The 60,948-nt window shown below is 41.9% G+C and overlaps 1 protein-coding gene across 1 annotated transcript; it reads right to left on the reverse strand.

Moving 5' to 3' along the window:
• Nucleotides 1-13,714: 13,714 nt before the first annotated feature.
• Nucleotides 13,715-54,933, reverse strand: chrnb5a (cholinergic receptor, nicotinic, beta 5a). Its single transcript, XM_056256949.1, has 7 exons — nt 54,280-54,933; nt 48,722-48,867; nt 44,209-44,253; nt 43,834-43,943; nt 35,429-36,389; nt 14,100-14,242; nt 13,715-13,872 (listed from the first exon to the last, which is right to left on the reverse strand). The coding sequence occupies exons 1-7, from the start codon at nt 54,329-54,331 to the stop codon at nt 13,857-13,859; spliced, it is 1,473 nt and encodes a 490-aa protein (XP_056112924.1). The 5' UTR covers nt 54,332-54,933; the 3' UTR covers nt 13,715-13,856.
• Nucleotides 54,934-60,948: the final 6,015 nt, after the last annotated feature.

Below are 60,948 nucleotides of genomic sequence, written 5' to 3' on the forward strand. Positions count from 1 at the left end.
AAAGACAAAAATCTTTTATATCACTCAGAACCAGTTACCAGTACTGACTGACACTGTGCTATTTTCTTTTCCAAGGCTATACATTCACACTATCAGTGTTTGGAATAGACTGCCATATGTGACCCTGGACCCCAAAACCAGTCAAGTCGCACGGGTTTGTGGCAATAGCCAACAATACATTATATGGGTCAAAATGATCGATTTTTCTTTTATGCCAAAAATCATTAGGATATTAAGGATCAGGATTAAAGATTAAGGATTAGGATCATGTTCCATGAAGATATTTAGTAAATTTCCTACTGTAAATATATAAAATAAATTTTTTTTGTGAGTGGATGCAGCAACATCGCGAACATAAATGGACAACTTTAAAAGCGATTTTCTCTATGTTTAGATTTTTTTGCACCCTCAGATTTCAGATTTTCAAATAGTTGTATATCGGCCAAATATTGCCCTATCCTAACAAACCATACATCAATGGAAAGCTTATTTATTCAGCTTTTAGATTATGTATACATCTCAATGTAAAAAATTTGGCCCTTGTACCTGGTTTGTGTTCCAGGGGTTTGTGGTTATATGCAATATAACAGGTGACTCGTAAACAGTATTGAAAGCGCACGACGAAGGAGTAGAGTAACAAAATAGGCTTTATTATAATCCACCAACTAAAACACAGGAAATTGCTAGAGAATAACGTAACACAACCAACATCACAGAGACCGGACAATGAAACACAGGAAACTGGGGGCTTAAATACATTGGGGATTATTGACAGAAATAGTCAGGTGACTAAACAGGTGAGTAAGACTAATTAACATACAAGGAAACTAACTTGCAAATCATGCAGGCAAAATGGGAGCAGAACACAGAGAAAACAAAACCAAAACCGATTACACATGACATTACACCCCGTGCCGCGCCGTGACAAAGTCCAATTGAGCAGGGAGGGAGGGGGCTCTGGAGGAGGGCAAGCACATACACGTGACATCACCATTGCAGATACCCACATTTGCCAATGCAGCAGGCTAGCTTGGAATATGGAAAAGCTTACATTCAGTGGATGGAAATATTGCCTTTACTTTGACTTTGTCGGGAGAAAGATGAAAAGAACACTGTTGTCAAATGTAAGTTTTGGCATTCTTTACATTTTTGGCATGTGGCTTACCCATCCACATCCCTTTGATTCCGATATACACTCACCTAAAGGATTATTAGGAACACCTGTTCAATTTCTCATTAATGCAATTATCTAATCAACCAATCACATGGCAGTTGCTTCAATGCATTTAGGGGTGTGGTCCTGGTCAAGACAATCTCCTGAACTCCAAACTGAATGTCAGAATGGGAAAGAAAGGTGATTTAAGCAATTTTTAGCGTAGCATGGTTGTTGGTGCCAGACGGGCCGGTCTGAGTATTTCACAATCTGCTCAGTTACTGGGATTTTCACGCACAACCATTTCTAGGGTTTACAAAGAATGGTGTGAAAAGGGAAAAACATCCAGTATGCGGCAGTCCTGTGGGCGAAAATGCCTTGTTGATGCTAGAGGTCAGTGGAGAATGGGCCGACTGATTCAAGCTGATAGAAGAGCAACTTTGACTGAAATAACCACTCGTTACAACCGAGGTATGCAGTGGATGGGCTACAACAGCAGAAGACCCCACCGGGTACCACTCATCTCCACTACAAATAGGAAAAAGAGGCTACAATTTGCAAGAGCTCACCAAAATTGGACAGTTGAAGACTGTAAAAATGTTGCCTGGTCTGATGAGTCTCGATTTCTGTTGAGACATTCAGATGGTAGAGTCAGAATTTGGCATAAACAGAATGAGAACATGGATCCATCATGCCTTGTTACCACTGTCCAGGCTGGTGGTGGTGGTGTAATGGTGTGGGGGATGTTTTCTTGGCACACTTTAGGCCCCTTAGTGCCAATTGGGCATCGTTTAAATGCCACGGCCTACCTGAGCATTGTTTCTGACCATGTCCATCCCTTTATGGCCACCATGTACCCATCCTCTGATGGCTACTTCCAGCAGGATAATGCACCATGTCACAAAGCTCGAATCATTTCAAATTGGTTTCTTGAACATGACAATGAGTTCACTGTACTAAAATGGCCCCCACAGTCACCAGATCTCAACCCAATAGAGCATCTTTGGGATGTGGTGGAACGGGAGCTTCGTGCCCTGGATGTGCATCCCACAAATCTCCATCAACTGCAAGATGCTATCCTATCAATATGGGCCAACATTTCTAAAGAATGCTTTCAGCACCTTGTTGAATCAATGCCACGTAGAATTAAAGCAGTTCTGAAGGCGAAAGGGGGTCAAACACAGTATTAGTATGGTGTTCCTAATAATCCTTTAGGTGAGTGTACATTGTACCTACCTAAAAGTCTTTATAGAAAACAAAGCAAAACATTTTCTTACAATCTTACGTGAATTCTTTTGACAACATACATCACGAAATATAATAGTACCCGGGTAGCAGGTGAATTAGCTACAATTAGCATCAAGCTACACATGAAAATCTATGAGATTAATACTACGCTTTTACTCAAAACTCACTGTAAACCACCATCGAGTTTATGTTATTTGATGAACTTCGTCATCGGAAGAGACAGAGTGGTCTTATCAACACGTAGAGTACTTCTTAAATGAAAGGCTGCATCCTAGTAAGGCTACATATATCAGCTGCCACGTCATCAAGTGCCGCTGAAGGCCACCTCGATTCGAAGAATCCTTGGAAGGCAGCCTTCATTTTGTGCCCTTCATTCAGCTAGTTTTGAAGGATGCATAAAGTGTATCCTTTGTGTCCTTAAATCACCCACAATCCTTTCCACACATTCCAATTCCTGAAAAAGAGCTGATGGAAAACGAGTAGGCACTGAGCTTGTCTGAGTTCATTATAAAATTGTGGTGAGCAGAATGAGGCCGAGGGCTGTGAGAGAACGGCGCGAGGCCGGTGGCGTGATTGATAATGAGCGACACCTGCGTGACGCACCGGTCACGTATCTCTCATGGAGGAGCGGAAGCATAAAAGAGGAGCGACGACAGTGAAGAGCGGGAGGCCAGGACTGGATTTATGTTGTGTTTTGTTATATGTGACAGCAGTCGTCCGTGAGGGGCTGCTGTGTTAACTTTCATTTTGTATTTGTTTATTTTACGTTTATTAAAGTCTTTGAATGTTCGCCGGTTCCCGCCTCCTTCTTCCCACAACATCTAACCTTGCTACAGAAATGTAAGACAAAAATAATGCATTCGGAGATGAAGGCATACATGTTATCTTTTGTTTTGGTGTAAATTAATCAGTTAACTCTAAACTGCCAATAATGTAGGCCACTGGGAGACCACAGACGGTTGTCATTCACTGTATTGCATTGATAGAAAGCCAGCTAATATAAAGAATAATATATATGAGGGGGCGGGAACATGTTTGATGCAGCCATGCAAACTTACTAAACAGTCTCATTCTATAATTTAATGCTGAAGAGGACTCAAGCCTCCGAAGGACTGGGCCAAGAAGGAAACAACCTCAATAATAATAATAATAATAATACATTTAATTTTTATAGCGCTTTTCTAGGCACTCAAAGACGCTTTACAGTTGTTGGTTTACATCGATAAAACAAACAAACAAGGTATATAGACATGGTTACATAACTAGCACAAGAAATGAAAAAAAAAAACACATAGGTACATGGACAAGCAGATGCAAAGCAAGAGAGGTGGCGTGAAGGAATGAAGAACTGGGAAAGTCTGTTAACGGGAAAAAGCAAGTTCAAAGAGGTGAGTTTTGAGGGCCTGTTTGAAGGATGTTAAGGTGCTTGACTGTTTGATGTGGTCGGGGAGGGCGTTCCAGAGGGTTGGTGCAGCAGCTGAGAAGGCTCTGTCACCCCAGGTCCAGCGCTTAGTCCTGAAGGTCTTGAGTGTGTCAGCACCAACGGACCTGAGGAGGCGGGCGTGAGTGTGGTGGGTTAGTAGGACAGAGAGGTATGAGGGGCAAGATTATTAAGGGCTTTGTATGTGAGTAGAAGTATTTTGAAGTTGATCCTGTGTTTGACTGGGAGCCAGTGAAGGTTGTAGAGGACTGGGGTGATATGATCGCGGCAGCGGGTGGAGGTGAGAAGGCGGGCACCCATGTTCTTGACATTTTGAAGTTTATTGATGATTTTGTTTGGTAGTCCATAAAGAATGCTGTTGCAATAGTCCAGTCTGGAGGTGATAAGGGCATGGATGAGTGTTTCAGCTGCAGACAGAGAGGAACGGAGCCGTGCAATGTTACGAAGGTGAAAGAAGGCAATTTTGGTGACATGGCTGACATGCGGTACAAAGGAGAGGGTAGGATCGAAGATGGTTCCAAGGTTGCGGATGCAGGTGGAGGTGGTGACATTGGAGCCATCAATGTTGAGGGAAAAGGTCTGGGCATGTCAGGTGAGGGAGTTAGGACCAATTATGAAAATCTCTGATTTATTGCAGTTGAGTTGGAGAAAGTTTTCTTGCATCCATGATTTAATGTCAGTGAGGCAGGTTGTAAGGGTTGAGTGGGTGGAGGCTGTAATGGTCTTTGAGGAGAGATAGAGTTGGGTGTCATCAGCATAGCAGCGGAAGTGGAAGTGGAAGTGGAAGTGGAGACCATGTTGATGGAGGATCTGTCCAAGGGTGAGCATGTACATGATGAAGAGGAGGAGGCCAAGAACTGAACCCTGGGGGACACCATGAGTGACTGGAGTGGTAGAAGACGTGCAGTTGTTTATAGAGATATAATGGTGTCTGTCAATAGGATGCAGCCTTCTGTTTGAGAAGCACCCCTAGTGAGGCTGTGTCCAGTCCAGTAGAGTCCTATTTTTATCATTGATAACACACAGCTGATTTAAACATATTTGAAGCTTCTTATATTAAGTATAAAGCTAATTTATATTACATATTATCTGTATATATTTATATTCCTTGTTCATTCAATAATTGTAATAATTTCTGATGTGTAATGGTGTCACAGAGCGTTCAGCGACGCCTCCTCCTGGTTGCATCAGATCTCTCTCTCCTGCTTACTAGGACTGCATTTCCCATTATCCTTCCCTGCTCATCATCTCCTGATTATCCCCTCATCATTTCATTAGCATCACCTGTGCCCCATCAGCTCCCCTTTATCTGGACTGCTCTGTTCATTGTAATTTTGTGAAGTCTTGTTTTACCAAACCTCTGTCACAGTTTGTATCTCTTGTTGCTCTGTACTTTGATTTGTTCTCGTGTTCTTGAACTTGGATTTTGGACTCGTTTGTGAACCTCTGCTGCCTGCCTCTTACCACTGCCTGTTTGACTACGATTCTGGATTGCCCCTTTATAAGATTTAAGTTTGTCTTCTCCTGTAATAAATCTCTGCAAATGGATCCGACTGTCTCTGCCTCAGTGTCACAAATGGACTGAATATATAATTATACAATTAATATATAAATAATATAAACGTTGCACCATTTGAATATCCATTCTGATTGGTTTAATACTGAGAGGAACCATGCTGTTATTCTCCGCTAAAGGCTAATTTACACTGCACCGACAGACAGCAACAGACACTACATAAAGGTTTTGTCGGTTCAGTGTGTTTCGCCTGTCTGAGTCTGTTGGCGTCTGTCTGAGCTTGTTTTCGCCGACTGAACATGTTGAATACTTGTTAGAACATCATTACACTACAAACACATACTGAGGCACACAAAGACAAATACAATATTGCAGCTACATAACACAGTGACTCAGAGTCTATTGCCCCAAGTATTGCCAGTCTTTAACCAGCTTACAGGAAGCACAGAGGCCACCATGACTTTTACTGGCTGTGACAGTAAAGGGATGAAGTAGATTTCCTCTTTCGGTCCCCTTTTTCTACCTCTCACTCACTTTTTTTTCTTGCCATGGGCTACCAGAGTGAACCTAATCACCATAAAGGGTTTATGGATAGTGAAGAATATGTAAAGAGATGTACTGGCAGTTAATTGATTGGTTGTAACCTGAGATTGTCTTTTCTGAAATAATTTATCAATGACAGGTCATTCCAGGATTTTTAGGAATAGTTGGGATACTTTATTCCAAAAAGAAAATTCTGTCATCATTTGCACCCTCATGTCCTTCCTACCTATGGGTTTTCTTTATTTTTCTGTGAAATGTAAAATAATTTTTGATATTTTGAAAAATGTTTTTTCATCCATAGCATAGAGGTCAATGGAATCCAAAACTGTTTGGTTACCAACATGCTTCAAAGTACTTTCTTGCGCAGAACACAAGAGAAGATCATACAGATGATGAAAATACAAATGATGAAATCATTTTGGGGTGAATTATAGATTTAGAAGAAGTGAGAGATTATGTGCAAAACACTACATGGGCATTTGTTAAACTTCAAGCATTTATATTTTACATAACCTTTTTTTGTTAATAATTCATGGCAAATATATAAAATGTATTTATGCACCATAGGAAGTTGTTATGCATGATGTCCAGTCAACGTGTAGTTGTCAAAAAATGCAACAAGTGTGACAATTGTCATTTATGAAACAAGTATTATAAATACATATGTGTATTTATGATACATAAAATTCTAGATATGAAGTTAGAGTCAGCCATTTTATTGCAATTTTTTTAAATGTCATTCCCATCACAAGATGACATTAAATACAATACATAATTCGAGATGTACTGGAAATTACATGAAAAATGTATGCAAAAAAATGAAATGTCCACTGTTGAACAATGTTAGAGCACAAATTAAATAAACTCTAGTGAGTATTTTCTAAAAGTCACAAGAAACACGTGTCATGACATTTAAATGGAGACAGGAGTAATTTTGAATTCAAGTATGTAATTCTTCCTGAAATAAAATAACATTTCTTTTAATCAAGCAAAAATACAGCAAAAAGGGAGCAATTATCTAATCAAAGCATGCCCGCAAATTTGACCTTGTGTAAGCCTATAGACTAGAGTACTAACAGAGTGTTAAGGAGTCATTATGTGCTTGTTTTGAAATGACAGCTATGTATGGTTAGTGTTAGCAGTAAACGTCACTGAACTCTCTTATTTTTAATCTTCAATGACAGCAAGAGTGATCAAACGCAAGCACAGCTAGTCTCTCCATAAGCCTCTGGGGATGTGCGACCTTAAGACAATATTTAATGAGAGATATCTGGGAGAGGCTCACAAGCTAATGAAATTATGTGTATATTTCTGTATGTGTGTGTGTGTGTGTGTGTGTGTGTGTGTGTCTGTGTGGCAGTCGCTCCTCGGATTACCCCATTATAATGGTATTTATAGTTTACTTTGTCATATGCTTTCTTCATTTTTCCTCTCTTTCTCATTCTCTCTCTCACTCCATCAACATTTTAAGATGGGCAGTTTTCCAGGAGTAAAATCAGAGCAAAACAATAGGCAAAGAGCCGTCTGTCAATGCTGCAGAAGACTGGTTTGGCTGAAGGGCCAAGCAGTTTGCACTGATAATTCTGACAAAACAAGCCCAGAAATGCCACATTCTAAACCAAAGCAAACATTCTAGAATAATCTGAAGAGCTCTGGAGGCTTGGTGAACTTTTATACACTTAGTGAGAGTATTTAATTCCTAAAAAAAATATTTTCAATCAATCAATCAAATTAGGAGTGCTAAAAATCTAATTGGGCAATACATTGAGAATAAAAAATAAATTAAAGAAATAAATAAAAGTCTTCCCCAACAAAATACAACCTACTATGTTTGGTATTACTCCATTTGAGTATATATCTGTATTATTATGAATGTTACTCATAGTTTATATTTAATTCAAGATTCACTGGGACCAACAAACACATCCCTCCTTCCTCCACACTTTAGAATGCACCAGTGCATATGTGAGAATCTGACAGTAAATATGAGAGACGTCAATATCTCAGCACACTAAGCAATGGATGGGCATTTTTGCTGATTAGCAGCATTGCAGACAACAACGGCTGTCTCTGCTGAGGCAATGAAGTTTCCACCATGTTAAATCTTCCCCCCGACATCATCGCTATGGGCAGCTGAAAATATATGTGCAAATAAAAAAATAAATATATAAATTGACCAGACAGGCCATACAAATTATGGTCTCTCGACAAATAATATAATGGATTTTTTTCCCCGTTCTTTTTACTTTACAGCCACAATATTCGTATGTAGCTCTAATTGTCTCCTTATTTTAAAATAATTTAGAGTCAGTCAAATTAAGATCCGCTTAAGTGCAGATTTACCACAAGAACAACTTCTTGTGAGCCTTTAGATATTATAAATATCTGACAGAGATTTAAGCAATACAGTGTTTTATGTCCACTCTGGGAAGTGTGTGTTATTTGTTGACATGACAGACTACTGTATGAGTACAGATGAGTCGAGAAGTGGACTTTCCATTAGGTCTTATTTGTTTTATGTTATCATTCAACCACTCACAATGATATAAGCAATGAAAAGATGAATGCAGGTATCCGAACAGACCGTAAATGAAGACAGTGTGTCTCTGTTTATATGTGCAGACACACAACATAGTATTGTACATAAAGGCTTCCTCATGCTCATTTACACACTGGAGATGAATACTTTGTGGATTTTACAGATGGAAAAAGATGTGTAAACAACTGAAGTCATTCACGCACACACACACACATTGCAAGATTGACAAATAAATGTAATAATAAAATAATAATAATAATTAGTTACATTCGACAAAAGAAGATAATAGTTTTTTAAATAACTATAAAGCTGAGCTTGATGCATTCCAGTTTTGGACTTTGTCTCATTGGGTCACATGCTGGTACCAATTTTCACTTAGATGGTTAATTTGTCTAGCATGCTGCCTGATGGCAGGGATCCCAGTCTCGCATTCTGCAAATTCAATGATCATTAGAAATACATTTGGGTCGTTTTTCCTAGTACAGTAAGACAGTTTTCGGTAACAAAGGTTACATTCCAGATAGCATCACTGCTCAGGGCACACTGAGTAGCTCATCAACCTCAATTTGTAGGTGCATTTCAGTTAGAAACATCAGCTTTGAAGTCAGACCTTGAAAATATAACATAAATCCATTCATATTCTAAGTGCTTTAATCCAATAAAGCCTATTGTTTCATAACTGATATGCAAAATTCTAAGGCCTCTAAATTATCAATATGATCACTTTGCTGGAAAAAAAAAACAAGGTCATGGTACATGTGTCTTTTTGCTGTGAAATCTTTAATGATTTTCATAAAGTAACCAAGCATTTTAATATAATCTTAATAAGACATCATTTTTTGTCAAGGTTATGGACTCTTATTTTGATATTCCGTTTTCCCCCTTAGTTCCCGTTTCTCTGCTCTGTTTAGTTTTGGTTTCCTTGGTTTCTGATTATGTCCCCTTTTTTTTTATGGTTACTTATAATTATCAGCTGTGTCTTATAGTTATTGTTATCTCCTTAGTATTTCCTAAGTCCTGAGTCCTGAGTTTGGTATTGTCTTGTGTTTATTCATACATGCTGTTACACTGCCTTTGTTTATTCCTGTGATTCCTGGATAATTGTGTTTCATTTGATTAAGACTATAGTCAATCCCCTCTTCTGCTCATCCTTGCGTTGTAAGTACGTTACAGAATACCGGGCCCTCAAAATGAGTATATTAAGTGATGGACTCACCAGCAGTCTCATTCTCCTTGAACGGAAGACATTAGTGGAGTACTTGTCGTGGGTACTATGGCACAGCGGTTCCTCTCTCCTCTGCGAGAGGAGAAGCCTGTTAGTGCCGCGTATCCCACACATCATGAGCCCGAGCCTGCCACCTGGGTTGTCCCGGAGTTGAACTGCATTCCCCAATCCCTCCCAGAGCCAGGAGCAGGTGCCTTAAAGACCTGTGGTCTGCGGATCCAGTTACCTCCCGAGTCCCTACCCTCAAAGTGACGCCCTTTCTCTCTGTCCTGTCCGGCTGTCTAGTTGCTCTGGTTCCATCCGGAGACCTTCCTCCTCCGATGTTCCTGCCCAACATTCTGGTCCCATCTCCTAGGCTGGTTACATCAAGCTTCTTGGATCCTCCTGGTGTCGTCCTGTTCCTCGTCTATGCCCCCGCCTCTAACACTGTGTGGCTCCTCGACTCCGTCTCGTGCTTCCACGTCTCTTCCTTTTTCTGCTCATACTTGCCGAATATGTCACAATATTATTGGGAGATATAGGCCCTGTTTACACCTGATATTAAGATGTGTTTTGGTTGATCGAAACACAAGTGGACAACACTATACAGATGTAAACGAGGTCTAAAACATTTAGAATTTTTCCACTTTTTACCACTTACAGAGGTAGTCGAAAACGCATTCGCCGTTGCATGTGGTCGAATGTGTTCGAACAGCCACAAAAGACCGCTTACTCTCCGCCTTATGACTTAATGCATAAACATTATTGAAAGTGCGCTAGCCAGAGGGGATTTACACTTTGTTGGTGTCAGGGGGCCAGGGCGGACCAGAGAGTTCAGGGGGCCAGGGCGGAGCAGACCCTTCGGGCGGCCAGGGTGGCCATGGCGGCGTGGCCTCCATGATCCCATTCAGGGACCTACTGCCGTGAAGTGCAGGCTCGGCAGGACTGACGTGAAGTAGCTCAGGTTCGTGAGGGCCGGCATGAAGAAACTCAGGCTCGGCAGGACACAACACAGCGGGGCCGGTTGAAGAAAAAAGCCATTCCGTGGACGAAGACGGGTGCAACCACCGTGGAGGTAATATAAACTTTATGTATCCTTCCATTTGGGCACACACGGCTTGAGGAGAGATGTGCAGTAATATGTTTTTGTAGTCTTATTTGCAAAACTTTAATTATTTCACTAGCTTCTATGTCTTCAATTATATTTATATATATAATATACTCCCACCTGCACACTGCTATTTACCTTTTTCCGGCTACAACTGAGTTCCCACGGGACTTCAGCGCGAGACTATACAGCTAGCCGTCTAAAACACTATTTAGGTGAATTTAAACAATGGCTAAGTTGCTAAATGCATCTTGTTCACATGTAAGGGGCCTGTTCATGTTGGACAGACATTTAAATTGCATTTCGTGTCTGTTATGAGGCACAAAGACACTCTTTATGTATATGCCCCCATAACTGCCGTTTTAGCTGAGTGGGAGCTCTGGGCATTTGCGGGAACAGCTCCGTGTTGCAAGCACCAATCCGGTTCGTTTTTTTTTTTTTTTATAGACATTACTCACAAAGGTGTAACGATCAAGATTAACTTAAAAATTGCCCGGAGTTCTCCTTTAAATGAGTGTTTGAACATGAGGTGCAGGTGTATGTGTAATCAGCGCAGTGCAGGTGTATGGTGTAATCAGTCCAGGGAGATGCATGATGGGAAATGGAGTCCGTAATCACCCAGGGAGTGCGTGGCTAATCGTGACAGTTGGCTGGAGACCAAAGTTTTGTTTGAAGACGAAAAACGTATCAAAATGTTCTCTCACCATTCCTGATTTCTAACATGCACTCACAGCGTTTGGCATGGTCTTGTGGCAATCAGAGCAGAAACGAAAGCTGATGCTCTCCGTATGTTTTCCCGTCGTCTCCGTGCGTGTTCATATGTTAATTGTGCAAGCTTATTGTGTCCATTAGATCAAAGTAAACCTGCCCATAGACCCTCTCCTCGAAGAAATCAGGACAGAATAGGTTGAAAGTGGACAAAAGAGATTGATTAAAACACCAGGTGTAAACGACTATGTCTCTCCCTTGTTTACTTCCGATCCGATCGACCATAGAGTGACAAGTTCTGATATTTATTTTCATTCATGTAAGCAGTCTTCTAAACTGTTTTAAAGATCTCATTAATTTGCATTATAAGCTATGAGAATTTCATCTTACTTTTTGGCCATATAAATATCAACAACTGCAGCAAATTGCATATTTTTGCTTAGTTTGGGTCTCTAAATAAAACTTTTTTCTCCTCGAGTTTGATCTCCATATTCTCCTATTTCATAATATATGTGCCATAAAAGCCTGATGTATAAAATGTAATACTCAACAAAAAATACATATGCAATCTTTTTTAAGATTTCTTTCATATGCTGTCTCAAAGTTCAATTAACTGTTTCATTTTTAAAAATTCAATTATTCTGACTATTATTTCATTTTCTCAGGCTTTACAGTGTTAAACTGATTTTAATTTTATTTTTGAGGAATATTGTGTACATATAATTATAAACTGTATATGAAAGTGCCGAAATTAAACAAATATTCACCTTAATAATATTAAAAGCAATTATAATAATGTAATCATACATGGTAATATTTGAAAGGATTAAGTTGTTGCTATAAGGGTTTACCCCTTTACAGGGAATATGAATGACATAGGGAAGACTACTTTAAAATGGACACCACACCCATGTCTCAGTGGTTTCCATGGCAATGGAATACTTTCCATGCTAATGTTAAAAAAAAGATTAGCAAAGGCATCAACACTCATTCTGTGCACCTGCATGTTATTGAAGTATCAGTGAAACGGTTAAATGTTTGTCTCTGTATTATTAACTGTGAGGACACATTGAAAAAATACCCACCGGTGTATGTATCATATAATTTATAACCCATATGTCAATAATGGAGGATTGTCTACTAGGGATTTAAAGTTTATGTACTCTGTAAATGGACTCTCTCGATTCAAAGATGGGACATAAAAATTGAATGTGCATTAAGAGAATGAACAGAACAGAAAAAGTGAGATAAAGAAACTGCTTTCACATAAAAAGTAACACTGAAAGAAATGAAGGAAAAAAATGTTTTATTTTATTATTTGTATAATTACAATGCTTAGTTTGAAAAGTCTATTGATCATAATGTTGTGGTGGTGAAGTGCTTTTCGATCACAGCATGAAACTTTATTTAAAGGCAATTAAAATGTGATTCATTTCCAGATACCACTCACAGCCATTAATCAAATGTTCATATCAAACAATATTGAGTGAACTACAGTTTGTGTGTCAATGCATTTGTGTGTCAAGCAAGAAGGAGAAAAACTTTGAATCTTAGAAAATTAGTCCTTGTATCAAGGTCTCTGATAATCATCCTGCTCTTGAAACCCTGTAAACCTTCTTTGATAGAAGTGAATGTGTGCCTTGAAAAAATATAAAAGTGAACACTACATAAAACATATAAATATTATAGTTACACAACAATTTGGCTGCAAAGATTTCAACTGAGTGGCACTGACAACTGTCATAAGATGCTATTATTGTTCAAATGAGAAATTCTTAACTAAAGAGACAGGATCATTGGTTTATAGCTTTGAGAGTGTAGTGGGCAGAGTTTTGTCATGTGACACATGGGAGGAATTCACTAACAAGGGATTGAACTGGGTTCATTTTCATCAAGGAATTATTCAAATCAGGTAATGGCTGATTTTCTGGCTTATTATAGCACTCTACTCCAATTAATCATCATTTGATAATTTACTGCTATTACGTTCAATAGAAAATGCAAACAAATATCTGTTTTACGTAAAATTGTGTTTACAACTTGCTTTCTAAGGTCAATAATAGCACAACGTTAATTGTACCAGGCACACAGCACTCATTTTTTAATACACATTCTATAAGAAGCCTAATAATTTGCATAGAAAGGTGGTTAGCACAGAAACAATGAATTTGAATGCAAAATGCTATTTTGTACCAGCTTAAACTGGATTGCAGGTGGTTTGTGAATAAGATTTATGTTTGCGCTGAAACACCATAGCTAAAGTGATGCAACAGTTTAGTGAATTCACCCCACAATGGTTATGTTCTGCTGAACAATAATGTGGATTTGTGTTTGTGATATGTCAAAACTCGGTCAACAGTTCTGTCCAAAAGTCACAGGATCATTCAGCAGATATTTTAGAAATCCCCATATCTGCAAAAAGGAAGACCAAGGAAAGAGAAGAACACCATGGGAAAAGGAAGGGAGGAAAAAAAGAAGAAGCAGATGCATCAGTAAACGTCAGAAAACTTTTCCACATTGAAGGTGACCCTATTGTTAAATGCATATGATGTTTACAAAACTCCAGAAGGCATTGGCCTCCAAACACTCCTCTTTCATGAATTAAAGAGAAGGAGTAGAGAAAGAAATATGTGACTCACACTTCCTCTGCCACGGGGGTGTTGTAGCTCTGAAAGAGAGGCTGAACAAAGAGTCCGAGTGTGCCGACGACACACACCAGGATAAAAATCCAGAGGAAGAGCCGGTCGATCACCATGGCCACATACTTCCAGTCCTCAATGATCTGCATGACACATACAAGCAAAAACACATTAATTACAACATATATGCATAGTCATGGGGGGAATTAGGGAATTAGGGATGAGCTTAACACTGAGTACCCAGATAGCATGGTGACATTGATACAATGTTGAGTTTTGATCTAAACCATCATTTTGGTTGAGATTGACATTTCAATGTTTAAAGTGTGCTGGATCAGCATTGAAATTTTGATGAAAGCCAACAACACACATGGGTGGAGACAGTGACATTGAACTAACAGTGATTTGTAGTTGATGAGCACAAGATCATTCAGGCGTATCTCTGCAGAACACTAGTGGGTGTTTCTCGATCAGTGGGGCGTTTTCAAACCACAATGGGCATTTTCAACCGCTGTACCCGATTTGCTGTAATCCACTGTGGGCTTGGTTTAGGGGTGGGCCTTCATGATTTTAGCAAGTCTGTTGAAAAATGGTTGAAAAACATTTACCTGTATTGTAGTTTGATATTGGCCACTGATTGGTAAACGCCCATTTTGTCTTTGCATGTGCACTTCTCAGTAGTCTAATGCTTCCTCATTAGAGAGAAAACAGGTGCATCATACAGAAGTCTTGTTTGTTGAATCACCTGACATACTTACACGACTAGCAGAGTTTCAAACAATGGTGCATCTACCTTATTTCTCTGTTCCTTTGTTTTGCATGCTTATTTGCGTTTGATTTGTGTTGTTACTCACTGTAATTAGATTACAAAGTTATTAAAGTGTTTGAATAAAGCATCTATTTTTCTACATTCTTAAAAAATGCATCTTGCTTTAGTAAAGTTTATTAGGAATTTCCTGAATAAAGTTATGCCATTTAACAGATTTCTTAAGGTGCAAGAGACATGAACATGAGCAAGAATGTTAACACAGCCCATGTCTTGTATCGGTCAGTGCTTGCATGCAGAACACATTGCTCCTTTAGTAGGAGTGAAGGCAGATGAAGATGGACAATTAAAAAAGATCCCTCCTGATAATGCTGACATTGATCATACACTTGAGTTGTAGTCGACAGCATAATCACCTGACCTGGGACTTGATGATATCCTGTATCTTATCACTGCTTAATCAGGTAATCATTCATATTCCTGAATCTGTATTAAATTTGAGAAATAACTGATTTCCATTCAGTTTAGCTTGTTTCCACTGAAACACAATAACAAAAAAACATCTAGTGTTTATTAAGAAACTGACTGACATGGCTATTTTGTGATATTTAAAGAGATTGGGGTCTACATTAGGTGAATCTGCAGCTTTAAAGAGATAGTTCAGCCTGAAATTAAAATGATGTCATCATTTATTTACCCTCAAGTTGTTCCAAACCTGTATGAATGTCTTTCTTCTGCTGCACACAAACGAAGATAGAGTGAATAATGTCGGTAACCAGACAGTTGATGTTAGCCATTGACTTCCATGGTAATTATTTCTTACTATGTAAGAAATAATTGTAAATGTACTATGGAAATCAATGGCCACCATCAACTTTCTGGTTACCGACATTCTTTAAAATATCTTATTTTGTGTTCAAAAGAAGAAAGAAACTCATACAGGTTTGGAACAACTTGAGGGTGAGTAAATGATTACAGAATTTTCATTTCGGGCTGAACTATCTCTTTAAAGAAATTTTCATTGAAAAAAACTAAGATCTTTTTTATTCTACAAGATAAAAGTGTTATTTGAATGCTGTAGTTTCACAGAAAATGAACTGAGATATTTAATGGCTATAGCTCAGAGGTGTTTGTTCCTCTTCATGAAGAGTTTAGCTCCAGCACCTGGAAGTGTTCATTGATCTGATGACCTTGATTAACTGCCTCAGGTGTGTTTAATTAGGGCTGGAGATAAATCCGACACCCCTGCTAGTGCTTTCTTTTGATATTAAAGCATTCATAGAAATAAATAAACTGAATTTTACGATACTATAATCGTAGTTAGAATATTTTGTTTTCAGTGACTTTAAAAAAAAAAGTGAATCATATTGTGTTTAGTATATTAACATTATTGAATGTGACTGTATGTATGACAACTGAATTGATTCGTTCTTGAGTAACATCATGCTTTCTTTTTCAGATTCCAGAGAACTCAAAGGAAAAGAGGCAGAATCTGATGATGCAAGACAGATTTTTAAAAACCTGAACCGCTGGACCTGTAGTTATGATGACATCAGACTTCTGAAGCCAATTTTATTTTTAAAGGTTAAAATGCTTTTGTCCTATTTCTCCCCCTTTCTTTAAAAAAAATGATATTTTAATATATTTGTTGTCATTGATTGATTGAATAAAATAAATTGACTCAACTGCTGGAAAGGTGTCATTTATATTTGAAAAGGTTTTTGACAAATTTTGAAATGGTCAGGAATTTGTTGACGCACCATTGAAGTGTGATTGAAATATTAATGCTGTTTCAACATTAATTGGTACATCAGATGGCAACATTGTTTGACATTCCTTTTCAGTCTTTCAACAAAATGTATTTAGAATCAACATCACATTGTAACATTGATCAAACCATATTACCAAAGATTATTTTTTGTTAATTTCAGTGAGAATGTGTTGCTTCAACAGCAGTGATTTAGATTCAACATCATAGTAACGTTGATTCAACAATATTACCATTGATTATTTTTGTTAATTTCAATATTGATTCAGCATCAGTGATATAGAATCAATCACAGTGTAACGTTGATTCAGCAATATTACCATTGGTTATTTTTTGTTAATTTCAATATTGATTCAGCATCAGTGATATAGAATCAATCATAGTGCAACGTTGATTCAACAATATTACCATTGGTTATTTTTGTTAATTTCAGAGCTGATTCAACAGCAGTGATGTAGATTCAACATCATAGTGCAACGTTGATTCAACAATATTACCATTGATTATTTTTGTTAATTTCAATATTGATTCAACAGCAGTGATGTATAATCAATCATAGTGTAACGTTGATTCAATAGCATTACCATTGATTTTTGGTTTAACATAGTTTCAACATTAACTGAGGGTGCAAAAGTGATGTTGATAAAATATCACTTTGTAATGTTGAATCAATACTATTACCATTGATTTTTGGTTGAATTCCCAACATTATTTCAACATTAACTGAGGGTGCAAAAGTGATGTTGATAAAATATCACTTTGTAATGTTGAATCAATACTATTACCATTGATTTTTGGTTGAATTCCCAACATTATTTCAACATTAACTGAGGGTGCAAGAGTGATACTAAAGCAACATTACTTTGTAACGTTAATTCAATGCAATTAGCGTTGACGCATCAACACTGAGTCAACATTGTTTCAATGATTACATGCTATCTGGGTAGTTTAGTAAGCTTTGAACGTGTTTTAGCACGATGTTTTCATGCCTGGTATTTTTTTCTACACTTCAGACGTAGTGTGTAGCATAAATGCTGTCTAACAATTGGCATATTAAACAACAATACAAAAGAAACAACATTTGATAACAGATTTCATTCATTCATTCATTCATTATTATTATTATTATTATGAACAGCAATAGTCAAGAAAATAATCTAAAAATGTACAGCAATAATCTGACATTAATTTGACTTCAAACTGATTAATTAGAAGAAGTTATTGAAGTAATATAAGCAGAAGTTACTACTACCTATGTGACATCATTAACAAAAGTAATAATTAACATGGTTTGAACAACTAATTGTAAATGTAGATTAGTTACTATACTTAAGTATCTTTTTGGCTAATTTGTAGTTTGAGTAGCTATCAGAGATATTAACTTTTACTCTCTACTTGACTACATTTTTGAATAAGTAGCCCCTATTTATGTACTCTTTACTCCAGTACATTTGTGATGAGTAATGCAATTACTCGTTACATTTAGCAAGGCACCTAACTTTTTCTGCAGCAGTTTATTTCTGCTACGAAAGAAGCGATATCACCTTCTACAGGGTATTGAAGGTACTCTTACCTTGTGCGTTTTGCCCTTACTTACCCAAACTTGTCAACAAGGCTGCTTTACGCAAATGTGAGTTCATTAGCACTTAGTTGTGAATCGCAGGTGTTTCATACATGAGATGCATGGAGACCAGACTTCAGTGTTTGTTGACTTTTAAGAGGCTGTTGAGTCAATTGCAATATTGAAGTGTTCCGTTTTATTTCGACTTTAGATAATAAACGTGATTGCTCTCCTTACAAATCAACTGTTTCTTGTTTTTCATTGGCATGTGTTTTAGGTGTTGACTAGTGCATCTAGAGCCTACATTCAGTACGAGTAAAAATACTTAAAGCACTGTTAAAATCAGAACCTCTAACACTGTGTCCTAACCAGACGCGATGTGATAAGATTCCGGCGACAAATAATTTGTCTGTCCACTCTAGACGCGACACGACTGCGTGATGCGTCAAAATCAATCAAAACCCACAGCCAATCAGAAATGAAAGCGTAAGCGTAAGTTCTACCAGAAAGACTCCATTGCACGTCACTAATTTATAATTCCACGCAACCAATCACAGCTCGACATTGAATATAAAAGACTGATCCTACCGTTCCATGTTGTCGCCCGCAGGTGTCGTAGCAAAGTTTTCGATGCCAATTACGTTTCCATTCAGTTCGCAGAAACAGGCGCTGGCGTTCACTTACTCGCGTTTCGATACCAAACATAACAACACAAGTCACATCGTTGATTTTGATCTCAGCAACTTTCGCGATGCGCGAGTGCGACACACTTGTGTAAGAAACAAACGTGTGGCAGCTTTAAATCTCATGAGAGTCGATCTCCACTCAGTGTTTTTCAAAAAGTTCCCCTTTTACTACGATTAAACTTCATTCAGGTAAGTATATTAACTTGCTACTCTTCTGTTCCCTTCAAGACGTGAAGTTCAAATGTGGTGATGTGGTAGCTTTAAAATAACTGCTGATACTGCAGTCTGCAACGCAACATACTGCAACGCTTTAAACAGTAAACAGTGGGCCGAATAGCTCATTGAAATGGTAAGTGTATGCAAGGATTCACGTAACGTTAACTACATCGTCACGCACTCACGGCCAGTTGCAAAATACTATCAACTGGGTTGCTGAATAGAATTTAATCAAGCTTAAGAGTAACTTTGTTATTAAATCGCACATGTATATGCCATATATTACAGCTCGCGCTCCTCATCTGCTCACTCACCATTGTGATGTGAGAGACGAGACGAATTGCTTTCCATCTTAAAGGAGCAGGACCTATTAAGGCTATTCAACTCGTTTTACGCCCTTCTCTGAATTTGTTATTGTTCTGGTAATGCATTTATGGAGATGTTTTTTCAATCACTTCCCGAGCGCCGGAAAGATCTCGACTTGATGATTGCAGACTTCAACTAATAAAAGGGGGCACACTATTTAATCTCAGCTCGTTTTCTGTAAATAAACTATCTCTTATTCGATCATAAATCAACAGCAATTAATAGTTCAAATATATATATATACCCATTTTCTATCGAGGCACCAGCCTATCGAGGCACCAGCCTATCGAGGCACCAGCCTATCTAGGCATCAGCCTATTGAGGTATCAGCCTATCGAGGCATCAGCCTATCGAGGCATTAGCCAATCGTGGCTCATTTTATAAACACATATGACATTTAATCTCGGTTCTGACGTATGGACTAAGCCTATCGAGGCATCAGCCTATCGAGGCATTAGCCTACTGTGGCCTCAGACAATCGTGTCTTATTTCATAAACACATATTACATTTAAATCTTGGTTCTGTCGCATGAACTAAGCCTATCGAGTAGGGGTGGGCGATATCTCGATATTTAAAATATATCGAGATATTTTTTAAACACGATATGGATTTTGACATATCGTATATATCGATATATTGTTTATATTTAATCCTGATTTCGCCACTTTGCTTGTTTGCCTTCTCTGTGCTGTGCTCGCCCCCGCCTCCTTGCTTTTGTTCCCCCTCACCTCGCGTGTTGTCTCATTCAACAATTGTCTCATCCGCAACCAGCCTGGAGGCTACAGAACGTCTCAGGTTACGACTGTAACCGTAGTTCCCTGAGAAAGGGAACGAGACGATGCGTCACTTGACGCCTTGGGAACGCCCCCAGCGTGCATGCGTCTGAGCATCAATGTCAACTAGTCCAATGGAAAGAATGAGCGTCACGGGCGGGTGACGTCATGACCAGGAAGGGATAAAGGCTCACCCGGTGAAACGCGGCATTAGCTTCAAAAAGTCGAAGCAAGCCGATCACAGGGAAGCAGGAAGTATGGCAGGGTGACGCATCGTCTCGTTCCCTTTCTCAGGGAACTACGGTTACAGTCGTAACCTGAGACGTTCCCTTTCGAGGGAACTCTCGATGCGTCACTTGACGCCTTGGGAACGAGAATACCCAAAACGCCAGAATTCCAAATACCTGAGTGTCAGTCTGTTGAAACTAAGCACTAAGCACCTGAGAACCTGGGGCAGCATCCAGGTCTAAGCTGTAAAACCTAATGAATGTGAGCGGTGAGGACCAGCCTGCCGCATCACAAACGTCTTGAAGAGAAACTCCAAATAGTAAGGCTTTAGAGGCCGCCATACCCCTCGTAGAATGAGCTCTGACCGCCAAAGGACACGGCAGGTCAGAGTACTCGTATGCAAGTGAAATAGCCTCAACTATCCACTTACTAACCGTCTGTTTAGAAGCAGGAAGACCCTTCTTAGGTGATCCAAAGCAAATAAATAACTGGTCGGACTTCCTCATTGACGATGTCCGATGAACATAAGTATCCAGTGCTCGCACTGGACACAAGAGGTTCAGCCTTTCCTGGTCCGCAGATGTAAAAGGAGGAGGACAGAAAGCCTGCAGCACAATAGGCCTCGGAGTCAAGGTCGGCACCTTAGGGACGTATCCCTGTTTTGGATATAAGAATGCCTTGACCATCCCCGGTGCAAACTCAAGGCAAGTGGGGGAAACCGAAAGGGCCTGAAGGTCTCCAACTCTCTTAAGGGACGAAATAGCTAGCAGAAAGATAGTCTTAAAGGTAAGAAACTTCTCTGAAACCGAATCTAAGGGCTCGAATGGAGCCCTAGACAGGCCTTCTAGTACTAAAGCAAGATCCCAAGCTGGCACCCTAGTGCGAGTTGCAGGCCTTAGCCTCAGAGTGCCACGAAGGAAACGTGTAATCAGGGGGTCTCGACCCAACGATGTACCCCCCACCAGGGCGTGGTAAGCCGCAATGGCCGCCACGTAGACCTTGAGCGTGGAAGGACATAGACCTGACGTAAAGCGCTCCTGCAGGAACTCGAGTACTGTGTTCACAGAACAGTTAACTGGATCCCACTGATGTCGGTGACACCATACAGAAAAAACTCTCCATTTAAGCGCATATAGTTTCCTAGTAGCTGGAGCTCTGGAGCTTAGAATGGTCTCAGCAGCCTCAGCTGAGAGACCACTCTCTATGAGTTGGGCCCCCTCAGAGGCCAAACCCACAGGTTCCAAATTTCTGGTCGAGGGTGAAATATTGTGCCCCCGGCCTGAGACAGAAGGTCTCTCCTGATCGGGATCTCCAAGGGAGGACCGTCTAAGAGATGGATCAGGTCCGCAAACCAGATCCGACTCGGCCAGCGTGGTGCTACTAGCAGTAGGCTTATTCCGTACTGGCGGACTCGTTCCAGAACTCCTGGGAGCAGAGCAACAGGGGGAAATGCGTACAGACGTAGCCTCGGCCACGTCTGCACCATAGCATCCAGCCCCAGGGGGGCTGGGTGAGTAAGGGAGAACCAAAGTGGACAGTGCGTCGTATGCTGAGACGCAAACAGATCCACCTCTGCTTGGCCGTAAAACTCCCAAATTTTCTCCACCGCCTCGGGGTGGAGTCTCCAGTCCCCTGGCCTCAGCTCCTGCCTCGACAGGATGTCTGCCCCAATATTCTGGTCCCCAGGAATATACACTGCCCTCAGGGAGAGTACCTTCCCCAGAGACCACAGGAGGATCTGGTGCGCCAGCTTGCAAAGCGGACGCGACCGCAGACCCCCCTGACGGTTCAGATAAGAGACCACCGATGTGTTGTCTGTACGGACGAGCACATGATGGCCCCTCAGGTCTGGGAGGAATTGCTTCAACGCATTGAAGACGGCCATCATCTTCAGGCAATTTATGTGCCAAGAAAGATGATGACTCCTCCACCGACCCTGAACCGAGCGGCCTTCCATTACCGCTCCCCAGCCGGTGAGGGAAGCATCTGTCGAGATCGTAACTCGATGGCAGAGAGCTCCCAACACCGGACCCTGGGTTAAGAACCAGTGTTTTCTCCATATAACCAAGGCACGAAGGCATCGCCGCGTGATCTTGATCATACGAAGTGGGTTTCCCCTCGGGGAGAACCCTCTGGTCCTGAGCCACCACTGCAAAGGTCTCATGTACAGCAGGCCAAAAGGAATCACGTTGGACGCTGCCGCCAAAAGACCCAACAGTCTCTCGAACTGTTTTACAGTGCGTGACTGGCCTAGCTTTAGCTCTTTGGTGGCTGTCAGGATAGCAGCTACACGAACGGGCGATAGAGTGGCCCGCATCGTCACTGAATCCCATACCACACCAAGGAAAGTGGTTCTCTGTACTGGAGAAAGCACACTTTTCTTGGCATTGAGCCTCAACCCCAACATCTGCATATGAGCGAGAACGACACCTCGGTGCCGAACCGCCAACTGCTCTGATTCCGCTAGAATCAGCCAGTCGTCGATGTAGTTCAGAATACGTATGCCCTGAAGCCTGAGAGGGGCTAGAGCTGCATCCACGCATTTCGTGAACGTGCGGGGTGATAAAGCTAGACCGAAAGGAAGAACCCGATATTGGTATTCTTTGCCCCCGAAAGAAAACCTTAGGAACTTCCTGTGCTGAGGGAGGATGGAGACATGGAAGTAAGCGTCCTTCAGATCTATCGTGACAAACCAGTCCTCGGATCTGATTTGAGTCACGATCTGCTTGAGTGTCAGCATCTTGAACTTGAGTTTCTGTACTGAACGATTTAACCTCTTAACCGTTGCCAGAGCGTCGGCGCACTGAAGCGTTTTTTTTTTTATTTAGTTCAAATATACTATCAGATTTAATGTTATACCTTGACAAACTATACATCATTAAAAAGATATAAGACTCAAGATTCAGTATTTGACCACTATTGTATTCTGAGAAACTTATAGTGACAGTTATGTCTTAATTTGTGTCAGGAGTTATGAAATGAAAAAAATGAGTCGATACCTTTAATATGAATTATGAGCGTCAGCCGGTCCATTCATAAAAAACACTCCGTGCTGTCGTCATGACAGCGATTCACAAAACAACGTCCCTGAGGGCTTTTAGCTCAACAATGTGCAGATGTGGACAAATATTGATATATTCTCATAGATTCACATCATATTTCTATAGACAGGAATAATATTTATTGAATTTATACCCAAATGCGTCGATGTAATCATTATGATCGCTTCTTACTGAGATGTGCTGTGTTTTCCATTCATACCAATAGCATGGGGGCGCTATTATGTCCAATAAAAGTCCATATATGGATCATGAAGAAGACCCATAGTCATGTGACATTCCAGGACGTCACTGAGTGATACAGAAAGTAGCTGACAGAGATCGCTGTAACATGCAGATAAAGATGTTTTGAAGACAATAAACATGATTGCAATGATATTTGAGTTACCTGTGTTCTTCAAGCCATGCCAGGTATTTCATAATAATAGATTATATTTATAATGTAATGCTAATCGATATAGATTTCATCATCGTTCAGAACACTAAATAATACATTTTCTGTTTTTTTTTATCTGAAGCCAAGTTAGATCACAGAAGATTATTTAAAACACTAGACTTGCGTTATATAGTAAGTTTGGAGCACAAACATGGTTTTAATCTCATAAATGGTCGTGTATTGATGGTGTGCTAAGCTAACATGCTAGCTAGCCCAGGTGCACCTGCTAACAGCAGTTATTGTTTTATGATTTTTTTCTAAATAGGAATGCTTACTGAAATGTTTCAGTGCATTTGATACCAGTTTCAAATATTTAGTGAGAACTTTGATAAAAGAAATTAGGGTTTGAAACCCTATGAATAGCCTGTGAATAGCCAGTCGTTAGTAGCTATAATGCAGACAAAAGAAATGCATATTTAGAGCCATAATAACCAGTCTGGAGAGGTGTAAATGTGTGCAGGGGAGACTGACACTGAATGGGGCACCACAAAACAATAGAGACAATAGACTGAATAGATGACTCAGAAGATGACTAAACATCAGTTTGCTAATAGAGTCTAATCAAAATAAAGTAATTTGACATGATCTTGAAAAACATTTAACTAAATACAGATTTTTATACTTATCATTTTCAGATTTTAAATATAAAATGGTCAGACATGTGGCTTTAGCTGCAGTGCATTTCTAGATTGCTCCAGGGCCAACTTCAATTTTATTTTCATGAAGATGTTTCATAAAAATAAATTTCTAATAACTTTACAAAACTTTGAAGCTATTTAAAATTGTTTTTTTCATTATGACAATAATTAATTCTACATTTACAATAAACAACCAGGTGTCAGCTTTCAAATGAGATCATACTTGTGCTTTTAGTGCAAAGGGTTCATGAACTGTATCTGTTTCAGTTTGGGTATGTCATTTCTGGGGATTTTTCAAAAGTGGGCTTGAAGCTTAACAGGTTAACAGACGAAGATCTAAAATGGGACGCAACCCTCCATCCTTTTTTGGAACAATGAAATAACGGCTGTAAAAACCCGACTAAAAACCCGGGTGAGTACACCTGTTCTATAGCTTCCTTTGCTAACAGGGCCTTTACCTCTTGCTCCATTACCAGAGCCTGCTCGGGATGCACCACTGTGGGCAGCACCCCGTTGTAACGAGGAGGACGAGAACCAAACTGGATTCTGTATCCTTTCTCTACAATCTGCAGGACCCAACGAGAAAAATTCGGCAGAAGCTTCCACGCTGCCAGAAAATTTACTAAGGGAACCAGCCTCTCGAGGCTGGTCTCTGGTGTTATCGAGACGGCTAATTCCGGAGCCTGAAACATAATGGCAGGAACTACCTAAGGCCCCCCTCAGAGGGCGCGAAACCGATGCTGTGCCGCAGCATAGCATCAGCGACTCGCTGGAGACCGCTGCGCCCTGAAGCACCGAGGGTGGCAGGGTTGGCAGAACGGTCTCGTGAGGACCCCGAAATGGAACGGGCACCGTATAATGAGGTGTACACCGCTCCACTTCGGTCGGGGCTGTCCTCACAGGCCTGATGCCTGAACATCAGGACCTTTTTTTTTTTTTAACCGAAGCCTTCTTCGCCTGAAGAACGGTCCTCAGATCCGGCTTCGACTTAGAAGACTTCGGTTGAGAGGGTTGCGTCCGTCTCCAGTCTCTACGTGGAGGTGCACGAGACGCAACACTCTCTTTCTGATGCACACGATATGATGAGCTCGACGGCTGGGGCTGCTCACGCCCAGCAGCCCCAGGGGGCTGGACCCGGCGAGGGATAAACTTTTTAAAAACGTCAGCTTGTTTCTTTGACTCCTGAAATCTCTCGACGACCGCGTGGACTGCGTCGCCGAAGAGACCAGAAGGTTCAAGCGGAGCATCTAATAAAAAAGCTCGATCTTTTTCTTTAATTTCAGACAGATTTAACCATAAATGTCTCTCAGTAGCTACCAAGGCTGCCATAGACCGCCCAATTGCTCTGGCGGTCTCCTTAGTAGCCCTGAGAGAAAGATCGGTAGCCCGACGAAGTTCACGAATATCGTCATGACTGACTCCCTCACTACTATCCAGATCCCCCAGCAGGTCAGCTTGATAAGCCTGGAGCACTGCCATAGTATGCAGACATGCTCCAGCTTGACCTGCTGCCGTATAAGCTTTGCCCACTAACACCGAAGTGGCTTTGAGCGGTCTAGTGGGCAAAGCCGAGGCTTTCAGAGACGATGCGGGACCAGGGGAAAGATAACTGGCTAAATTCTCTTCCGCCTGGGGCATCGCCTCATAACCATACTCTTTCAGCCCTCTTATTCTCGAATAAGTGTTAACTTGAGGGCTGAAAAGACGTGATGAGTACGGTTTATTCCACGATTTAGATATTTCATTGTGCAAATCGGGAAAAAATGGAAGCCCTCGTGGTGGAGATAATGTGGTGGAAGATAAAAAGCGCTCATCTAATTTGCTTTTAGGACGAGCGCCCTTCTTCTCAGATGGCCATTCAATATTTAATTTCTCTACAGCCCGCGACATAACATCCACCAGCTCATCATATGCTGGGGAAATAAATTGTGAATCTCTTCGGAGGAAGAGCAATAAAGTAATGGAGGGCTCTCTCCCCGGGCGGAAGAAACCGCAGAGCGTGCTTCCGACACCGGGGGGAGAGCGTTGGATCTCTCGGGTAAGGAAGGAGAAAGAGCCCTCGGACCCGTCTCCAACCCCTCCGAAAGTTCCTTTTGCGATCCCCAGGAATGCAATCTCCGCGCTGCCTCAGCAGACGCGGGTCCTGATCCCTGCGGATCGCGAGCCTGCCCACTCTCTTTATCAACGAGTGACAGGCGAGAGCGGAGCATGCGAAGCGGTAACATCTCACAATGCTGGCACTCAGCCCTCTCGAAGGCTGAGACCGCATGCTCCACTCCCAAACAAACGACACAAAGCTCGTGTGTGTCCCCACCCGTTAAATAACGCGGGCAGGGAGAAGCACACTGTTTGTACACTTGTTTAGTTTCCATCCTTTTCCGCAACAGACAACAGTAAATAGACAGAGACAAAATGACACAGATCGCTTGCTGAGACGCAGAAGCTAATGCCGCGTTTCACCGGGTGAGCCTTTATCCCTTCCTGGTCATGACGTCACCCGCCCGTGACGCTCATTCTTTCCATTGGACTAGTTGACATTGATGCTCAGACGCATGCACGCTGGGGGCGTTCCCAAGGCGTCAAGTGACGCATCGAGAGTTCCCTCGAAAGGGAACTCCGAGTGTGTCTGCGCGCGAGCGACAGAGCACGAGAGAAACCGAGTGTGAGCATTAATTGCATTAGTAAATTGGTAGCCTACATACTACAATATATAATTACTATATAAGAGGCATGGAAGTTCGATTAATGGACTCCAGTAATCAGAAGGCTACTACAAACGTCTTGTTTTAAACTATTGCAGGGCTCGAATTTCGGCGCGGGTATTGCGCATAATTCTAATCATTCCCGCAGGTCTCCCATTTATAATGCGGGAAATTCCCGCAATCGTAATCCACACAGATTATAAAATCAAATCATTCTTTTAACAACTATCTGCCAGACGCAATTTCACAAAGCGTGAGTGTTCAGCGGTGCCGCGTCTTCTTTCTCTTCTCTCATAATGTGTTGTGCAAGGCAAGCATCAAGAGCTGCGGCGATGTTCACACACTCGCGTTTAGGAGTCGGGACATGATGGATATTCACTCGCACAATCGGGCCAGCAGTGCATCGTGACTGAAGTTTACCATTTGCAGGTCTTTTTAAGTCTTACCAGTTTAAACATTCAAGCGATTTTAAACTAATCAGTGCTCGCGCGCTCTCTGAGAGATTATTTTCTATGCGCACATTCATAGAAAATCCGCCTTAAGAACAGCTGGCCAGTAACAAAAGTTATTTTTCGCGGATTATATTGCTTTAACACGCAAAATTGTCAATTTCGGTCGTCGTGAGTATACTCTAAACATAGTCGGTTTTGTCTTTAATAAGCATAAAACGCATGCCAGTATAATGAACACAGGATCCGTGCACTAGCTCTTAAAGTGACGGCAGCCATATGTGTGTCATTCATTTTGTTGTCAATACAACAAAAGATAGCTTTAAGTTAAAGGAATCAGGATTAATAACCTATGTATTTAATTTATTCAGGACTAAAATACTACTGTGTTATTTTCCATTTGATTACTTTATTCAGTTTCTGTATATGAATCACGTGATTAATAATGATGACGAAATTCAGGCCCTGTGTTTAATTTTTCTCATTTGGTTACATTCTGTTATGGAAAATTAATTTTCTATTGATTGTAGGCCTATATTTTGAGTTGTATTCACATCTATTTTCCTGTAAAGATATTGAGATATATATCGAATATCGAGATATAGCAAAATATATCGAGATATATTTTTTGCTCCATATCGCCCAGCCCTACTATCGAGCCATCAGCCTATCGAGGCTTAATGAACAGTTTTAATGATTACTTAAAGCCTACTATCATGGGCAGTCGAGGCTTTCGTATGTATGTATCTTAATAACTCAGCCTATCAAGGCTTCGTTAAAATTCCCATTTCAAGTTTTGCGGCCAGACACGGCTTCGTTCACGTTTAAAAATAAGCTCTGCCCATATAGAGTGACATTCCTACTCTCGATCTTGCTGAAGTCTCTTATAAGTTATCTTATCTCAGAACATATCGTAGTTTTAATCTTTTACGCTCAGTACCTGACTTTAAGATAAGCAATTAAAAGTCGTCTTATTGTCTTCCCTATTTATTAATCCTACTGTATGCCTTTCAGAATCCTCATAGGTATGTATGGAATTCATCACATTTTCCTTACTTTTTGGGGGTAGGCTCCGCCCCTGCCTCTAACATCAGGCAGGACCTACAAGCTAAACTTCAGACCCTGACGGAGGACGAGGCCTACGCCAAAGAACTCAGAGACGGAGCTTGTCGAGCATCTACCTTTATTTTCGTCTGTAAACTCCTTTCACAAAATAAATTATATTTATTTGAGAACTCTTCTGAGTCTTTATTGTAGAAATGAAAGCGTAAGCGTAAGTTCTACCAGAAAGACTCCATTGCACGTCACTAATTTATAATTCCACGCAACCAATCACAGCTCGACATTGAATATAAAAGACTGATCCTACCGTTCCATGTTGTTGCCCGCAGGTGTCGTAGCAAAGTTTTCCCCCATCCTCCCCACCACCACCAGAATGGCTCCCGTCCACTCGTCGGGGGGTAGGCTCCGCCCCTGCCTCTAACATCAGGCAGGACCTACAAGCTAACCTTCAGACCCTGACGGAGGACGAGGCCTACGCCAAAGAACTCAGAGACGGAGCTTGTCGAGCATCTACCTTTATTTTCGTCTGTAAACTCCTTTCACAAAATAAATTCTATTTATTTGAGAACTCTTCTGAGTCTTTATGGTAGAACAGCGTGTGGGCGGAATCTCGCGGCAAGTGCACAGCACCAGAGAGTAATCTTGACGGCACTCGCAAGAAAATGGTGTCGGTTACATAATCAAATTCACAAATATTACACCATTTAAACATTATTAAAAATACATAGGCTACTGAGAACAATCTTTGTCAAAGAATAAACTTATTTGTTCACAGTTTGAACGTTCTGATTTCCATTTGTTTGATTTCAAGATCCGATGTGAATTATCCATTGTTGCTTTTACAGCTAACACCGTGTCCTAACTATCACGCGGCTTCGATCTTTTCCATGTTAATCAGAGTTTTTGTCCTAACCAGCCGCGACGGCGACACGCAACGATTCTATTTTAGAAACGGTTTCTATTTTTCTGCGACATCGCGCAGGAACAACAAACACAAAGTGTGGCAGTGATAATCTCAGGCACTGTTTATGAGCTTTATTTAATGTCAAAAACGTGTATTGTGACTTTGAATATCATTTAGTGCTCCCAGCTTTGTAGCCGTAAAAGCAGCAATGGATAATTCACCTCAGATCTTGAAATTAAACTAATGGAAACAAGAACGTTCAAACTGTGAACAAACAAGTGTATTCTTTGACAAAAATTGTTTAAGTAACTCAGTATGTAATTTTAATCATGTTTAAATGGTGTAATATTTGTGAATTTGATTATGTAGGCTACTTATCCATTTTCTTGCGAGAGCCGTCAAGATTACTCTCTGATGCTGTGCACTTGCCGTGAGAGCCCGCCACACGCTGTTCTGATTGGCTGTGGGTTTTGATTGATTTTGACGCATCTCGTAGTCGCGTCACATCTGGTGTGGACAGGCAAATTGCTTGTCGCTGGAATCTTATCGCATCGCGTCTGGTAAGGAGGACACGGTGTTATGCGACGCACATACAGCAGACGCAAGTTTCATTCACTCTTTTGTGCATAATAGCACCAAATTAATAAAAAAACGTCTCAGGTTACGACTGTAACCCTTGTTCCCTGAGAAAGGGAACGAGAACTGCGTCGAATGACACTTTGGAACGCCCCACAGCGTAGCGCCTCTGAAGCATGAATGAAACTAAGCCAATCTTGATTGGTGTTGCGTCATGACATAACGTGTGATGGCATACACAGAAGCTACAAAGGGATGCCGGCACACAACAGCGTCAGCTTCAGTGATGAAGGAAGCCGCTCCCAGTCAAGGGAAGGCGTGGCGAAGGGACGCAGTTCTCGTTCCCTTTCTCATGGGAACAAGGGTTACAGTCATAACCCGAGATGTTCCCTTTCGGGGGAACCCGAACTGCGTCGAATGACACTTTGGGGGAGCGAGTACCCACTATGCCACAACGAGCCCTGCCTGTCCCAGTGTGAAGCTGTGCACAGGCACACTTAGGACGAGAGCACAAGGGTGCCAGGCGTAGATGGAATGTCCAGGCTATAAAATCTGATGAAAGTATGAGGGGTGGCCCATCCTGCTGCATCGCACACTTCTTGGATCGGGGCCCCTGAAAGAAGGCTCTAGAGGACGCCATGCCTCTGGTTGAATGAGCCCTCACGGCCAAAGGTGAAGGCAAATTGCGCACCTGATAGGCCATAGCTATATCTTGAATGATCCAGTTGCTAGAGGGCTGCTTGGAAGCGGGAACCCCTTCTTGGGCGACCCGAAACGAACTAGCAACTGGTCTGACTTCAGCCATGAAGAGAACCTCTGAATATATAATTTGAGAGCTCTGACAGGGCAGAGCAGATTAAGTCTCTCCTCATCCGCTGTCACGTGAGGTGGAGGATAAAAAGCCTGCAGAACCGTAGGCCGTGCCACATTGGATGGCACCTTAGGCAAATAGCCCGGCCTGGGATGCAGGCTAGCTTTATTGTCACCTGGAGCAATCTCCAGGCACCCATGGGATATAGAGAGCGCCTGGAGATCTCCTACTCTCCTCAGAGAAGTAATGGCCAACAAAAAAGCCACCTTTAGGGAAAGGTTCTTGGCCTCAGCCGACTCCAGAGATTCGAAGGGGGCCTCGGCGAGCCCTTCGAGAACCACTGCCAGGTCCCATGTGGGAACCCTGGTACGAGGAAACGCACAGTTTCCATAGTTCTGGCCGAGGGTGAAATATTGAGCCCTCTGCTTGTGTCAGCAGGTCCCTCCTGATGGGAATCTCCCATGGAGGGCCGTCCAGGAGCGATATTATGTCTGAGAACCATACTCGGGCCGGCCACAATGGGGCTATCAACAATAGACTGATCCCGTCGTGACGGACCCTCTCTAGAACCCCCGGGAGCAGAGCACCATGGCATCCAACCCCAGTGGGGCTGGATGTGTGAGGGAGAACCACAGTAAACAGTGTGTCGTCTTTTGAGACGCGAACAGATCCACTTCCACTGGGCCGAACCTCTGACATATTGACTCCACCACCTCGGGGTAGAGTCTCCATTCCCCGGGCCTCAGCCCCTGCCTCGACAGGATGTCTGCTCCCTGATTTTGATCCCCTGGGATGTATGTTGCTCTGAGAGACAACCGTCTCCCCTGGGACCACAGGAGGATCTGATGCGCCAGTCTGCATAGAGGGCGAGACCTCAGACCCCCCTGATGATTTATTTAGGCCACCACTGACATATTGTCTGACCTCACAAGGACATGATGACCTTTGAGTTCTGGCAGAAAGCTCATCAGAGCTCGGGACACCGCCAACATTTCCAGGCAATTTATGTGCCAGGAAGAATGATGGTCCTGCCATCGGCCTCTCATAAAGTGGCGGTCCATGACCGCGCCCAAGCCCCTGAGAGAGCCGTCTGTCAAAACGGCCTTCCGGCGACAAGACATTCCCAGCACGGGGCCTTGGGACAGAGACCAAGCTTTTTTCCACATAGATAGGGAACGAAGGCATCGGCGCGTAACCCTGATCATGCGGAACGGGTTCCCCCTCGGGGAGACCCCTTGGTTTTCAACCACCACTGCAGGACCCTCATGTGCAGCAGGCCGAATGGAATGATGTTGGACGCTGCTGCCATGAGCCCTAACACTCTCTGAAAATGTTTCACGGTGATGGCTTGGCCTAGCTTTATCCTGGATGGACTCGATCAATGGAGGAGACAATTGTGCCCGCATCGTGACTGAGTCCCACACCACTCCCAGGAACTTGGTTCTCTGGGCTGGAGCCAACATGTTTTTTTTCGTGTTGAGTCTCAACCCCAGGCTCTAGATGTGGGCAAGGACGACATCTCGATGCCGAACTGCCAGCTCTTGTGACTGGGCTAAAATCAGCCAGTCGTCGATATATTTGAGCACCCTGATACCCTGAAGCCTTAGCGGTGCTAGAGCTGCATCCAAGCATTTGGTAAATGTGCGAGGGGAGAGAGCTAGGCCGAACGGAAGAACCCGATATTGGTACGCTTCGCCCCCGAAAGCGATGCGTCCCGAAGCGCACTTGACGGCGGGAAGCCGACATCGATTTCCTGTGGGCTCCGCGGAGGAGGCGACCTCGATCGCTCCGCCACGGGTGGGGCAGTCCGAAGAGACCCTACGTTTGTTAGGATCTCTTCCCTGAAGCCTTTTTCGCCTGCAGGACGGCCCTCAGGTCGCCCTGCTTTTGTTGAGGCAAGAGCGCCTTCTATGCCCCCATGCTCCTTGAGGGGGGGCTCTAGAAGCGACGCTCTCTTTTTGCGCCTGTCTGTAGGTGGGGGAGCTAAGGCGAAATCGGGGCATCAAGGAGGAAAACCCTGTCTTTCTCCTTGATGCCTGACAGATTTAACCATAAATGTCTCTCCGAGACCACCATAGCCGCCATGGAACGACCGATAGCGCGGGCCACTTCCTTGGTGACTCGGAGAGACAAGTCTGCAGCCTTTCTCAACTCCGCAACATCTTCTGGAGTTGGCCCCTCATCCTCATCAATCGCTTTAAGAAGGTCGGCCTGGTATGCCTGCAGTACTGCCATAGTGTGCAGACATATAAGCCCTGCCCACCAATGTAGATGTATCGCGGGAGGGTTTGGTTTTTAGGGATGACGCAGCGTTGGGGGAAAGATAATTGGCCAATGGCTCTTCCACCCGAGGCATCATGCCATAACCATTCTCTCTCGCCCCCACAATATTGCTGCAATCTAATACTGGGGGGTTGGAAATACGAGAGGAATAAGACTTGTTCCACGATTTACACAACTCGTTAAGTAAATCGGGAAAGAACGGCAAACCCCGGTGATGAGGTTGTTCTCTACGCTGCTTCTCTCTTCCTACTTTTCACGCGGCCAGCTGATGTTTAACTGGTCCACAGCGCGAGAAACAACCTCCACCAGCTCCTAATATGCAGGGACATGGTGTGGCGAGTCATCTCCATAATCCCCGCCCTCGATGCTGAGCACGTCCGCTTCCTCAGAAGCAGACAACTCGAGCATCGGGTTCTCTGCTTGCGGGGAAGAAGCCGCCGGGCGGGCTTCCGCGCGAGGCGGGAGAACATCGGAACTGGCAGAGGAATCCTGAGAAAGTGCCTCGGCAGTCTCAAGATTCCTTGCCAGATCCATTTGCGAGCCCCATGACGAACGCCGCCATGCCGCCTCAACGGACGCAGGACCCGCACCACAGGGTTCGCAAGCCTGGCCATCCTCATTAAAAATAGCCAGGCGAGAGCGCAGCACCCGAATTGTTAAACCTTCACAATCTGGACAAGCAGCCCCCTCGAGAGCTGCCTGCGCGTGCTGCGCTCCCAAACAATGTACACACAATTGGTGTGTGTCCCCACCAGTGATGTATCGAGGGCAGGGATGCACACACCGCTTGTAACTTTGACTCACCATTTCTTTATATATATTGGTTGTGTGATACTGAGACAGACAACACCCAATAAGACAGACACGTCAACAGAGAGCGCTTGCTGAAGAACAGAAAGCTGACGCTGTTGTGTGCCGGCATCCCTTTGTAGCTTCCGTGTGTGCCGTCACACGTTACGTCATGACGCAACAACAATCAAGATTGGCTTAGTTTCATTCATGCTTCAGAGGCGCTATGCTGAGGGGCGTTCCCCAAAGCGTCATTCGATGCAGTTCGAGATCCCTCGAAAGGGAACTATATATTAACCTGCTTTCTGTCTTCTATTATATGCCGTCCATTGCAATCACACTCGTATTTAGACCACAGCTAACGCGCCCAGTGTGAAAGCCACCTAAATTAATTGATTGCTAGTAGTTTGCAAATTTTAATTAGACAGACCAACCAGGTGTAGCCTACTTTCCTCAGAGGTGTAAAGAGTACCTAAAAAATATACTTGAGTAAGAGTACACCGTGTTCTAACCAGAAGCGATGTGATAAGATTCCAGCGACAAATAATTTGTCTGTCCAGACTAGACGCGACTCGACTGCGAGAATCGCAAAATCAATCAAATCCCACAGCCAATCAGAACAGCATGTGGGCGGAGTCTCGCGGCAAGCGCACAGCACCAGAGAGTAATCTTGACGGCCCTCGCAAGAAAATGGTTAAGTAGGCTACATAATCAAATTCACAAATATTACACCATTTAAACATTATTAAAAATACATAGGCTGGGAGCACTAAATGATATTCAAAGTCACATTGCATGCTTTTAACATTAAATAAAGCACATAAACAGTACCTGAGATTATCATTGCCACACTTTGTGTTTGTTATTTCAGGAGCGACGTTGCAGAAAAATAGAAACCGTTTCTAAAATAGAATCGTGGCGTGTCGCCGTCGCGGCTGGTTAGGACAAAAACTCTGATTAACATGGAAACGATACTTTTATCGCGTTGCGGCATTGCATCGAGTGTACAGTACACGGTGTTACAGTGCACGCTCAAGGTAAATCATCATCACTGTCATCCCCTACATGTGCTTTGTTGAACTAAGGATGTCTACAGATAGTCTTGGGCTCGATACTCCGGTGCACTCCTGGGTCCGCAAGACAGCATTTACATAACCAATTTTTCATGCAAACAGTGCCCTGATTCAAACTAAACTGCCAGTGTGGAAGCACCCTCAATAAGTCAATAAATCAATAATCTCAAAACCCTTCTCACCCCTTCATCATCATCCTCAATCTTCATATGTTCAGCAACGAACCTCACACCTTCGATGGCCTCGTCCACATCTGGGTCGTGTCTGACTTTAACTCTCTGCCTGAAGCCCGACCCCTCAGGAAGGTCGCCGACCCTCCATGCCCCACACACACGTCCAGGGTCATCACTTAAGAAGAGTGAGTCTCCATCCAACCTTATGCTCTTTGCATCAGTGGAAAACGATTTCTGCTGGTGTTTCCTTCTAAACCTCTCCCGTACATTAGACCTTCCCGGTCGTCGCATTAGAAGGAAAGCAGGAAGCTTATGCAGGAACACACGCTTGACCCACTCGGGCATATGGTGGGTTGATGGAGAACGGTGGTGCACGTTGAGCACACACACACTCGTCACGATAGAAAATGTGACCAGCACCATCGTAAACATCAGATACTTCCCTATTAATGGAACAGCCAGTGATGTTGGCGGAACGATCTTCGAAATCAGGAGCAGAAACACAGTAAGAGCCAGAAGAACTGAAATACAAAGTGTCATCTTCTCCCCACAGTCTGAAGGAAGGTAGAAAACCAGAATTGCAAGAGAAGTGATGAGGATGCATGGAATGATGAGGTTAATCGTGTAGAAAAGAGGCTTGCGCCTGATCACAAAGTCGTATGTGACATCCAGGTATGTGAGGTCAGTGGGGTCTTCGTTTTTTCTGCCAGGGAGAGACACAATATCCCATTCGCCGCTGGGTGTGTAGTCATCACGACTGGCAAAATCAGATGTCAAGACAAGATCGAGTTCTGTGCGGTCGTAGGTCCAGGAACGAAATTTAAGCGTGCAGTTCTGTTGATCAAAGGGAAAGTTACGGACTTCAATCGCACAGGCACTCTTGTAGATGGCAGGGGGGAGCCAGAAAATGTCACCGGTGTTGGAGACAACTGCATTGCAGTAAAATGATACTTCATACACGCCATCTGCACTGCAAAAGAACAGAATATACATTCTAAATATAGATCAAGTGTATACTGTGTAAAAAAGCATTAAGTGTGTTACAGTGGCAAAATGCATTCACTGGCAGAGGGGTTTTCAAACTTTTTGATGCCAACCATTGCCAAATATGAATATTCCCTTGCGAGGGACCCCCTTCTTAAAAAAAACAATGGCAGCAATTTATTTTTTATAAATAAAGACCTTTTATACTGTGTGAAAAATATTTAATCTAAATATTGTTTCACTTCTAAATTAAGTTAATCTCTTAAAAGTTGTACTAAAGGCAAAGCAAATTATTAAAATATTATTTGGAGAATATTTATATGGTATTAAGTTGACGTATTAAGTTAGCGCATGTTTTTATGCCCACTATTAGAGTATTATATTTTAATTACAGCTGTCAAATCCAATAACATAATTGTGATGAAACTAGTAATATAAAATTTGGTGTGTTAAAAATTATTAAATTAATATCACAAGTGTATAAAATAATAAGTTAACTTTGTTTGCCCTTAATCATTTTGTAAGCATCTTTATATTTTTGCTCTCAAATTTTCCGTGCACTTCCTTGAAGCCCCTAGTTTGAAAAACCCATGTATATGAGACGTTGAGAACGCCTCCTCGTCACACACAGTTCCTGATTAATATGCATTAATTAACAGATATTTAATCCAGGATCTCTCTTTTTCTCTGTGCCCTTTGAAAATGATTAGTGTACAGATTTTTAATTAAAATTAGCATAGAAACACAATGCTTATTTTAGCAAAGGATTACATGCACCAGTGTCTCTTTACATGAGGAAATGCCTCTTAAGCAAATTAGTCTCATCCCACCCAATTTACCCATTTAAGCAATGAACATGTGCAAGTGCATCCTCCATTTTTATCCGCTAAAATGGGGATTATATAACACACAATGCTTCCACTAGGAACAAACATCTGACCTAGATCAAGCAGTTTAAACTTTTTTGCTTGTCATTCATCTTATTTTTTTTCCTTCATTCTTTTGAGCTTTGTCAAGAGCGAAGACATGAACGACCTGAAAGAACAGCAACAAGGGAGGCAACTGCTTTTGCTTTTGGCAACTCTTTAGCATAATTAGCCAGTCTCTTGGAACAGTGACATCTTGCTTGTTGTATTGAGTTTGTCACTAAACAGTGACTGCATCAAAGCCTCAAAACATCCCAAAAGTTTACACGGCTTATGGCTGGGAACAACTGTGAACACACATTAGTGAGGTACTAATAACTCTTTCCAAATCTACTGCTCCAAGCTATTACTAATCAAACATCAATTCATCAGATGTTGTGATATGCATTAGAGAATTGACTATTACAGTACATAACTATACTGAATGTAAGTATATACAGTATATCAGTGCTTAGCGATGAGAATGGCCAGTATGTGATAGTTTTCCAGCAAAAGTGTTTTAATTATGTAGTTATTTTATAATTTTCAGCATGCATATTTTTCATTGTAAAGAAAATAATATATAAATAATTATTTAAACTGATATTTTACATATAATTATGTATAATTTATAATAATATCAATATTTATTTCAAATATAAATAAAATAAACTGCAAAGAAAATATTCTAAACTAGTCATCCAACAAAAAGAATCCTTAATGTTGTGCTCATACTATTGTTCAAAAAGTTTGGGGTCAGTAAGTTCCCTATCAGGGAACTCGAGCTGCGTGACAACGCTTTGGGAACGCCCCTGCGTGAGTGCGTCATGAAGCACGTATGAAATCAGTCCAATGGCGAGACGGAACTTCATAGGCGGGTGACGTCATCGACCAGGAAACTATATAAGCACCCCAAAACACAAGCGCGTCAGCTTCTGAAGTCTTCAGCAAGCGCTCTGTGTGTGAAATATATCAGTCTGTGTCTCAAAGTGTGTTTGTCTGTCCTTAGAAATTGCTAGGCAGGAGTTTTTCACATATAAAAAAAACTATAAAGAGACAATATTATGGCGAGCGAACAGCAGTTCAGAAAGTGTGTTCATCCCTGCCCACGTTATATCACGGGTGGGGACACTCACGATCTGTGTGTTGTTTGTATGGGAGTGCAGCATGCCCAGTCAGCTCTCAAGGGAGCTGATTGCGAGCATTGCGAGCGTATGTCAATGAAAACGCTCCGCTCCCGCCGAGCCCTCTTCGAGGAGAGTGGTTCGGTGCGCGCTCCCCGCGGTTCGGGTCCCGCTGCTGCCGAGGCACAGCGGAGGCTTCAATCGTGGGGATCGCAAATGGATCTATCAGCGGGGATTGAGACGGGCTCTGCCTTATCTCAGCCCTTACCTGGTAGATCCAGTGCCTCAGATCCCGGTGTGGAAGCACGCGCTGCGGTTTCTTCCCCCCGGGCTGAGGCACCAACACTTCAACTATCCAGTTCTGAGGAATTGGATGTTGAAAGTGTTGATACAGCAGAGACTGGGGACTCGTCACTTCAGTCTCCTGCTAGTGAGGAGCTGATGGAGGTGTTCACTCGAGCTGTAGAAAAACTAAGCATTGAGTGGCCAGCTGAAAGACAGGAATCTCGTTCAAGAAGTAAACTAGATGGGAGATTTCTGCCATCTCGGGCTGCACCTCCACGCCGGTGTCTTCCGTTCTTTCCTGTTCTCCACACCGAGGTGTCGAGATCATGGAATAGACCGGTGTCAGCCAGAATATTTACTCAACAAACATCTGTTTATTCTAATATTTCTGGTGCTAAGAGCTTTGGTTATGGGGCGATGCCTAAGGCTGAGGAGATTTTAGCGAGCCATCTTTCTCCAAATACAGCGTTGTCTTTTAAGACACCGGCGTTGCCCACCAGGCCATTAAGAAATACTTCGGCTTTGGTGGGCCAAAGGCGTCAGGGTGCTGAGGGTGGCCCCCACCGAGAGAGAAAGGTGTTCGCCGCTGTACACGGCGCCCGTTCTGTCTCGGTGCCCTCAGGGGCCCGTTCTGCCAACCCCGCCTGCGTGCCGGGGCATAGACGGTCCCAGCGAGCGCTTTCCCGAGGGACGCTCGCCCGCTCTGAGGAGCGGTTTAGAGCGGTTAGACCAGTTGTTCCCTGCCGGTGCGCCGTTACATGGCACTGTGTCTGCCACTCAAAATATTCCAGAGGCCAGTCTCGAGAGACTGGTACCCTTAGTAGAATTTTTGGCAGAGTGGAAAAGCCTTCCAAATGTATCTCATTGGGTCCTGCAGACTATCGAGAAGGGGTACGCGATTCAGTTCAGATCACGCCCGCCTCGCTTCAGAGGGGTTCTGCCCACAGTGGTGGGCCCCGAGCAGGCTCTGGTTATGGAACAGGAGGTGAAAACTCTCCTGCTGAAGGAGGCTATAGAACGAGTTCTTCCTCCCAGCAGAGAGTTGGGTTATTACAGCCGATATTTCATCGTTCCAAAGAAGGATGGGGGGTTGCGTCCAATTTTAGATCTGCGCCTGTTAAATCGCTCAGTAGGGAAGCTCAAATTCAAAATGCTTACTCTCAAGCAGATCGTGTCACAGATCAGGTCCGAGGACTGGTTTGTCACGATAGATCTAAAGGACGCGTACTTCCACATTTCCATCCTTCCACAACACAGGAAGTTCCTGAGGTTCGCTTTCGGGGGCGAAGCGTACCAGTATCGGGTTCTTCCGTTCGGCCTAGCACTGTCTCCCCGAACTTTCACGAAATGTATGGATGCAGCTCTGGCTCCGCTGCGACTCCAGGGCATCCGCATTTTAAACTATATCGACGATTGGTTGATTCTGGCTCAATCGGAGCATCAGGCGATTCGGCATCGAGATGTCGTTCTCGCCCATATCAAAAAGTTGGGGTTGAGGCTCAACGCCAAAAAGAGTGTGCTTTCTCCAGTACAGAGGACCACTTTTCTGGGCGTGGTTTGGGATTCGACGACGATGCAGGCACGTCTGTCTCCTGCTCGTATAGCTTCGATTCTCTTAGCCGTCAAACAGGCAAAGCTAGGCCAGTCACTCACTGTAAAAGAATATCAGAGGATTCTGGGTCTGATGGCAGCAGCGTCCAACGTTATACCTTGCGGCCTGCTGTACATGAGACCACTGCAGTGGTGGCTCAGGACCAAAGGGTTCTCCCCGAGGGGAAACCCGCTCCGCAAGATCAGGGTCACGCGACGGTGTCTCCGTGCTCTGGCTATGTGGAAAGAACCTTGGTTCCTGTCCCTAGGTCCTGTGTTGGGGGCTCCGTGTCGTCGTGTAACACTAACGACGGACGCCTCTCTCACAGGCTGGGGGGCGATCATGAGTGGTCGCTCGGCCCAGGGTCTGTGGCAGGACCATCATCTTCATTGGCACATAAATTGTCTAGAAATGATGGCGGTGTTTCAGGCTCTGAAACACTTCCTCCCAGACCTGAGAGGTCACCATGTTCTTGTCCGGTCAGACAACACATCGGTGGTCTCTTATATAAACCATCAGGGGGGTCTGCGTTCGCGCCCGTTATACAAGCTGGCTCGCCAGATCCTTCTATGGTCCCAGGGGAAGCTTCTTTCATTGAGGGCAATTTATATCCCGGGATATTTGAATCAGGGGGCAGACATCCTGTCGAGGCAGGGGCCAAGGCCCGGGGAGTGGAGACTCCACCCCGAGGTAGTGGAGCTCCTATGGAAACATTTCGGTCGTGCCGAGGTAGACCTATTTGCATCCAGGGAAACATCACACTGCCGACTGTGGTTTTCCCTAAGTCCTCCAGCCCCTCTGGGGTTGGACGCGATGGTACAGGAGTGGCCGAGGTCACGCCTGTACGCTTTTCCCCCGATTGCTCTGCTCCCAGGAGTTCTGGAGAGGGTTCGCCGGGACGGGGTCAGTCTACTGTTGGTAGCCCCGTACTGGCCGGCCCGAGTTTGGTTTTCGGACCTAATTTCTCTCCTCGACGGCTCTCCTCTGGAGATTCCGATGAGGAGGGTCCTTCTCTTTCAGGCGAGCGGGTCGATACTTCACCCCCGCCCAGATCTATGGAGGTTGTGGGCTTGGCCTCTGAGGGGGCCCAGCTCATAGAATCTGGTCTCTCGACTGAGGTTGTGGAGACCATCCTCCACTCCAGAGCTCCGGCCACTAGGAAATTATATGCCTTGAGGTGGAAAATGTTCACCTCTTGGTGTGGAGAACACCAGTTGGACCCAGTCAACTGCCCGGTGGGTGCAGTGCTGGAATTCCTTCAGGAGCGTTTCTCCACAGGGTTATCCCACTCCACACTGAAGGTGTATGTGGCGGGCTTATCTGCTTACCACGTCCCTTTGAGTGGAGCTTCTCTCGGGAGACACCCACTTGTAACCCGTTTCCTTCGTGGCACTCTGAGCCTCAGCCAGCAGTTCGCACGAGGGTGCCGACCTGGGACCTGGCGGTTGTTCTAGAAGGTCTCTCTCTAGCACCGTTCGAGCCCATTGAAGAAGTTTCGGAGAAATTCCTCACTCTTAAAACTATCTTTCTTCTGGCTATATCTTCATTAAAAAGAATAGGAGATAGCCAAGCTCTGTCGGTCTCTCCCTCGTGCTTGGAATTTGCACCAGACATGGTGAAGGCTTTCCTCCTCCCTAGGCCAGGATACGTTCCCAAGGTACCAACCAATGTGGTCGGGCCTATTGTACTGCAGGCTTTCTGTCCTCCTCCATTTCTGACGTCGGACCAAGAGAAACTAAATCTGCTCTGCCCTGTTAGGGCCCTAGATGCGTACGTCCACAGAGCTGCCCTGTGGAGAAAGAGCGAACAGCTATTCGTTTGCTTTGGACCCCCTAAGAAGGGCTGTCCAGTATCTAAGCAGAGGTTGAGCAAGTGGGTGGTCGAGGCCATCTCACTTGCCTACGAGTCTGCCGGTCAGCCTTCTCCTTTGGCTGTCCGGGCTCATTCAACCAGGAGTATGGCTGCCTCTAAGGCTATCCTGTCAGGAGTATCAATCCAGGATGTTTGTGATGCGGCTGGTTGGTCCTCACCGCACACATTCGTGAAGTTTTATCATCTCGACTTCAGCTCCACTCCAGGGGCGCAGGTGCTTTCGTCCGCATGTGCGCTCTGACTTCACACGACGGACACTTGCTCGTATGGCGACGTTGGTATTAGCGTTCCCAAAGCGTTGTCACGCAGCTCGAGTTCCCTGATAGGGAACGTCTCTGGTTACGTATATAACCCTAGTTCCCTGAAGGGAACGAGACGCTGCGTGTCTATGCCATGCTCCCAGCATGCCCGTGAGCACTTGCTTCAGTCTTATCAGAAGCTGACGCGCTTGTGTTTTGGGGTGCTTATATAGTTTCCTGGTCGATGACGTCACCCGCCTATGACGTTCCGTCTCGCCATTGGACTGATTTCATACGTGCTTCATGACGCACTCACGCAGGGGCGTTCCCAAAGCGTTGTCACGCAGCGTCTCGTTCCCTTCAGGGAACTAGGGTTACATACGTAACCAGAGACGATTTTTTTTCTCTTTATTGAGCAAGGATGCAATACATTAAATTGATTAAAAGTGACAGTAAAGACTTTTACATTGTTACTAGATATATATATATATATATATATATATATATATATATATATATATATATTCAGTATATTTCAAATAAATGCTGTTCTTTTGGACCTTATTTTCATCAAAAAGAAAAATGTTTTATGGTTTCCACAAAAATATTAAGCAGCACAACCGTTTTCAACATTGATTATACTAAGAAATGTTTCATGAGCAGCAAATCAGAATATTGGAATGATTTCTGAAGGACAATGTGACACTGAAGACTGGAGTAATGGCTACTGAAAATTCAGCTTTGTCATCACAGGAATAAATTACATTTTAAAATATATTAAATACAGTCAAAACACAGGTTTCAGGGTGCGTGTGCATACCAGAGGCAGAAAGCCAGAATGGTGTGCTGGTCTGCTACTGCAACAACCTTAAATATTGAAGCTATTGAAGCTTTCCTTATTGTTTGTATTGTTTGTATATAACTGCTGACTCAATAAAACGTGATTTTAGTTGGATCTATTTGTCTGTCTTTAATTTTGCAGTGTTACTTTGATATATGTATGAATTATCATGTTAAGCTAGTAATGTAATAGCCAATGTTAGCAGTGCAGAATCTACTGGACAGCCCGAATTTGCTTTTATATAAGTTACGTTACGCTTGTTTAGGTTTCAGACACCACCACTATGCTACTAGCCTACTACATGAAACCACAAAACACATTTTTCTGCCTCCCGGTTGCATGCGCAAGCAGTGATGACGTTGCCGAGAAATCCATGTAATTAAAATGTAATAATATTTCACAATATTACTTTTTTACTATTATTTACTAATATTATTATTTTACTGTATTTATAATGCAGCCTTGGTGAGCATAAGAGACTTTCAAAAACATTAAATAATCTTATCGCCCCCAAACGTTTGAATGGAAGTCTATACAGTACACATTATGCTACTGGTCACAGTTATGGCATACTTGTTATAGAGTACTATATCAGGGAGCCAGATGTGCTGCGATGGTATTCGTAGTTTTTTGATGCCATCGTACTCATTCGGATCCCACACCAGTCTGTAGTCATTCCACTCCTACAGAAAAAGTAGAATGTGGTTGAAAATGCTGTTGAAAAAAAAAGACGATGCACCAAATTCATTTAAAACAGAACAGCTAAATGCATTCACTCGGTTAAACAGGATTTTCCATGATGCAACAGAAATGACCTAAAAGTTAACTATAATTTAATTTCAACTCAAATCTGCTACGTGCTGTCTTTGCAGACATGTATGGGACAGCTCATTTGACTGTTTTATAACACTGTCCGGATGAGTGCACAGACATAGAGAGTGAGCTTACCTGCGTCAGCCACACATTCGTTGTCATGATTTGTTCCCTCTCATTCTGTAAAAAGAACAGAACATTGAATGTGTTTGTATTAGGGCTTTCACCTTCATACAGTTGATTGGTGACAAACATGATCCTGGGCAACAGCTCACTGCTTGATGTAGCCTATACTATAGAATGCAGTTAGAATGCCCCTAAATGTCAAGATATTGGGGCAACCCCTGTATAGGTTTTTGTCAAATTTATATCAAATTTATATCAAATTATATAGTTAAGCAGTACAACATGACATGATTAACAAGTATCACATGAGTGCTGTCTTTGTCCCGAATAGCACGTGCAACTGTGATATTGATTTTATATAAGTTAATATTGTGTTTAGACTGTTTATGCTACATTTTGCAAATGAAAATACCTATAAATTACAGCAGAACTGTTGTGCGTCTTTGAGCAACACACAGTGGTGTGTCATTACTGAATGAATCAGCGTTTTCAACAAATCAGGTGAACCAATGGTTAAATGGCCCATTCATAAAGACAGCCATTTATGAACGAATCAAATGAATGAATGACTCAATGACTTACTCATTTAGGCATTTACCGACACCTACTGGCAGTTTTAGTTTCTTATTAAGGGTATCATTTCATTAAAAAAATTTATTTCATATTTCCCTATTAATAAAAAATAAAGGGAGTTGTAGATAGTTGTTACAGATCTGCCAGGCTCTCTCACCAGCCAATCACAGCGCACTCCCTCACCTGAGTTCTGATCACACACACCTGCACCTCATCATCACCACTACTAAAGCACACACAGTTCACTGTCCGGTCTTGTTTGTATGAAGAGGACTACTTACCTTACCTTGCAACGACCTACCTGACTTCTCCAGCGATCTATCTCCAACCTCTACTCCAGCGTCATTCTCCAGCGTCTTGTCTCCATTCTCCTCCGTGTGATTCTCCCAGTGTCTCGTCCTTCCTCCGTGTCTCCAAAGTCTCCAGCGATCCTGCATTCCACGCCTTCATTGACCCATCAACATTCCTGTAAGAAGATACATTCCATTCACTGCCAGCATCCCAATCTCCGATTCATCATTTGCACTTCTTACTCACCTGCTTCCAGTTCACCCGCTCAGTAGTTGTCCAAATAAACTTCCTGTTTGCTTAATCTCTGTCTTGTGAGTCTGATTCCGTAACAGAAGACCAGACCGATCATGAGCTCACCGGAACCAGGGCAATCCTGATCCCATCACACCAGCCGTCACCACCGCACCAGTCAACACTTCCGTTTTCACCACCACTTCCACAATCGTGATCGCCAGTCCCATGGCCAAACCAGCGCCCTACACTAGTCTGGCGGAATATTGCAACTGATTTCTCCTGCAATGTTCGTTGACCCTGGAGATGCAGCCGCATCTCTTTACCAATGACCGGGCTAAGATCGCGTTCATCATTTCCCTGCTGAGGGGGCGAGCTCTCCAATGGGCAAACCTGTGGGAGATTCATCAATAGGTGACCAACTTTATCATCTCCGTCAAGGGAATCTGTCAATTAATAATTATGCTCTAAAGTTCAGAACCCCCGCGGCCGCCAGTGGCTGAAATGAGCGCTCGCTCCTCACCACCTATTGGCAGGGATTGGATCCCCAAGTACGGCTGCATCTCGCGGCATACGACGATACCATCGGTTTAGAATGTTTCATCCAACTGTCCATCCGTTTCACCACCCGTATGCAGTCGTGTTTCGAAGAACACCAGGGTCAAACACCATCTATCTTCCTGCGCCAGCCAGAGCACCTCAGCATTCCAGAACCAGGCCACGGGCCAATGCAAGTCGACTCCACCCTGGCTACTGTTTATTGAACAGCAGAGGCGGCTGACCCAGGGGCTCTGCCTGTATTGTGGTGCTGGGGGGCATATCATCACCGCATGCCCCATTTGTCCTCAACGTCCCATGGTGAGTGTATTGAAGACTCCCATCAAGAATTTGAAACCACTCACTACCATTGTAACCCTTACTGCTTCAAAGGTATCTCTCCCAGTTCATGCCCTCCTCGACTCTGGGTCAGCCGGGAATTTCATCTCCGGAAACCTCTGCCGCCAACTCAACCTCCCGACGACCACTACTCAGACCATCTACCAGGTCCAGTCGGTGACTGGACGACCACTGTGCCACAAGAATGTCCGATATAGTGCTGGTCCCATCAAACTACAAGTTGGTCAGCTCCATGTAGAGTCCCTCCATCTCCTGGTTCTAGAGAATTCCACCACTGAGGTGATCCTAGGGTGCCCGTGGCTTGTGCAGCATGATCCCATCATCTCATGGAAGATCGGCGGAGTCCTGAAATGGGGCAGGAAGTGTTTCCCTGACTGCTCTCTCACCAGCCAATCACAGCGCACTCCCTCACCTGAGTTCTGATCACACACACCTGTACCTCATCACCCTCATCACTGCCACTACTAAAGCACACACCGTTCACTGTCCGGTCTCGTTTGTATGAAGAGGACTACTTTCCTTACCTTGCAACGACCTACCTGACTTCTCCAGCGATCTATCTCCAGCGTCTTGTCTCCATTCTCCTCCGTATGATTCTCCCAGTGTCTCGTCCTTCCTCCGTGTCTCCAGAGTCTCCAGCGATCCTGCATTCCATGCCTTCATCGACCCATCAACATTCCTGTAAGAAGATACATTCCATTCACTGCCAGCATCCCAATCTCCGATTCATCATTGCACTTCTTACTCACCTGCTCCCAGTTCACCCGCTCAGTTGTTGTCCAAACACAACGTCTGATTCCGTAAAAATAGTTCACCCAAAAATGAAAATTCTGTCATTTACTCACCCTCAGGTGTTTCAAACCTCTATGACTTTCTTTATTTTCCAGAACATAAAATAAGATATTTTCAAGAATGTTGGTAACCAAACTGTTTTGGTTTCCATTGGTTACAATTGACTTCAATTAATATATGAACAATAAAAAAAATACTGAGACATCTCAAATTAATTTATTTTACTGACCCTAAACTTTTATGTTTAATCAGATAAAATATTTCTTTCTAAAGCTACTTTTTGTAATGTCTATTTGATGCTTTTCTCATTTAACACAATAATGACTTTAAATTATCTTTTGGGGGTAAAGAAAATCTTTCTAAGCTGAATGCAAATTTGATGTGATTAATTTGCGATTGACTAGTTTAATTAATCGGCACGCACATCATGTAATTAATATGATTAAAAATGTTAATCACTTGACAGTCCTAGTTTGTATGCAACAGTGAAAAAGGGAAAGAAAAGTATTTCTGGCATGACAAATCTCAGAGTGTTTGGCATGGTAATGGCTATGGCAATGTTGAAATGTTTGGTCTTGGCAGAATAGATCTGCTACGCTGCTGCTTTTATTGCTGCTGCAGAGCAAGTACGGGACTTGCTACTGCCAATACATACATGACACGCTGCTGTGAGCAAGTAAGACATGCTGCTGCTGCTGCTGCTGTACATGAAGTACCCGTAGCAGATCTATACAGGTGGAGCTGGGGAAGGTGGAGGGTTTCTGAAAGCGTGCTGCACTGCTAATGCAAAAATGCTAACCAAGTGCTGTATTTTAAGGTTGATACAGCAGGCTACTGATACAATTGGATACTGATACAGCAGGAACCAATCAGCTGTGCACTATAGATAATGATTTGATTGCAAGCAGGTTGAGCTATTGGCCTGTGCCATCTAGAGTTTCATGACAGAAATTTGTTTGGATATGATGAGGATATGACACAATCCAGACTCAAACCTGTATCACCCATGTGAGCACTAACACTGTCCTAATCAGACCTGAACGTGGCAGGGTTCCAGCGTCCTCACAAAGAGTGGAAGTCAATCTGAATATATTTACTGTTTAATATACAGCTGTCTGAAGCACAGAGTTGAACAAATGAGTAGAACAAATTTTCCAGTGGGCGGAGATACAGAATGTAACCGGACAAATATAGAAACAAATTGTTGTGTTGCTTTTCACTTTGTGGCATTATGCCTGGTTAGAGCACAGTGTCAAAGTGAATTTACCTGTCACTCTGAATGTACCTTAAGTCTCTAAGTCAAGGGCATTCTTATGTTGCACCATGGATGTATTGCATGTATTTTGCTTGTGACAAGAACATTAAATGCTTTAAATGTTTTAAAGCTAGAACATATTATAATATTTATTTAAATTTGTAATACATTTTTTAATATTTAAAAAAAAATTAAGATGCTCTGGATACTACTGTATGCTAAATGCCTAAAATATTAACTACATACACTACCATTCAAATGTTTGGGGTCAGTAGTTTTTTGCTCTAATATTTTGTGGGTGTGTGTGTGTGTGTGTGTGTGTGTGTGTGCGTGTGTGTGTGTGTGTGAGAGAGAGAGAGAGAGAGAGAGAGAGAGAGAGAGAGAGAGAGAGAGAGAGAGAGAGAGAGAGAGAGAGAGAGAGAGAGAGAGAGAGAGAGAGAGAGAGAGAGAGAGAGAGAGAGAGAGAGAGAGTTACACACTTACCACACTAATGAGCTGTGCAAGAGAGACTTTGATGCCAATAGTGACCTGCTGACTCTTATTGACCGCAGGCCGGATAAGTTTATTGTAGCGCTCAGGACCAAGCAGAAAATCTACCAGCCTTTCCTCTGCATCAGCAGCAAGAGACACTAACAGAAACACACACACACACACACACACACAGAGACATCCACGTGGGGGGAAAAATAAATGTTTGAAGATCAATAAATGGCAAATGGGTCATATCATGACTAATCAAACTTTCCTTGATCAAAAATTGTAAGACCATTTACTGAAAACAAACAGCAAAATTAGATCATTCTGAAATTCTTGGATTTCTGACATCTGACTTCAACGGTCTGAGCAGCACGTTATTGTGTTAAATTGACTATTTATAAATTACTATAAATAAACAAAATTATGACTGCTTTGCAAAAAAAATGATAGGAAAAAGAATTATAAATTATAAATCACAAATAATAAAATTGATATATGATATAACGCATTCAATTTCTTGTCTAGCTTTGAATCTATCTAAAGTCTGTTTGCCTAAACCTTTTAAAATTGTGTCATTAAATGTCAGATATTCATCGAAAGACATTAAAGTCACAAAGCAGTGATACATCTCTACATGCAGTTTTTTTTTTTTTAAATATAGTTCTTGAGTTTTTGAGAATATCATGAAAAGGTCAAAAATGTCTGCTAAGCTGCATGTAATCTGCTTTCACTGCAGAGCAAACAACACAAACATGTCAGAATAATTTTACTATGCATCTTATCCCATCATAACTCATAAGCCCACCAATGCTGTGAAGGGAGTGTGCCAATGACATGGCAAAACAATGACTTGCCAAGACTGTAGAAAAAAACACACACACAAACACATGCCATTTCCTCCCCACTGCATGTGGGATAAGATCTCCAGTGACTCTACTCCTCCTCCCAAAACAGAACACTGACACACAAACACACACACACACACAAACACACACACCTAGATCCCGTCATGAATCCAAGATTGTGTCAGGCTCAATTGGTATGATCCATTCTGAAGAGATACACACACACACACACACAAACACACACACACCTTTTAGCTTTTAAGGCTATGCTGTCTCCTTAAGCAACACAAAGTCCAGATCCACATATCAGTTTGTGTTTGTTTTTTGTGTAACTCAGTCTTCAAGAACGATATTCCCCTGCAAAAGCCATAGATGACTCTGAAACGACAATCAATGAATGAGTGTATGTGTGTCTGACCTATTACCTCTAATCTTAGACCCATCTGTGACCACCTTTTCCAGGCGTTGGCCAATGCGTCATAAGACAGAAAAAACATCTGCAGCAGCATCTGATTCAAAGCCTAATATCCATTGTATTGATTCTATTTGTCAGTATTTTTTCAATGTCTATATGAGCTGCAGTGGATTCAAATGCAGAAATCAGTTCCAAACCCACTAATAAAAATATGAGCATGTTTATAAATAAACAAGACTTTAATATTTTACATTTTAGACACAATATTGTCTGTTCCGAACAAAGCCAAGGTAGATACAAACTGTTACATGTACTACCATTTGGTCAGAAAGATTTTTTCTAATGAAATTAATACTTTTTTACTCATAATATTTTTTATTCTGCAAGGATGGAATTAAATGTAATAAAAGTGTCAGTAAAGACATTTATAATTACACAAAAGATTTCTATTTTATTTTTAAATTAAAAATAAATTTAAACTTTCTATTCATCAGAAAATCCCCAAATGTATCATGGTTTCCACAAAAATATGAAGCTGCACAACCATTTTCAATGTATAATAAACTCTTGTCATCTGATTAAATCTTGGCTAAATTGAAGTACAGATGAACACAACCCGCTGCAGGGATTTCACACTCAGTGCTGTAAAGGAAGGGTCCAATTGGCTGCTCCTTCCACTCGTTCTAAAACCGCAGGGCTTTTCCAGGTTTTGAAGCCAAGACCTCTCGCACCCAAAGTGAGAATCATACCCTTAGACCAACGAGCCTGGAGGCTAGACGGTCCTTTGTGATGTCACTGTAAATTTAATGAAGCTCATCTGACGTCAAGATAACTAAAGTCGTATTGCTTATAGAAAAGTTATTTTAAATTGTGTTCTTTTTCTGTATTCATCAAATAAATGTAGCCTTGGTGATCATAAGAGAAAACATAAAGAAATCTTACCGAACCCAAAATTTTGAATGTCAAGTGATATTTTGTTCCTGAATTAATCAGAGTTTTTGAATGAATCATGTTCCTACTTAAAATTCATCCCATTTCACCACCAAGCGTAACAATAAAAACTGTAGAAAGAGTAACAAAACAATCTCCACCACTAATTCACAGACAAAGGCAAGCAGACTGATACAAACAGTGAAAACTCCCAGTGTTGTTAGACTGTACATCAAAACTCTTGGAACGCCACTCAGCTAATCAAATTCAAAGACTGAAACTAAATGCTGTTAATATCGTGTCACCAACATCTAATAGTTGTCGAGAAAAACACACACACTTGGGGGTGCTGATATATTTTTGTATTATTAATTGCTAAGTAATGTAGTGTACTTATTGTGTTTAAGTTGTTTTGCAAAACACTTTTTGCTGCTATTGAGGTGAGACATGGATAAGGTTATGGATATGTTTCATGGTATGTTTACGTTTAAGGATGTGTTAAGGGAATAGGGATAAGCTCAACAGTGTAATTACATAATTAATTACAGCTGTAATTACAAGCAGGTATTTTTTAAATACAGTACAATGTAAAAACATGTATACTAGTGCTGTCAATCGATTTAAAAAAAAAAAACGAATTAATAGCAAATTTTTCTCTAATTAATTGTGTTTAATCTCACATTTGTCTGTAATTAATAGCGTTTAATCTCACATAACATTAAAATTTTTAATTTTTTTATATTGTAATACTTTCACATTAAATCTCCAAAATAATGTAGAATGTCATTTATTTCCCCATGTCTTTTCTGGACTTTTGTTTTATTTCCTGTCCTAGTGCCATGTTTGTAGTTCATTGTAGTTTTGCATGTTGATTAGGATCCCCAGGTGTGTCTGTGTCCTCGTTACCCTGTTAAGCCTGTTTGCACCTGTTTATATATAGCCCTTGTGTTTCTATTGTGCTTTGCTTGTTTCATGGTGGATCCTGTTTGTGTTTTGGGTCAGATGTTCCTGTCTATTCATGTGGAGTTGTTATTAAAAACGTGCATGCAAGTGGATTCTCTCTCTGCCTCATCTCTCAGCATTCGCAACATAGACACAACATATATATTTTAAATATTTGTTTAGTGGCATTGGTTTACAAAGCACTAATGAGCACTGATCCTGTTGCTGTCTTTTAGGCTGTTCAGCAGCCTTTACCATCATACTAGACAGTAGAGTGATGATCTTTACTGCCTTGATGTCCTCAGTGATCTCATATTTACTTATGAGCCCTATATAGATCATTTTATTTTCCCAAATTGTGCTACTCTTATATTTGTAAGATTGCCCTCTTGTCTTTCTTTTGCTACCTATAGCTTCAGGTAAACATTTTAAATGCACGCTCTTGGTACAGCTAATTTAGTTAATTTCTTGTATCCATAACTTGGTTCTAGTTTAGAACCCAAGTGTAAAGTCTTTCACTCCAGCTAAAGGTAGATTTATACTTTAAACTGTAGATTTACAGAAAGGCTGTGTAAAAGAGATACATCAACATAAGCAACAACTTGTGAAAGAGATGATAATTAAAGATGAAATGAATCAAATAGATGTAATTTACACTATACATGTGTGTTTGTGGCTATTTGTTGAGCTGTAATTTATGTGAACTGCCTGTGAAGAGGTTGTGTGCTTTTGTCATGATTGCTCTTGTGTTAATGGATGTTAGTGGGGGTTAAGTGCTCTCATCCCTCACATTATGGGTCTTCTCCTACAGTATAGTAATAATATTACACAGGCATAACCATAACTAATACACAAACACACACACACACACACACACACACAAAAAATATATATATAGTATGTTCTTTGCATCTTAGAAATTGATTTCACGTGTATACTGTTTACTCAAAGTCTTGGCAATAATTCCATGACAAATTTCTTGATATTATGGTTACTGTTCTGTACCTTTGCTTTTTGGTTCATATTACATATTCATTTTATCTTATGTTTTATGTTTTTTTTTTTTCAATGTGCAGTAATTGAATGAAGATAGCAAATAAATCCAAATTACATGCTATCTTTATTAAGTTATATATGCACATCGATCTTAATCTTGTATCTTCTGAACTGCTACATATAACAGTAACATATACGGTTGATCATTTGAAAATACGGATGTTGTACAGAAGTTTTTCTGTCTTGCTGTGGGCACAACTGTCACAAAGACTTGGGACCATAATTTTTTTATGTAAAATAAACAGAATGCTTGTTATAAAATGAATCTAAATCCATGCCTCTACAGAACTGCAGTGGAAAAGTCTAAATCTATGGACTGTTTATAACACTCTACTTTGTGTTATATGAGTTTTTTTTTTTTTTTTTTTTAAAGCTACTAGAGTTTGGGAAAGGGAATGCTGTGATAACATTGCTCTATTTTTACTTAATTTACTTCAACTTATATGAAAAGGGTCTATGGACATATGGACTACCTAAAATGAAATAATTTAGCCCGAAAAATGTCTTAACTTCAAATACTTTCACAACAATATCTACACATGCAGGTTCTTTAAATGTTTGTATATAATGACACATTTGTCTGTATATGAATGTGTGTTTGACAAAATCAAACTCATTCCATATGTGGTTCAAAGGTTAAATATATAAAAAAAATCCAACCTATATAGTTTTTTTTTTCTTGCATGGAATACAAAAGGAGAAGTATAAGAATGTTTATGCTGCTCTCTTCAATGAAAGTGAATAGGGACCAGTGGCCTTCAAGCTCCAAAAATGACAAAACGCCTTGTTAAAGCATCAAAAGTAGTCCATACAACTCAAGCAATATATCCAAGGTCTTCTGAAGCAGTGTAAAAACTACTTATCACCTCTGTTAAGTTTCAGAAACATGGAAACAAAAAGAATAGTATTTGACCTACTTAATGAACAAATAAATAAACTTAATCAACAAGTCTCTCACTATGCACGTGTCCCACATGAACTCATGCATTCATTAGGAGAGAGAGAGAGAGAGAGAGAGAGAGAGAGAGAGAGAGAGAGAGAGAGAGAGAGAGAGAGAGAGAGAGAGAGAGAGAGAGAGAGAGAGAGAGAGAGAGAGGCGGGGGCGGCGGGGGCGGCGGGGGGGGGGGGGTGAAAGAGGAGGAGGGGGGGGGGGGTGAAAGGGGGGGGGGGTGAGAGAGAGGGGGGGAGGGGGTGAGAGAGGGGGGGGGGGTACAAAGGATAAAGAAAAACACCTTGTTACCAATGTCTGTAATAAAAAGTATTGCATGCTAAGTTCATGTGCTGTCATTACTAATTTTCTGAATATATAAGACAAACCATAGCCTTATAAAAAAAGTGTTATTGAAAAACTAGTAGCCTATGCCATAGCTTCTTACTTGTCACGCACAGCCAAAATAGACAGGGACATAAAAACCACTTTGGTGCCATCACGGAGCCCGTTACTCTCTCTCTTCCTCTCTTTCTCTTCTGTCCCGGGTGAAGGTTCACAGTGATGTCCAGTCCACGGCCACTATCACCCTCCAGAGTCCACCGTCCTCTCCAGGACAGGTGGTGTCGTGTGTTTAACGCTACACGAGGCTTATTCTCTGTGCTCCAGGCTTTGCTCTTCCTCTCTCAGTTTTCAGCAGCCGTCTCCCAATCATCGACAGATGTTTTGCTCGCGTTAATACAATGTATTCCAGTTCGCCGAGAGAAGCGCGAGCCCGTCCACAGACAGTCAGATTACGCGCGCTTCCATTTGAAGCACGGTTGAGCCATTCATCAAGTCAGCACGCATGTCTTAACAAGAAAGAAACATCGTTGTTGTATTTGTAAACATGTTTCCCGAAAACACGAAAATAACCGACAGTAGACACCGGCTCCAACTTTTAAGCGATGAGGCGCAGGAACACAACGATGGGACTGTTCAATCTCCCAGACACGTCTGCTTTTATCCTTTTCTGCTTTAATAGCTCACAAACTTCGGTACCGTCAATATTTTTATACTATTGTACCAGGCTATTGTGTATTCCTAGCTGAGTGATCTTCGGATGCAGTGCAAGGATCTGTGAGAACAGATACATTCTCATATGGGGCATCGCTCCGGGAGAACACGTGACGGACCGTGCCGTTTCCCGTTTGAGGTGCAGGAACCGGTTGAAAACAGGTAATTTATTAAACAGTTAATATATTAATTTAAAGATGTTTCACTTTATCCTATCTATCTATCTATCTATCCATCTATCTATCTATCTATCTATCTATCTATCTATCTATCTATCTATCTATCTATCTATCTGTTTTATTATCAACATTTCTTTCTTTTCTTAAATTTCTTTAACTAGATAGCCTATATATGCCCAAGTTTTTTTTTGTTTAGTTTTTTTTTTTAAGGGATACCACAACATAAATGTTTTAGACATTATTTAGAGGTTATCTTTCATCTCAGTCCAACAAAAATCAACAAAAAATCAACTGTATCAGCACAACTCCCTTGTCTGTCATTAGTTCACCCACAATTTTAAATTATCATTTATGTTGTTCCAAACCCATAAGACTTTTGTTCATCTTTGAAACCTGGAAGATTTATGTCTCTCTGTTGAAAGCCAATTCTACTAAAACATTCTTAAAAACGTTCACAACGGCATTGTGAACTAAATCCATATTAATCAATATGATTATTAGTAGCTGCAATAAGCTATATTAGAATATTTCACTCGGAATTCTAGCCTAATCAGTCATTTGTTCACCCCCCAAACAAATGTATTATAATTTACGTTGTTTCAAACCGATAAGACTTTCATTCACCTTTGAAACACAAATTAACATATTTTTAATGAAACCTGAGAGATGTCACGGTTATGGACTTGTATATTCTGTTTTGTTTCCCTTTGTCCCTGTTTCTCTGCACCATTTAGTTTTGGTTTACTTGGTTACTCATTATCTCCTGGTTTGTTTTTATGGTTAATTATCATCTGTCAGTCATTGTGTTCATCTTGGATTTAAACTTATAGTCCCTTGTCGGTTCTCATCTGGTGGTTTGCGATTTCTCCTATTTCCCTGTTCCTGAATGTTATGAAGTTTATACTATTCTGAGTTCTTATTCCGTCTCGTGTGCTGCAGATCAGACGGTTATAAGAGACTCCTGTCACCTTTAAAAGTCCAAAACTTTGCTGCTTCAAAACATTCAAAAGTCAAAGTCATTGTAAACATAATCAATATGAATCAAGCGGTCTAATTTAAATCTTAAATTTTGGGGTGAACTAAAGAATTTAAGTTATTTTAAAAAAGTTTAAGTATTCCTTATCCTTCCATTAGCTGCTGACTAACACATACCTGTCACAAAAAAATGTGCTCCCTTTCTCTTTGACCTTTGTTCCAGAGAAATCACAAAAAGGACTTAAACCAAATCTTCCATTATCTGCTGAAAGATTCTACTTCTTTCTGTGACACCAATTATGGTTCTGGCTCACTTCTCTAGGTGAGAGATAACATGGCCTGTGGTCTTGTGGTAGTTTTCAATTATCATACAAGGACATTAGGGTTAAAATCCCTTTCTTTAGTTACAAATTGCTCACAAAGTGCTGTAAAAGAGCAACATTTTGAGAACGTGTTTTGCATACCAGGAAAAAAGTTTCACATCACATTAGGGTTGATAGATGTCAGAATATTCAGTTTAAAGCAAAAGATCTGAGGAATGTGCAACTCGATTTGACTGCATGCATACATGTGAATGGTAATTTCTGCCTTAACATTTTACAAATATGCCTTTCTTTTAGGTATACCATATAAATTCAAAATCTACTTGACTGAGGGGCATGTCTCAGATATCTTCCATTTGAATGGGCATGGCTGCAGATTTCTGCAGATGCATGCTCTTTCTCTCTCACACGCACACTAATAGAAGAGACAGTTGGCTTTAAAAGGCTAGCTTCTGCTTTCCACAACTGCAGTAGGTTACCTGCCAACTGTTAAAAGCAGAATCATGTTCACAGCATAGAAAAGCTCCACACTGCACAAACACACTTTCACATCTATACAATAAATTCAGATTCATTATGTTTCATTGGGTCACTGAACACTCAAATTTGAGACACTCGTTTCAGTGGGACATCTACTAACATCATGTTAGTGTTGAGAAAGCAAACATATTTAATGCTGTGAAACTGCACAGGAACTGACATTTTTGGCATCCAGAGGATCTAATCCATTAACATGCATGGGATCATAGCCCGATTTAAAATTGGCATCCTTCAAGAGGATTTCTATGACGCTTTTTCTTTAAGAGAAGTATGATGCTTTTTTGAGAGTAGTTAATACTATAGAGTTATTTAAAACAAAAAAATAAAAACAGCTTAAATATACAGAGATTCATCAGTTTATTAACACATTTAAAGAATTGTGTGACATAAAAAAAAACGTGATTGTGTTTGTTGACATTTTAACAATATGATAACTCTTTATGATAAAGTTCATGCCGGGAAGACTCAATTGTTACGTCATTCATTACCTTCTCATCTATCCAATTGCGTTCTAATATTTGTGGTATAAAAGATGGGTACTTACACATGTCTGAGTTCGCAGATGCTGACGCTTACATTCACCTCCACCCTCCCCACCACCAAGTTGGTTCCTTCCATCCATCCTCCCCACCACCACCAGGATGGTCCCTTCCTATACCTCACGGGGGGTCGGCTGCGCCCCTGCCTTCATCTTCAGACAGGAAATGCAGAATCCGTACCCTCGGATCGCGAGTTATGGACGGGGCCTACGCCAAAGAACTCTATTGCATATATTGCTTGCTGGGCTGCTAATAAATGGTTTATTGTTTCAATATTATTTTCCCGAGTCTTTCTGGTAGAAATTAAGTTGGCGCTATAGGATTGCTAGGAACGGTTTTTCCTCATGGAATTTTTGCATTTGGTGAGCTAATAAAATATTAAAACTCAGTCAATTCAATATTTTGTGTACCGTTATTTATTAGGCCTATGTCATCCAGTATCGCAGACTCGCTCTCTCTTGTTTCATACAAACGCAGCTGCTGCCATTTTGCGACTATTGTTTTGTGCACTGTAACGGATTATAAGATAACAAACAGGTACTTTTTTAAAACAGTTTAATGTCAGATCAATATCTCTTATCCCCATAATCATTTATGTGGCGAAATGGCGTGTAATAAGTGGTTTAACTGTACCGTATCCCTTAAATGTCTGTCTAGTTTGAACTTGCCACTAGCAACTGCTTTCTCTGCGGAAGCTTTGTGTTTAAAGAGCTAATAAAATATTTCAAGATCATTATTTCATGTCTAATTATTTACCTATGTGGCAAGTAGCCATGTAATAAGTGGGATAATGTACATCCAGCCGGTTGTTATTCCAGAATAAACCTCTTCAGGCTGGTGCAAGATCGACCTGTCAGGGTTTATTCTGTGAGAACAACCAGCTGGATGTACATTATACCTTACTTAATGGTGCATGAACTAAAATTTAGTTTTTACAACATTTATTGATATTCTATTTTTTATTGTTAATTCATGTTTGTTTATGATATATGTGAATGTGTTAATCTATTAATATGTTACTTGTCATGTAAAATGCATAATGTATAAATTATCATTAATAATAATATATGCATGCTGTGAAAGTATTGTGGGTGTGCTTGATTTGCCAGAATGTACAGTGTAGCTATACAAGTTCTTGGACTTAATATGGGTTGGGTTAGGTTCAGTTTTATTCTTACTGTCCCAGAAATCTTCTTAAAGAAAATTCTTACAAAAGCTGTTAACATTATCAGTTTACCAAACATCCTCATTCCACTGCACCTCATGTACTATAATTATCCATTGATCTGTTGTTGCTTTAAAAACACATACATATTTTTTGCATAGACTCAAATCAAAGGCTTGGATGCCATATTAGGTGTAGGGTGGTTTATAACAGAGATGTGTTGTGTAAATTGTGCTCAGACACACACCTCTCATTTACAGGATGATGGAGATTCCAATCTGTCATAATGGATTTGGTTCACCTCTCGCCTTGTGTGGCCCGCAGTAAAAGAGATTGACGGGCATTATAAAGGTGTGTGAGAGACAGATTTTTGTAATATCTTGGGGATGGGTACAGATTTTGAAATAGGACCAGGGATGATTCATTAGATGTGCCATTTTTATTCTATTTCTGGAAGACAAACACCTGGTACCTAAGAGAGGTGAGATTACAGTTCTGATCCATGATCATCCACATCCAACCCCTCTGGCAACCAGCACACAGTTTTCACAAATTTGTTCTGTCATTGATATAAGTGTGTATTGTGTTCAAGATCAGTTCAGTGTTGATTCAGTTCCATTTAATAACTATGTAAAGATCATCAAATATGGAATGAGTTCAATTCACCTATAAAGCATCTCTATAAAATGGTGATGTCATCGCCCAGCTCAGTTCAGTTCAGTGGCAAGGAACCCAAACTCTATTGATGACAATGCAGAAAAACCCTTATAGGAGAAACCTCAGGCTCAGAGGACTTGTCTGGTTCTTGTGTCTTTGCTGTGGATCTGTGCTGATGGCTGTCATGTTGACAAGGTCTTCACAGGGGATCTGTCTAGGGCACGTCTAGTTGTCATGGTCTTCGGTGACATTCAGTGCTGTTGTGGTCATCACTAGGTGCAGGTCCACCCTCTGATCTGGATACGGACGGGTCCGGCGGTCTCTGATAATCTCGGTATAAGGATGAATTAGAGAGACTAATATAAGTGTAAAGACTCTGCTTGGGTCTGATCAATGGGGAATTTGCATGTCATAATTAATAATTAATAACTAATAATTATTCATACAGATTTGGATCAGCCCAGTCTTACATGTTAATAAATCTCCCATTAAGGGAGGCTTTGTCATTTTACCTGCACAGGTGTATCCCCACAATTAATCACAAATGAATTGTAACTAATTATACAGACCACGTTTTACAAGACAGGTAAAATTAATTAGCTCAATTAATTTATAGAGTTGTGAAAACAAATTCTGTGGCCACAAGAATTAGCTTTCTTACTCTATAAAGTTTACACATACCCGTCTGAGGTATTTCTGTAAAGAGCACGTAACGTTATCGAAAGCATATCAGTGACTTGGGTTATGAGCAACAGGCAATGAGTCAATCAAAAGGATATAATGTATTTAATGAAGCTGAACTACTTAAGCATTTACTACAATGATACATGTATTTACAAACATTAAACACAAACTAAGACGACGCAGGGCGTTTAGACAATTGATACCCATGTGAACATGAGTTGGAGAGAGAGAGAGAAAGGGGGAAAGTTGGTGAGAGAGAGAGACAGAGCTTTAGCATCTCGACATCAACCCTTCTGAAACAACACGAAAACACCATTGTAAGGCTTCTTAGAAGCTGTAACGGGAATGATACTTGCAAGGAATATGAGTTCTGTGTATGTCGCGGGCTCCTTGCGCGGTCCGGTCGGCCCGCATGTTGAACGAAGGTCCTGTCCTGCTTGCGTGCGTCGTGTGGAGCGCAGCCGCAGCGTTTTTGCACGGCCCGTCCCGGCGCGTGCATGGTTGGCCGCTTGCGCGTGACCCCTTTGTTCCATGGGGGATCACGTGGCGTTCGTTGGCATTCGGCGCGAGTGTTTGAAAGGCTTAAAGTCTTTGAGGTGACGTTACCCGAGGAAATAGTTCGGCAAAGTCCATTTCCTTTCCTGGGAGACGAACTCGGGAGTAAGTTAAAGAAGAGACGAACTTTAGACGAACAAAAGAAAAGATCCATGGTGGGATCAGATCTCCATGAGGAGATCGCTTGCATCACATGTTTCTCTGAGACGGTCAGACTGCAAGAGAGAGGTTGGGCGGAGCCGCGCTCCTACATTTATCACCTCGGAGGAATCCAGCCTCTTCCTGTTGGCTTGGCCAATTAGAGGGTTGGAAGTTTACAGGCGGGACTTTGGGTTTTATTGTCCTTTGTTCGGAAGAACGTGCCCCTGGTGGTAGAGGGGTGTGTTCAAGGAGGGTGTATAGTTTAACAGTTTGAATCTTCAATGGCGGTAAAACCTATTAAAA

This window comes from Rhinichthys klamathensis, unplaced genomic scaffold (genome assembly GCF_029890125.1).
Source record: "Rhinichthys klamathensis goyatoka isolate OS25496 unplaced genomic scaffold, OSU_Roscu_1.1 h1tg000133l_1, whole genome shotgun sequence".
Classification (NCBI taxonomy): Eukaryota; Metazoa; Chordata; class Actinopteri; order Cypriniformes; family Leuciscidae; genus Rhinichthys; species Rhinichthys klamathensis.

Bases quoted from the DNA above. Each gene is read 5' to 3' on its own strand.
- chrnb5a (XM_056256949.1), bottom strand. From the start codon at position 54,331: ATGGCACCAAAGTGGTTTTTATGTCCCTGTCTATTTTGGCTGTGCGTG. The intron at 48,868-54,279 runs GTAAGAAGCTAT...TGTTTCTGTTAG, and splicing joins ATTTTGGCTGTGCGTGACAA to TGTCTCTTGCTGCTGATGCA. The intron at 36,390-43,833 runs GTATGCCATAAC...GTTCTTTTGCAG, and splicing joins GATATAGTACTCTATAACAA to TGCAGATGGCGTGTATGAAG.